Here is a 70,777-nt window from a genome sequence, read left to right as displayed (position 1 = left end):
TGAACAGCTAAAGGCAGGCAGCTCGCGAACAGCTAAAGGCAGGCAGGAGGGACAGACTGAGGAGTCCAGAGGCAGAGCCGCGTCAGGCATGAAGCACCCGGGCCAGATGCCAGCTCCTGACAAAAGCCTCCGCCGCACACTCCTCACACAGAGTCGCCGTCAAGCCCTGGCTCCTGGACGCCTCTCAATCCCCCAACATTGTCCTGGAGATCGCTGTCATTGTTGGCCGTTGACAGCAGATGTAGGACATTTCAGTAAGTATTTGATTTTCTTGTTTTTGCTTTCTGTTTTTTTTTTTTTTTCAGTCATGCTTGGCTTTCTGCTGTGTGTGTTTTGTGTGTTTTTTTCTTTCTTGTCTGCTTGTGTGTGTTTTGGCCGCTCTGGTTGGGTGGTGAGGCAGTGCGGGTGTGTTGTGTTGAAACGTCTTGTTGTGTTTTGGAGGGAATCTGCTTCTCCCCCCCTCGGGCCTGAGAGGGTGAGCGGGTTTAAGCCTCCCCGTCTGCCCCCGTCCCCAAACGAAGCAAACAGGCTAAACTACTCAGTGAGCCGCCTGCTTCCACTATCACCACAAAAAGACACCAACCGACTGCCACAGCCTGCGGTTCACACGCACTCTCTCCTGTCCTCTTCTCCTCTCCTTTCCTCTCCCTCGCTCATTCGTTCGTTAGTTCTCTCGCTTCTTCTCTTTGTTTTGGCGGCATGGCCAATCTGGGCAGGGACGAAGGGGGGCACGGCCAGACCTGTGGGCAGGGGGGCGATGCCAGCTCATGCCCTCTTCTCCGCTGGGCTTGTTTCCCAGCGTACCTCTGTCTCTTTCTTGTCCCGCCAGCCGCCACTCAACCCAACGTGGAAACGGACGCTCCTCTCCTCCTTTTTTTTTCTCCCTGCTGCCCCTTTTTTTCTCTTTTCCTTTCACCAGCTTTTTTTCGCCATTGCTGCCCGTTCGTTCCCCTCCGCTCCTCGAGGCTTCGCACTCGCCACTCCGGCCTTGTAGACGACGCCCGCCAGGTATTTTCACATTTTATCTCCACCCGAACTCACACACTTTTATTGTAATGCCTTATTTTGTTTCGTTGTTTGCTTTTTACTGATATCTCCTTCACTAGTATCCTGCTACTCTTCCTCATGCCTCCGCTCCTCCTCATCCTCATCTTCATCGTGTACACGTGTCTGCCCAACCCTGCGCCATTTCTCCCCTACTTGTTGCATTTATGCCACACAACCATATTGACCGTATTGATTTTCAGACAGACATTCCGTCAGTGTGGGATACAGTCAAAACTGTTGTGTGAATGTCCAAAAGGAGAGCGATAAGTTGACCAGACAATAGTGATAGGTTCAGAGTCCTGCTCCACAGACTCCAGAGCGTATGCGGAACGCAAAGCAGGTCGAGAAAAGGGGAGGACTAGCGTGTGTCTTTCATGGCTAAATGTGCTCGTATGAGAGCCGACTTCTGCTCAGAAATAAGTGCGTTATCGTTTAGAGGCGAAGGGAGAGAGACTGATCTTAAGATGGACCATGACTTCTATTCCCAAGGCCCCAAAAACAAGCATCTAGATAAATGCCCAAGTCATTTTCCACAAGCTGGAACAAGGATTAACTTTCAGATAACAAACTTGCTGCCTAAGCAGCAAAAACACTGTCTTTTGACTCCTTCTATCTTCGTGTGGTGTTGTAGTGGAGTACAGTACAAACTTGTTCCCTCCCTCAAAAAAACCCCCGAACTTTCAGGTATCAATTTGACGACAACAAAAATATTAATATTGCTGAAAATCATTCTCCAAACGGTGTCCCTGAGATTATGAATTCTAGGGCCACATTTGATATTGTGTTGATATCCTGCTATTTATTCTACATGTATGTTAAACCAAATTTAACACATCGGACCAGTACTTTAAAAGTGGCTTCAACTTTAACTAGCTTTAAAGCTGTCTGTCGTCAGTGTTGTAAGCATAAAATCCCTAAAAATGAAATCAAATGTATTACAAGTTCAACATACAGAATAAAATCCATATTCAGATTATACGTTTTTATTTTAATGCGCAACTGTGCTAGTAGGTTGATATGGGTGACTGCTAAAATCAGTCTGAGCCGTTTCAACTGATATGAACCAATTTGAAATGGACGTGCTTGAAAACCAGTCTAAACCAGATCGGACTGATTACGATTATGTCCTGTGATCGCGAGCTCCATATCAAGATTGTGTTTCCAAAAGAAAGAATCACCACTCCGACTTCTGAACCAACCATAAACCCAAACTACCTACCTACCAAATGAGCTTTTTTCAGTGTCATATAACCCTTTTCTTGTTATGATAAGTTGCGACAGGCATTTCTTAGGCATTTTTTGAACAATATATCACAAATCCAAATCAAAACAGGTGAAGTCTAAACAGTTTTCCTCTGTGTTTTTCAAAGTTCAAACAGTCCAAGGGGGAGGGCGCTAATGTAATGTAACGAGAAGCAAGGAGAAGAGAGGAGTTTCTAACAGAGGGTGGAGTGACAGGGCAAAAAATTAGACTACTTCCTCCTCCCCTCGTCTCCTCAGATGAACCCGTCACGTTACTAGATATTTTTCTCCGGCACGCCATTCCTGCTTCCTGCTATTTTCGTCCCTCCCCCCCGTCCCCCCCCTGTGTGGTTGTGGTTACCAGGAACAAAGCCGGGGTGCTTTTATCAGGAAATATGGGCGCATAAACACTCTCAATGGATTACAGTCAAGGCCAGGCCCAGATATCCACTCAGAGATAAACATACTGGCCTCATTGATTAATCAGAAACAATATGTGCAGACGCTCAAATCGCTTTAACCTTTGCAGTCGGTTACAATGCCTGGAGCTTAGCTTAAGTACCCTGATACACAATCATGGTTAGGCAAACACAAAACAACAGCCTATAATTAAGCAATCATGACAGTACGTTCAAAGTGTAAAGCAGCAATACATTTCTGCTCTAACATTGTCTATAGTGTTTTTTAGTTAATAGTGAATTATCACATTGTTTTCTTGTGTTTGAACAATTTTTGTTATTATCAAAATGAACAGCAACTGTTCCATTGGTGAGAACAGCATGACAACCATGTTACAATTTACTTGTCACGACTTTTAACTTCGGACAAGATTACATCTTCATGTGTTTTCATGTGTCTGTGAGAGATATGTGCTCTTCTTCAGCTCACCCAGGTCACAAACAGCCCTAGTGCAGACCCCCCCCCCCCCCCCCCCCCCCTGTTTAAGAAGGGTTCAGTCTTTAGTGGGTCAGTATATTTCAGATAAAAGGGGAGAAAGAGAGAGAGAGAGAAAGGCCACCATGTGTGCAATCACAAATCAAGCTGGCCTGATTCTAGCTCTTTGAGGAGTGAGTTTTTTTTTTGTGCAACTCATTCCAGAATTATACAGCATAGATCTAGAATTTCCATTGGCTGTCATTCATAACGGTCGCTTAAGTCGATTATTACATGTTCAAATGGAACCCTCAGTTGGAACGGATCTGGCGGGGGTCCATTCCAGAGTTGACTGCTATCAGAATGGCCTTCAGCAGACCTCACACACCACAGGAAGAAGTCAAACAAGGTCAAGCTCGAGCAAACTTCCTGTTTAGCTTTGCTATTTTAGCATACGGGGCGTGCTCCTTGAGCTCTGCACACTAACATGAGTTTGAGAGTGAGTGCTCACTAGAACTGCAGGGCCAAGACAACGCTACGGCACGTAGATCAATGGTTTGGCTCTCAAAGGACACTGCTAAACATCAAACAATCGCAGACTTTCTGAAACAGGAACCTTTTAGAGCAGCTCTTATAAATGAATGAATTGTACTTCCAGTAATAAATGAAGGATTCCTTTCCTTCCAGTAGTTACATTTGGTGATTAACATCCATAAATAATAATATTGGTATAATATGTATTTTATTCAGGATAACTAATGCGATCAATTAGGTTAGGGGATCTTTGTAGTAGCCTAAGCTTTATGCATCAGTTTACAGGAAACAACAAACTACAACACTAACATTACTTCATTCAATCATTTTCAACAATTTGTTCATGTTTGTAAATAAATGTGGCATCAAATGAATATATCATTTATAATATACTTATTCATACAAACAGTGGTGTAAAAAATAAATCAAATTTTCTGCCATTATGCAGAAAAGTGTTATCTGTAGATGGTGTTGTTGAAGACTGGTTTGAGACCTGCTTTAGACCTGTAGTAGTGTTACAATCCTAGGCATGAAGAAAATATGCTCTTTTGTCTTTGTCACATTAGTTAGGAGGGGAAGTCGAAAAGAAACAAAACTAAAATTAAACAGGAAGGAGCAGGACGTAAACAGTTCATTCTGCCTATAGAACTCAGTGGTGGCGCCAGATCTAGCAGCATATTTGACTCACAATAAAACCTCACATATTGCACCTTTGAAGCTTTTCTGTGTGTACACACACACTGCGCTAGCAGGAAGTGCCCGTGCAGGGACGTGGGGGCATTGTGTAGGTGATGTGGAACACAGTGCAGAGGGCACGGCAGCGGATGCCTCACAGATGGCAGAACCACACGCCATGCCAAACTTCCCGAGCGCTGTGCCAAAACCCCTCCACCACAAACAGGAAGCGCTCCCACACTCCTTATATGTGACACTGTGGGATAGCTGGTAAAGAAGTAAACAGCTTCGCTTCACCTGCTATTTGTCTCCTGAATGCTAACAAGCTAAATAGCAGTGAGATGATCCTCACATTAACACATGTTCTCTAACAGAGTCCGCTTTCCATCCCAATTACTCTTTAAATACTCACAGGTTACAGTTTCAGGCCAATGCACATTAAAATGTGTAATCAAATAACTTTCACTTTCCTTGTTATTTAGCATTGGCATAGTCACAGGCTGAATAGCAGTGAGATGATCATCATATTAACACTTTCTCTCCAACAGGGTCTGCTTTCCGCCCTAATTAGCTTTGGCTTAGAGATCATATATTATTAACTTGTCATCCAACTACTTCCCCCTCCCCTATTATCCAGCATTTGAATGTTCACAGGCTTACCAGTGAGATGATCATCATGCTAACACATGTTCTCCAATGGCTCTGCTCTTTAGCATTTGAAAGCTCACAGCCATCATAGCATTATATGTCAGCCAACAGCTTTGTATCGCCTACTAATAACGACTTAAACGCTCAGACTACAGACCAGAGAGCTGATCATCATAATTTCTAGCAAGAGGTCCAACAGCTTCCATTTTAGCATTTGCATAGTCTCAAACTAGAGAGCAGGGTGTGTGATGTCATTTCCCTCTCGACTCTCACCTCTAGAGACCACATGTGACTCCAGGTCGTCCAACACTTTCCATCTTCCCCATCTGTGTTCATCTTTCTTTGGTAAAGATCTCTGCCACTGTAGTTGTTTGTTTACAGCGGAGTGTCTGTCTGTTGGCATTCCGAGATCCTCTCTCCAGATCTCCTCATTACCTTTTGGCCAGGGATCTCAATGTTCCCTAAGACATGAATTTCTTAATCATAGATCTACCAAGGTGAAGAAGCCAATCTAGCTTGCCGTATGCTTCAGGACCAGAAGTAGGCCAGGTCATGACCTCAGCTTTCACTGGGATAGTGAGTAGCAGGAGATCAGAGTGGAATCACGCTAACATATAAAGTAGCAGTCAGGGCTAATTATTTATGTGGGAAGACATACTATACTGTTAATGAAGCGAATTATATCTCACCTAAAATAAATGGATTGTGTAGGGAAATACCACATTGTTGACCACTAAGTCATACCTATATTCACAATTAGTTTAGACTAGATTCAGGCAATATGATACTGCAAAGATGGATTATATATATTAGTTTCGACTAGATTCAGGCAATATGATATTGCAAAGATGGATTATTGTTAGCGTTTTACCACATAGTTGCAATTTCAGTACAAATACAAAATCTCACACACACACACGCTCTCACACACACACAAAACACACACACACCCACACACACTCACATACTTTCCTCTGTGTCATCTGAATGGGTATCTGTCCCTCCATCTCATTCTGTGGCATGGTGACCTGCCACAGGATCCTGACACCATTTACCGTCTAATTAATTCAACGTCTCAATTAAGGACTCTAAGAGAGCCTATCCTCTGTCCTCTCTTCCTTTCCTCCCATCCTTCCTGTCCTCTTTGCTCTCCCCCTCTCCTCTCATCCACTTTCCTCTGTTCTTCCCTGCTCTCTCCTCCTTTCTCATCCTCTTATCTCCTCCCCATGGCTTTCCTCTCTTTTGTCCATATCTCTTCTCCTCCCCTCTTTGCTGGCCCTGAAGGCCCTCACTGCCCCAATGCCCTGCTGTTCTCTCATCTCCTCTCTCTGGCCCTGAAGGCCCTCACTTCCCCAAGCTGTTCTCTCAAATCGTTTCCATCAGCGTCCGCTGTCATTAGTTCAGAGCGCAATCCCACATGCAAATGACCTGCCCTGCCGCCTTTCACCGGCCTCTGCTTCACATGCTAATTTATGCAAACCCACAAGTCTTTCTTCACACACACACACACACACACACACATAACTCTCGATCTGACCCCGTCTAGCAACCCACAGCAATGGCGGTAGCCTGCCAGCCTGTGGCATTGTCCTTAGCTCTCAGCTGGAACTTTGACACGACTCAGCACCACCATTTTCAACCATTACTCACATTTAGGTTTGTTAAGGTGAGCTGACTAGTCGGATTCCTTTAGGGCACATACAATATTGGAGATAGCAAACATGGGGTGACATTTTTGCTGTATCATGTCAATGAATGAGCGACATCTCCTGGTTAGGCAGTTAACGAGCGCATGTTCGGTTCCACCAGCATTGAACGAAAACTGCTTCTAAACCTTGTGCCGGAGAATTAATGTTATGTAACTAACATACAGATAAGCATTGTTTTTAATGTTGTGTGATGCGAGTCAATCTGTCTTAGTGATATGTTGGACTGCTTATCAGTTGTCTGGTCTGTGTTGCGGTATTTTGGTGCAATCGTTGTTAAGTTCTAGAGGAAATCTCCTGGGTCTTCCCCTTCGTGTTGACTTGAGAAAGCTTAGTCCTTCCCTAAAATGGCCGAAGAGCGGCCATTTTGTTTGGTCTTCTCTCTCCCCTCTTTGCATTGGTGGCAGCAGCCTATACGCATGGCTTTGTGCAGGCTAGCGGGAGTCAGCTGGGGAAGCCATGTTTAAACTCAGCTCTTTACTTCTGCCTGTTAAACAGCAAGCTTGCGCTGGTTTGTGGGGCGGTAAAGAGCCAAGTTTGTGAAAAAACGGGCACTCGTTCTTGGCGCTGCTTGCCTCTATTTCATGCCAACCTCTCTGGATGCCAGTGAGTTACGCTTAAGCCTTCCAGAAATTAGCACACTCTGAGAAGCCTGTGCGCCGCTTCATGATGGTGTTGTAATGCTCTGAGGGAAAGAAAGCCAATGCCTTTGTAAGTACAACAGGGAGCTTTTCCATTCAAATGACCCACCTGTGTCGGGTGCTGGGACGCTGTCGGCTAATTCCTTGGGACAAAGTCAGCATTCAAGTTGAACATTTCTGAGGTGGGCGGTTGTATACGTTCAGCTGAGTGCTCACAGGGAACCTCACTCCCTGTTTTTTTTTATTTAATTTTTTTAAGACAATCGAATTGTTCCTTGGGGGTGATTCCCTGTAAAACTGTTACCAGACTCCCTCCTTTGTTATTCAGGATAATGTCAGGCAGAGAACTCCCATCCCATCACCAGGCTAAGGGCAGTGAGGAGCCTCAAACTCTCTCCCAGCGAGAGGCTAGCCCGGACCCGAGCCAGTCCAGGTTTTAGCAGGCTTGGATACACTTTCTATTAGTCTCAGTGTAACAGGGCGCTTAACCCTTCAGCAGGTACCGTCACACCAGAGTTTGTAGAATGTTGAAAGAACGCTCTAAAGAACATCTGGCTCCGTCTAATATAACGTGGAATTTTAGAAATCTTACATTGTTGATGGAATTAGAACGTTAGAACACGCCCCTGCTGAAGGGTCAATGTGAGGTCATTTGGAGCTGGGTGTAGGTGCATGCTTGAAGCACTGATGCATGTACATCCACGTGTCAACTGGTTGATGTATTTTCACTCAACAGTTCCCTCTGTGTGCTGTTTGTTTTGGCACGTTTGAACCCTTTCACCTCCATCTCCTTGACCTGGAGAGGATATTTCAATCGCAATGCTCAGACTGCAAATTACACTGTCTTGAGCCATCATTCATGTGTACGTTACTATACTAAACGAGTGCCTTATCTCTCTGTCTCTCTCTCTCTCTCTCTCTGTCTCTCTCTCTCTTCTTCTCCAGGACATTGTTTTGCTGTGCTGCTACCAGGCCATTCCTCACAGAGAGACGGCTACCTGCTGACTGACGGCTGTCCTTGAGGCTGAGGTAGTAGATTGAATAGTTGTGGGGTCGGAGCCTCCCTCTGAGATAACTATACAATCTACTGTCTTTCCTAGAGAGACAGACTGACCTCGAGAGAGAACTCTGCACATCTGCCGGAAACATCCAGGTCACAAACTCACACCCAAATATGTAACACCTGTCCACATCTGTCACTGATGCATTCAACATCAAGCGTTATTTGGAAACACTTTATGTGAGCCCTCTGTCACCATAGCAATGTCATGGACATGTCATGGCAGATACCATGTAAAGGTGTTGTTAGAAGTGACATTCATTTCCGTCGATGTTGTAACCATAATCAGTAATTGTCATTATAGCTTTCTAAAATTATAATGCTATGAAAGGCAACAAGCATATGCCAACATAAGCTGTTATGTTATCAGTAGCATCCAAAATTGTGAAAACTGTCAGGACAATTACGGATACTGGTCACAAAACACCATCAAATCATTGGCCACCAACTGTTGTGACGACCAATGGGAGGATAGGGTATCAGCCATGACATGTTTATAACAAGTTTATGTCAGTCTTATGGCACAACATTATATGTTATTACTCATACTGAACAATATTTGAGCCATATTCATTATGTAAATGGTTACATCCTCTTGCTGATGAGGTGATGTGATGACTAAAGACAGGGTATGTAATATAATATGTTATTGAGGTAGTTATGCCTTTCTTATGATAATGGCGTTGAAGTAAAGTTCCTTGTTATTCTGCATTCATTGTAAACTATAGAGCTATGTGCTGTAAGCGCATTAAGCCTCTCGGTGATGAAGTGATGCCTTGACCAGTGGACTGCTCTCATTTTAGTCCAGAGCAACTTACAAAACATTTGCAAACATTACACACAATACAAATACAAATTTACATTTAAAACATGCATAATAATAATAATAACAATTCCAAATATCCAAACTATTATTATCTGTCCCATTATACACCGTTAGTGGACTAATCCTCTTGCTGGTGTGTGACCAGTGGACAGCCCTCTCGTGTGTGTGACCAGTGGACAGCTCTCTCTCTCTCGTGTGTGTGACCAGTGGACAGCTCTCTTGTGTGTGTGTGTGTGTCCAGTGGACAGCCCTCTTGTGTGTGTGTGTGTGTCCAGTGGACAGCCCTCTCTCGTGTGTGTGTGTGACCAGTGGACAGCTCTCTCGTGTGTGTGTGTGTGTGTGTGTGTGTGTGACCAGTGGACAGCCCTCTCGTGTGTGTGTGACCAGTGGACAGCCCTCTCGTGTGTGTGTGTGTGTGTGACCAGTGGACAGCCCTCTCATGTGTGTGTGTGACCAGTGGACAGCTCTCTCGTGTGTGTGTGTGTGTGTGTGTGTGTGACCAGTGGACAGCCCTCTCGTGTGTGTGTCCAGTGGACTATGGAGTTAGATTTGTTTCATAATTCACAAACAAACGAAACGCGATTCAAACAAACGAAACGGGAGTCACAAACAAACGAAACGCGATTCAAACGAACGAAACGCGATTCACAAACAAACGAAACGCGATTCACAAATGTATTTCATGATTCACAAATGTATTTTGTGATTCACAAATAAATGACCCCATGACATTTGTTTGCAACCTGACGAACACGAGTTACAAATCCCTGGATTCGTCTGTGTGGATTTTTGGAACTTTCCTAGCGCGTTTAGATTCACAAATGCATTTTTTCTAAAAGATATTCTCTGCAGCCTATCAGATCTCTTCCAATTTTAGCCAATCACATTAAAGTGTCTATGTGGACTACAAACCACCCGTCATAGTCATGGACATTGTCCGAGATCACGAGCAATGGCATCTGTTAGCTGCCCACAAAATGTTAGTGAAATATAGATTGTTAATCTTATTAAACCGATTATCATACATGGTTGAATATTCTTGAGAATGACAGGATCCATGTTTAGTCATTTTAAGTGTTTCCTAGGCTAACGTCCAGGGATTTGTAACTCGTGTTCGTCAGGTTGCAAACAAATGTCATGGGGTCATTTATTTGTGAATCACAAAATACATTTGTGAATCGCGTTTCGTTCGTTTGAATCGCGTTTCGTTTGTTTGTGACTCCCGTTTCGTTTGTTTGAATCGCGTTTCGTTTGTTTGTGAATTATGAAACAAATCTAACTCCATAGTGGACAGCTCTCTCTCGTGTGTGTGTGTGTGACCAGTGGACAGCCCTCTCGTGTGTGTGTGTGTGACCAGTGGACAGCCCTCTCGTGTGTGTGTGTGTGTGTGACCAGTGGACAGCCCTCTCGTGTGTGTGTGTGTGACCAGTGGACAGCTCTCTCGTGTGTGTGTGTGTGACCAGTGGACAGCCCTCTCGTGTGTGTGTGTGTGTCCAGTGGACAGCTCTCTCTCGTGTGTGTGTGTGTGACCAGTGGACAGCTCACTCTCGTGTGTGTGTGACCAGTGGACAGCTCTCTCTCGTGTGTGTGTGTGACCAGTGGACAGCTCTCTCTCGTGTGTGTGTGTGTGTGACCATTGGACAGCTCTCTCTCGCGTGTGTGTGTGACCAGTGGACAGCTCTCTCCCGTGTGTGTGTGTGACCAGTGGACAGCCCTCTCTCTCTCGTGTGTGTGACCAGTGGACAGCTCTCTCTCGTGTGTGTGTGTGACCAGTGGACAGCCCTCTTGTGTGTGTGTGTGTGTCCAGTGGACAGCCCTCTCTCTCTCGTGTGTGTGACCAGTGGACAGCTCTCTCTCGTGTGTGTGTGTGTGTCCAGTGGACAGCCCTCTCTCTCGTGTGTGTGACCAGTGGACAGCTCTCTCTCGTGTGTGTGTGTGTCCAGTGGACAGCTCTCTCTCGTGTGTGTGTGTGTGTGTGTGTGTGTGTGAGACCAGTGGACAGCCCTCTCTCGTGTGTGTGTGTGACCAGTGGACAGCCCTCTCGTGTGTGTGTGTGTGACCAGTGGACAGCTCTCTCGTGTGTGTGTGTGTGACCAGTGGACAGCCCTCTCGTGTGTGTGTGTGTGTCCAGTGGACAGCTCTCTCTCGTGTGTGTGTGTGTGACCAGTGGACAGCTCTCTCTCGTGTGTGTGTGACCAGTGGACAGCTCTCTCTCGTGTGTGTGTGTGACCAGTGGACAGCTCTCTCTCGTGTGTGTGTGTGTGTGACCATTGGACAGCTCTCTCTCGCGTGTGTGTGTGACCAGTGGACAGCTCTCTCCCGTGTGTGTGTGTGACCAGTGGACAGCTCTCTCTCTCTCGTGTGTGTGTGTGACCAGTGGACAGCTCTCTCTCGTGTGTGTGTGTGACCAGTGGACAGCCCTCTTGTGTGTGTGTGTGTGTCCAGTGGACAGCCCTCTCTCTCTCGTGTGTGTGACCAGTGGACAGCTCTCTCTCGTGTGTGTGTGTGTGTCCAGTGGACAGCCCTCTCTCTCGTGTGTGTGACCAGTGGACAGCTCTCTCTCGTGTGTGTGTGTGTCCAGTGGACAGCTCTCTCTCGTGTGTGTGTGTGTGTGTGTGTGTGTGTGAGACCAGTGGACAGCCCTCTCTCGTGTGTGTGTGTGACCAGTGGACAGCCCTCTCGTGTGTGTGTGTGTGACCAGTGGACAGCTCTCTCTCGTGTGTGTGTGTGTGTGTGTGACCAGTGGACAGCTCTCTCTCGCGTGTGTGTGTGACCAGTGGACAGCTCTCTCCCGTGTGTGTGTGTGACCAGTGGACAGCCCTCTCGTGTGTGTGTGTGTGTGTGACCAGTGGACAGCTCTCTCTCGCGTGTGTGTAACCAGTGGACAGCTCTCTCGCGTGATGACGTGCCTCGGCGAGGTGAGGTAGTAGGTTGTATAGTTTGCGGGAGGGATGAAACCCTGTTTAGGTGATAACTATACAGTCTATTGCCTTCCTCGAGGGACACACTGAACAAATGTCTGCGTGCTTTTCTACACTCTGCCTTCTCCAAAGAGTAAGTATCTTTTACAAAAGAGCATTACATTTGCCTGACAAATGTCAATATGTCTGAACATGATGGCTTTGAGAATTAAAATACATGTTGGTGATCAACTGGTGATATGTTTTTTTTTTGTCTACAATTACATACTTTTTCAACCATATTGTGCATTAGCAACCAATAAAAACAAGTCAACTTAAGCATGGCTATTTGGGGAATTTGAATGCTCACACTACTGTAATGTATGACTGCTTCTTCAAGCTCCTCTTGCTCCACCAGTAATACACATCATGCTCAGTCCAGATCCACGCACACAGGAAGCAGAAAGGCCATACATTTTTAACCTCAATGATTTACATTTGATCCACAAGCCCCACAAATGTAGACATTTTCAAATAAATGCACTGACTAACCTGATCACAAGCATCAGACATGTAAACATGCCCATTATGGTAGTGTGATAGTTATGTGTGTGTGTCACTGCTCACTGAGAAACTCACTTCTCTGCAAATGTTCAGAACTCAATTATCATTCAAATCGATCTGACAGGAAGCGATCCATAGGGTCCAACTTTACACTAAGGGTTCTTTTTTGGGGGGGGCGACAGTGGTTTAGAAGGGAGAGTAGGTAGAGGAAGGTCGCTAGTTCAATCCCGACCAAGTGTCGAAGTGTCCTTGAGCACGACACTGAACCCCCAGCAGGTTTTGGGACTGACGTGTAAACTCTATGAGTAGAAAAGCGCTATATAAATGCAGTCCATTTACCATTTATTACAGTGTACTTACTTGGGTAATAAATAGTACAATGATCTTCTCATACAAGTACGTTTTATTTTATGTTACTAAAAGGAAATCTAATCCTAACCATGAACCTTTATACAGCCTGTACAACAACATGTGCCAGTACAACACACAGTGGAGCACACATGAATCATTATAATCAGTTATTAAATACATAGTACTTAAGGACACATAATAAACTGGGGAACAGTGCAACTAATGGTCATCTGGGGCTACGCAAATATCCATCCCATGTACCAGCTGCCATTAGTCTGTTTCCCACTAGCTGACCACAGCGTTGTCCCAGTGGGTTGGTAAATGTGGTTGTTCAATATTTAGTCAACCAGAAGAGGGTACTAAAGAGCCACAGGGATTATTGCATGATCATGATATTTGTGACAAGATGACCTCTGCTGGCAGGGAAGGGAAACTGCATGAAAGTGGACAATTGCCACAACCTTTGACCCCGACTCTGGCAAAGGCTAACTGGTGTGACACGCTAGTTTAAGAAGCTGTAGATGTCCCAGTGCCTGTAAAGGAAGCTGTGAGGGATACACTGATGGTTGACTAAGAAACAGCCCACCCTGACTGAGAAACAGTGCTCTTTAAATAGAACATATGACTATTACATCTACCTCTAACATTTTAAATAAGATTCTAGTCACAGTTCATTTTAAGCATCCTTTGGTGCAATGTGCTAGCATAAGTTGAATAGGTCATCTATTATAAAATCACTTATTGTATATATTTAGTACATAGCATGTAAGGCCACTTCAACTAAAGTAAACCTGTGTGTACAGAGTTATTATCATTCCAGTTTTAAATGCAATGGGAACTTGAACAAAGCATCATGTAGAGTTAATTTAGCATTTTTTTTAATTGAACACTATTACAGTTTTTTACATTATATTTGTACACTGTGAAGCACTCTGATGTATGAGATGGAGTCAACATGTAGTACACTGTAGATCTGCAGATCACAACGTCCTGTTTGGCTCATTTCTTGTGCTGATGGTACTGTTGATATTGACTTTAGTCTCTTGGCCCTCCTTGCAAAGAAAGTGCCTCATCCAAATTGCCTTGAAAGCAGATTTGAGCTTGCGGATTTTCAGTGCATACACCACTGGATTAATGGCCGAGTTTGCATGAGAGAGGAGGATGCCAACATAGAAAGCCTGGCGAGGAACAATAACTCCATAGAAAGAGGCAGCGTTCATGAAGTGCAGAGGCAGCCAGCAGACCGCAAAGAGCACCAGAATGAAAACGAGGGAACGGGTGAGTTTCCGTTCCTTATGGTAGTAGGAATGAGACCCACTGCCACTCACCCCACCTCCTCTCAGCTGCTGGTGGATCCTCATGAAGATGCAGAGGTACAACACCAGCATCAGTAGCATGGGTGGCAGTAGGCAGGTGAGGAAGTTGAAGTTGACCATGTAGGACATTGGAATCACTGCCAGAAACGTACAAGTGATGGTTGTGGAGTTAGAATCCTCCATCTGTGCTAGAGTGTCTTGGCGATACCATCCAAACATGGGAACGAAGCCTAAAATACTTGCAGAGACCCAGCAGGCTCCCACTACAGACCAGGAGCGAATCTGTGTCACAGTGCTCTTATACCTGTAGTGGAGGACGACACAGTTAACATGCACTACTCTCACAAAAACAGTCAAATCTCTCTCTCTCTCAAAACTAAATTACGGCAGTGAAAGTGCAATGTGTCACAGTGCTGTTATACCTGTGGTGGAGTTTTAGAAAACACTAGTATGATACATCACTCTCACAATTCATTTTCAAAAGTTACTACATTTGAATACAATACATTTCAATAAAATATAGTTATTATATTCTGTAGATAATCAGCCACAATACAAGACCAAGAATAGCAATTCTTGAGGAAATATACAATAAATATACTATCAAAAGTCGGAATAATTCTTTAATGTGACCGCATTCAGGGATTGGGAGAGAGGCGAGGTGAACACAGACTGTAGTGTGTTAAGGAACCTTACCTGAGTGGGATGTAGACACGCAGGAACCGGTCCAGGGTGATAGCCAACAAGGAATGGACAGAAGCTTGGGTCAGAATAATCACCACAGAACATAGAGCCACACAACCATAGAAGGGGATTCTGACCAGACTGTCCACCAGAACCGCCACAGGTACAGCCACCGCCCCAACCAGGAAGTCGGCTACGGCCAGAGAGACGATGAGGCAGAAGGTGGGCTGCCGCTGCATGGCACCACACGTCCAGACTGCCCAGATCACCATCAGGTTGCCATGGCAACAAGCCACAGCGATCAGCACCTCCAGTGCTGTGTAGAGCACCTTGAGGCTCTCCATGACAATTCTGCTAGAGCAATTTCTAATTACAAATACCCTGAATGAAACCCTCTCACAAACCTCCTTTAGTAACAGAGGCTGAAGCTCTACTGATGCTGTATGCATGCATTTCCTGAGAAACAGGAAAACCTGCACACGTGTCATGTAATTTGCATGATTCTACAAGATTAAAACTGTATGAGTTGAACACGCACACACACACACGCACACATACACAAAACAAATTGCATATGAAAAGCAAGTAGCATCTAGTAAAAACAGCATGTCGTAACCGCTGACCCCTTGAGAGGGACACTGCCGGTGACACACTGTTCCATGAAATGAATGCTTCTGGTATTGTATCCGGTATTGTTACAGTAAATGAAAGTTTAACTGCTCCCTAAAATGTGTTAGTAAAAGACTGAACTGTGATGAAACACAAGGATGTATCATTGTATTCAAGGATGTATCATTGTATTCTAAGAAAAAAGGAGTGTTTTTTTTCATGGCTCCCCTAATTAATATTGACAAAATTCACATGTTTATAAATATTTGCATTTTTTGGGTGTTGTGGGTTGAAAAGGGTCCTCAACCAATTGTGAGTTATTTACATCAGGAAATGGATGCCACACTTCTAACAGTCTCCGCCTGCGTGAGAGCGTTTCATTTTCATTGGCTAATCGAGACTCATCATCCACAAGAATTTACAGGGGTATTCACAGGTGATAGGACTTTTATACGTCGCTCACTATGAGATTTTATAGAAATGTGCATAGTCTTGCACTGGACTCGAACCCGCACCGTGGAACTCAGGAGGTGGCAGTGCTAATAATTAAACCAAGAGCCCTTGAATTTGTATGTCGCTAGCAGGTCTCTTAAAGTTTCGGGGAAGGTTTTGTCACTGCAGAGTTCTGTATCCGCTGGCCACTAATTGACAGAGATACATCCCACTTGTTTTTAGCATCTTTTGGCATTTTAGTTCAGCCCTACACAATGCCAATAGCCTTTGAACTTTGGTGCATTTGTACTTGGGCTACACCCATCATAACAGCAGAGGCAGACACCCGTGGTTATCACTGCCAGCTATGCCGTTTAGGTGTTAGCACCACACTACAGGCTGTGCTAACATTATCACCATAGTGAGTGATGCCATGGTAACAAGCTTTCCTTTGTGATTAATGTCATGACATAATGCAGCCTTTGGGGCCTGGTCCTATGTTCTCGTCTTCGTGTCTCATGCTGTGATGGTAACTTGTTCCATGTGGTGTGTGATGCAATCAGATTCTTTGATGAAGCACCCTCTCCTCTCGTGAACTTTATGTGTTAGTGTGGAATAGCAGTGGCACTGATATTACACATTTGGTAGCTCCGTATCTACACTTGTTTATTTATTTATTTATTTTATAAACACACACAAAAACAGAAACACAAGAAGCGAGACCTGTGCAACTTCTGCAACTTCTAACTGCATGATGCTTTTTCTATTTTCACACCACATCAGACCACATCCTAAAATTAGCAGTCAGCTCTTAGCAATATGTGGGGTGGGGAAGCAGGATAAATGTATCCAGTCTGATGGCTACTCTTAAATGGAGTCGCTAATCTGCACAGTTTTGTATAATCCACGTAAAATGAATTCTAGGACCTTATAGAGGGAGAATACTCTGAAAACAGCAGTGGCAGACTTGTGATGTGCCATGATAATGTCAGTGATTCAATTGCACATATGAATAGACAGACTGATCTGTATTCAAAAAGCTATTTAGCAAACTGACAATGTGAAAAATTGGAGTTGGAGTTATGTGGAGATGTTGATGGAGATATTTCAGACACTACACTCTGATATTTTGCTCATTTCTGTTGGTGGTGGTGATGCAGTTGATATTTCCTGTGGTCTGGCTGCTCCTTGTAGTCTCTTGGTCCTCTTTGCAAAGCATGTACCTCCCCCACATCGTCTTGAAAGCAGATTTAATGTTGTCGATCTTCAGTGCATACACAACAGGGCTAACAGCTGAGTGTGCATGAAAGAGCAGAATGCCGACATAGAAAGCTTGATGGGGAACTGTTAATGGCGGCCCATAGAAAGAGGCAACGTTCATGAAGTGCAGAGGTAGCCAGCAGAACGCAAACAGCACCAGGATAAGAAGTAGGGATCGAGCCAGACTCCACTCCTTATGGTATGGTGGATGTATGAGATGGAGTCAACATGTAGTACACTGTAGATCTGCAGATCACAACGTCCTGTTTGGCTCATTTCTTGTGCTGATGGTACTGTTGATATTGACTTTAGTCTCTTGGCCCTCCTTGCAAAGAAAGTGCCTCATCCAAATTGCCTTGAAAGCAGATTTGAGCTTGCGGATTTTCAGTGCATACACCACTGGATTAATGGCCGAGTTTGCATGAGAGAGGAGAATGCCAACATAGAAAGCCTGGCGAGGAACAATAACTCCATAGAAAGAGGCAGCGTTCATGAAGTGCAGAGGCAGCCAGCAGACCGCAAAGAGCACCAGAATGAAAACGAGGGAACGGGTGAGTTTCCGTTCCTTATGGTAGTAGGAATGAGACCCACTGCCACTCACCCCACCTCCTCTCAGCTGCTGGTGGATCCTCATGAAGATGCAGAGGTACAACACCAGCATCAGTAGCATAGGTGGCAGTAGGCAGGTGAGGAAGTTGAAGTTGACCATGTAGGACATTGGAATCACTGCCAGAAACGTACAAGTGATGGTTGTGGAGTTAGAATCCTCCATCTGTGCTAGAGTGTCTTGGCGATACCATCCAAACATGGGAACGAAGCCTAAAATACTTGCAGAGACCCAGCAGGCTCCCACTACAGACCAGGAGCGAATCTGTGTCACAGTGCTCTTATACCTGTAGTGGAGGACGACACAGTTAACATGCACTACTCTCACAAAAACAGTCAAATCTCTCTCTCTCTCAAAACTAAATTACGGCAGTGAAAGTGCAATGTGTCACAGTGCTGTTATACCTGTGGTGGAGTTTTAGAAAACACTAGTATGATACATCACTCTCACAATTCATTTTCAAAAGTTACTACATTTGAATACAATACATTTCAATAAAATATAGTTATGATATTCTGTAGATAATCAGCCACAATACAAGACCAAGAATAGCAATTCTTGAGGAAATAATTCTTTAATGTGACCGCATTCAGGGATTGGGAGAGAGGCGAGGTGAACACAGACTGTAGTGTGTTGAGGAACCTTACCTGAGTGGGATGTAGACACGCAGGAACCGGTCCAGGGTTATAGCCAACAAGGAATGGACAGAAGCTTGGGTCAGAACAATCAACACACAACTGAGGAACAGGCAGCTGTTGAATGAGGTTTTGACCCGGTCGTCTATCAGAACCGCCACCGGTATTTGTACTGCCCCCACCAGGAAGTCGGCTGCGGCCAGAGAGACGATGAAGCAGAAGATGGGCTGCGGACGCATGGCACCACTCGTACACACTGCCCAGATCACCAGCAGGTTGCCAAGGCAACATGCCACAGCGATCAGCACCTCCAGTGCTGTGTAGAGCACCTTGAGACTATCCATGAGAATTCTGCTAGAGCAATTTCTAATGACAAATACCCTAAATGAAACCCTCACATAAATGTCCTATTTGGAACAGAGGCTGAAGCTCTACTGATGCCACTCACTCACTGAGAAACAGTAAACCTCCAATTTCTAAAAACAAATACCCTAAATGAAACCCTCACATATAGAGCACCTCCTTACTGTGGTTGATCACTCTGGTAAATGAACCAATGAGTTCAAATCATAAATACTGAGAATGAAACCCTTAAAAGGAACTTCCTTTTAAAACAGGGTGTAGGTCTGTTGAGGAAGCTCACACATAGGAACCCATTTCCTGACAAAAAAGGAGACCTTCACACATGCCATGTGTTATTTGCAAGATTAAAACTTTATTTACATTTACATTTACATTTAGTCATTTAGCAGACGCTTTTGTCCAAAGCGACGTACAAGGGAGAGAACAGTCAAGCTAAGAGCAATAAAAAAGCATGGTGTAACAATAAATACTACTTTACATGAGAATTAGAAAAACAACAACCTAGAAAAGAGGAAAAAGAAGTGCAGGAATGTAACTGCTGAAGTGCAAGTTAAGCGCTAGTCAGGTGCCAGTTAGGAGGGGAGGTGCTCTCTGAAGAGTTGGGTCTTCAAAAGCTTCTTGAAGGTAGAGAGGGACGCCCCTGCTCTGGTAGTCCTAGGCAGTTCGTTCCACCAACGTGGAACTACAAATGAAAATAGTCTGGATTGCCGTGCTTGCACGGACGGCAGTGCCAAACGACGCTCACTAGACGAGCGCAGCGTCCTGGGTGTAACATTTGCCCTTACAAGAGCATTTAGGTAGGTGGGAGCAGAACCAGTAAGCACTCTGTAGGCAAGCATAAGTGACTTGAACTTAATGCGAGCAGCTACTGGCAGCCAGTGGAGCTCGATGAGTAGCGGGGTGACGTGTGCCCTTTTCGGTTGGTTGAACACCAGACGCGCCGCCGCGTTCTGGATCATCTGTAGTGGTTTCACCACGCAAGCCGGCAGGCCCGTTAGGAGGGCGTTGCAGTAGTCAAGGCGGGAGCTCACCAAGGTTTGCACCAGCAGCTGGGTGGCATACTGGGTTAGGTACGGCCTGATTTTGCGGATGTTGTATAGCGCAAAGCGGCACGACCTGGAGACAGAGGCGATGTGGGCCGTGAAGGTCAGTTGGTCATCAATAATGACCCCGAGGTTTCTTGCTGTTTTGGATGGAGCAAGAGATAAAGAGTCAGTATTGATCTTGATGTTGTGGTGGATGACCTGTTTGGCTGGGAAGACCATCAGTTCCGTTTTGGCCAGGTTCAGCTGAAGGTGGTGATTTTTCATCCATGTGGATATATCAGCGAGACAGTCCGAAATCCGCGCCGAGACCGTGGTGTCCTCAGGAGGGAAAGACAGAAACAGTTGAGTATCATCGGCATAACAGTGGTAGGAAAAACCATGCGAGCGGATGATAGGGCCCAACGAGGTGGTGTAAATGGCAAAGAGAAGTGGTCCCATCACCGAGCCTTGGGGCACCCCAGTGGTGAGGCGGTGAGGTACAGACAGCTGACCTTGCCATGACACGTTGAACGAGCGCCCAGTGAGGTAGGATTCAAACCAGGAGTGCGCATTGCCAGAAATGCCCATACTTGACAGTATGGACAGAAGGATGCGGTGGTTGACTGTATCAAACGCAGCTGATAAGTCAAGCAGGACGAGAGCCGAGGATTGAGCTGCTGCTCTAGCTGTTTTTAAGGCCTCCATTACAGACAACAGGGCTGTTTCGGTGGAGTGACCGCTTTTGAATCCAGACTGGTTCGGATCGAGGAGATTGTTCTTTGACAGGAACTCAGTGACCTGTTTGGAAGCTGCCCTCTCAATGGTTTTAGATAGGAGCGTGAGAAGTGAGACCGGTCGATAGTTTTCCACCTGAGTGGGATCGAGAGACGGCTTCTTGAGCAGCGGCGTTACCCGAGCCACTTTGAAAAGAGAAGGAAATGTTCCAGAATTAAATGAAGCATTAATCACCTGTGTTATTGCCGGTAAGACGGCAGGCGATATGGCTTGAAGGATGTTGGATGGGATGGGGTCCAGCGGGCATGTAGTTGGACGGCTACCTGTTAGGATTTTGGAGACCTCACTCTCGCTGAGAGGGATGAAAGAAGGAAAAGATGAGCTATTGACGATTGCGCCCTTAGGGGAGGGGGACAGTTGGTCGAACTGTTGCCCGATGGCTGCCACTTTCTCTGTGAAAAAGGAAGCAAAGTTATCAGCAGTGAGGTTAGTAGCTGGGGGGGAGGAGGAGGGTAGAGCAGAGTTTTGAAGGTGGAGAATAGTTTCCGAGCGTCAGTTGCACCGTTGATTTTGTCATTGAAAAAAGTCTTCTTAGCAGCAGTGATGCTGGATGAGAAGGAGGCCAGCAGTGTCTGGTAGCTTGCAAGATCGTCCAGCGCGGCAGATTTGTGCCACTTTCTCTCAGCCGCTCTGAGATTGGAGCGCTGCGTTCGGAGGGTATCACTCAGCCACGAATGAGACTGGGTAGATCGAGCAGGTCTGGTGGAAAGTGGACACAAGCTGTCCAAGCATGAGCTCAGAGTGGAGCAGAGAGCTTCTGTGGCATCATTGACACCTAGTGAGGAGAAAGTGGATAAAGGTGGAAGAGCAGAAGAAACCAGAGAGGAAAAGTGGGTAGGAGAGAGGTTGCGGAGGTTGTGCCGGAACGAGACCATCGGAGGGGGGACAGAGGGTTGCTCAATGAGCCGAACATCGAAGCGAATGAAGAAGTGGTCCGAGCAATGCAGAGGGGTTACCGTTAGGTTGTCCGTGGTGCAGTTCCGAGCAAGGATGAGGTCAAGCTCTTTTCCTGCTTTGTGAGTTGGAGGAGTGGGGACCTGTTGTAGGTCGAACGAGTGAACCAGGGTTCGAAAGTCAGCTGAGTTGGGATTGTCTAGGTGGATGTTCATGTCGCCAAGGATGAGTGTTGGACACTCCTGCTCAGGGATGGATGACAGCAGGGTGTCCAGCTCATGGACAAAATCACCCTGTTGTCCTGGTGGACGGTAGATAACAATCACATAAGTTTTAACAGGAGCAGTTACCATAATTGCATGATATTCAAAGGAGGCATACCTGTTTGAAGGCAGCAGTGGAGTGAATTTCCAGTTGTCTGAAATCAGCAGCCCCGTCCCACCTCCACGACCAGATGGCCGGGGAGTATGGGAGAAGGCATAGTTGGTGGAGAGTGCTGCCGGGGTAGCATTGTCTTCAGGTGTGATCCATGTCTCCGTGAGAGCTAAGAGCCCTAGGGAGAGGTGGTTGGCATTACTTTAGTAAATTTTGGGATGGCACACTGTGGAGAGTCTGGTGACATGTGGCTGTTGTTTAGGGCTCCCACACTGGACATCACCATAACATAGACACTTCTCATTTAGGTAACATTACATTTGCTGTATGCCACTGCCAAGTGATCGTTGTCTCTTGCAAGATGAGACGTACATGCAAGTTAATAATAGGAACTTCCTTTGTGGTGTGGGTGGTAGTTTAGGGGAAACTAAAACTGACAACCCTCCACAATCCTACCTGTACTTTCCATCTCGCTCTCTCACACACAAACACACACACACACACTTACACACAAAGGTATGTTTAATAAACTAAATTAAGTGATATTTGTGAATGGTTACTTAGAAAGATTTCTTCTTTCTCTACAAAAATGTGTTGAAGTACATTTCATTTGTTGTGCAAAAAATTGAATTGTGCAAGCAGGGAAGTATACATAGAACACAGTCAAACGGCTTACAACAACAAACTACCCTTTGTTTTGCATTTGTTTGTATGTACACCCGGGGCCCGTTCGTCGTAGGGTTTGTTAGATTCCAGTGATATTTCTCATGTACAGATATCTAGTGTATGCCCCTCCACCACTACCAGGCCCGTAGGCCCAAATTATGTTGTGCAAGATTCCTCCTGGCGCCTGGGTTCTTAGGCTGAAGGACATTGATCGACTGTCATGGTATATGTATGTGTATGTGTGTGTGTTAGAGATTGTTATGCATTTCTTTCCGTTTACGTAGTGTATGTGTGTGTGTTAGAGATTGTTATGCATTCCATTCGGTTTACGTAATGCCACCAGTTAAATTAGCCTGTGCCCGAGGCTCAGGAGATCAGTGCAAGGGATCAGATCAGAGCAGCTTGCAGAGGAAGGACGACCATCTCCTGGACCATCTCCTAAGAAGACGGACCCCGCCGACTCTCAGAACTCTGCTCCACTTAGAAAAGACTTAGACTCAGAAAAGTACTTAGTGATATTTCTTGTCTGACAATAAATATCTCTGCCTCTGATCCGAACCGCTCCAGCTTCCTTGATTGCAACAACCAACTAGACCACCCTTTAGAATTAAGTGTAATAGCCTAAATATAGAAAATAATCTTACAGTGGTGCCGAAACCCCAGCTTCTACTGGTTGCTACGTGACGCCGTGACCTCGCCTGCCTGGCCCGGGGAAGACGCATTCCACAGAAGGCCGCATCTGGACGGAAGACCGCTCCACACATCTGTCCCCAGGAAACGAGGTGATGTTCACTGACCTCACTCTGATCCATTACGAAGTTAAAGAACTAGTTTAGATTAAGTCTGTTTTAGTTTTTTCTTTTTTTAGTCTGCCAATCAGTTAAAACAAAAAAGAGTGGGAATGTTGTACCATCAAGGATCTGATACTTTTGATGATTAACCTGTATCAGTGATTCAAGCGCTGGGGTCATTTGATACATGCTATGTTTGTTATAAATGTTTGTTATAAATGTTTGTTGATATAGCTATTTGGTTGTGTATACACTAACTCTATCAGTCTCGCCGTATTCTGTAGAGGGGTTGGACGTCAGGCTCGGAGTTTTACTTCGAAAACCGATATATGATCTGTTCTTGTGTTTAGACGACAATTTGCTTACGTGTCCTGAACTCAACTCGGCCGGGTTGCGTGAAGGCTGTTTCTATGATTAGCTGGTTCTAAGTGTGGAAACCGTTGGTTATTTTGTTTTCTGAAGGCTTGGATAAGATACATATAGTCGAGGTACGGATCGCCGCATCCGTACGGGGGGTGTCAAGAAGGACTTGGTCCGGAGGGCTCAGAGACACCCACACGGTTCCGCCTCTCGCAGGCAAGCAGCAAAGTTCGTGCTGTGTGAGAAGAGGGATGAGGAGGCTGATGAGGAGGACAGAAGGATAAGACCAGTCAAACGCATGGAGAATGCAGAAGGAACCACCATTATGTATGAAGCTGCCTCCCCGAATCTGATTGAGAAATGGAGCAAGGAAGTGGAACACCTAAGGGGGGCGGACTGACACACCTCTGAAGACCTTGTACCTGCAACAGATCTTGCCTGAAATCCAAAAGGGAATAAAGACCAGAATGACTTTATGGGAAGATGATAACAAGCCACTTCAAGAAGTCATGAACGTTGGCTACCAAGTGGAAAGAGATGAGCAGATCAAAATCAGAGCCCTCACGCAACAGAAAGGGGAGAAGAAACCCGCTCCGGATATAAAGAACACTGCTTGTCACAACTGTGGAAAGAAGGGTCACTGGCGCAGAGAATGCAAAGAACCAAAATGCCCTTACCGTCCACGTAGCAGTTCGAGTGAAAACGACGCATCGAACTACGCAAGGAACTACAAGGATGACCGTCAACACAACGGTTCAAGGGATGACCGTGATGAGGGCCGGAAACAATGGATCAGGAAACTTCAAGCAATGAGCATGCAGGATCTCGATCGACTGGGCCAACCAGATGATTGACTAGAAACCCCCTCTCTGTGTGCCATCGCTGCTGCTGTCCACCGACGAAGAAACACAAACAGTTTCTACGTTACTGCCTTTATTAATCACGAATTGGAAATTGAATTTTTAATTGACACTGGTGCTGAATATACAACTGTCCCTACCAAAAAGATGATGCCTCTCCCACCGATGTCTGGAACACACGTCACAGCTAAAGGAGCAGCAGGACATGGCATCAGACTCTCAGAAACAGACCCCATCAACCTTTCCATCGGCCCCAAAAGCGTGGTAACAACCCTATGGCTAGGGGACGATCTAGGCGAAGCTTTGCTAGGAATGGACGTTCTCCTGCTCATGGACACAAGCCTCGATTTCAAGGATGGAAGAATGTCGTGGAATTTGAGGAGCTTGAAGAGAGAAGATCTCAAAGACCACCCCGTCTGGGCCAAGGGAAAGACTGACTGCGGCCTGCTGAAAATGGAACCTGTGATGTTGACTGGAAAAGTTCCCCCAAGTGTGAAACAATACCCGCTCAACCGAGCTGCTGTCGACGGACTGAAACCGATCATCAAAGATTTGTGTGCCCAAGGAATCATCTACAAGACTCAATCTGTGTGGCCTGTGAAGAAACCAAATGGATCCTGGAGATTGACGGTGGACTACCGTCTGGCCAATCAAGGACTCGCCCACCTGAGTCCAGTTGTGGCCTCTGGTGACCAGTTCCTCCAGGACATTTCGCCAGCACACAAGGTCTTCACAGTGCTTGACGCCGTTAACGCTTACTGGTCCGTGCCGTTGGCACCTGAGTGTCAGAACTGGTTAGCCTTCCAATTTGATGGGTGTCAGTATACATGGTCTCGCCTTGCGCAAGGGCTGGCATCAGCCCCCACCATCTACCATCAGGCCCTGAGACGACACCTGACTCTGCCCGAAGCTCCACGCCTGACCTCAGCAGTCATCACTTACCTGGACGACATTCTCATTGCATCTGAGACGGAGGAAGAACACGACACGGATTTGAAAGCATTGATTGACTACCTGTACAAGATGGGTCACAAATTGAGTTATGATAAAGCACAGATGTCCCAACAAGAAGTCGTCTATCTTGGACAGAAGATTTCACAAGGAAAAAGAGAGATCACACATGACAGGACAGCTGCCATTCGCAAAACCCCCGAACCCCGAACAATCAAAGAACTACGTGTTTTCTTGGGAATATGCAATTACAACAGGAATTGGGTGGACAATTACACGGAGACCGCCCAACCATTGAACGACATGCTGAAAGGAAAACCAGACTCCCGAGACAAGATCAGCCTCGGAACCAAAGCACGACAAGCCTTTGAGGATTTGAAGAACTGCCTGTGTGAAGCCCCCGCGCTGGGACTTCCCAATGTTCAGAGACCCTTTACACTCTTTGTCAATGAGTGTCGTGGGTTCATGACATCAGCACTGACACAGGAACATGGAGGATTGTGGAGACCTGTGGGCTACTATTCGGCCAAATTGGACACAACTGCACTGGGCTTTGGCCCATGCCTGAGAGCGGTACAAGCCGTGTACCTCGCCAACCAACTTGTGACCAATCTTGTGCTTGATCAGAAGATCACCATCCGTTGCCCACACTCTGTGAATGCTTTGCTGGCTGGCAGGAAAGTCCCATGCGTCTCAGATAGCCGCTGGGGAAACTGGCAAGCCGTGCTGGAAGCACCCAACATCTCTCTCCAAAAAGCCTCTGTCTCAAATCTCTCAACCATGATTGCCCCCACGGACGCCACGAACGAAGAAGATGACCATGTGTGTGAAGACTTGATCGCTTTGATGGATCAGGAACACTTTGTGGAAAAAGATCCTCTCCACAACCCCGAGCTTGTCTTGTACACTGACGGATCTTCACTGGTGGAGGATGGCATCCGGGGAGCAGGATGGGCTGTCACAACGGAACACGAAGTCTTGGAAACAGGATCTATGGATCCCGGAACATCAGCACAACAAGCAGAATTGAAAGCATTAACCCAAGCACTCAAATTGGCTGAAGGAAAGTCTGCCACAGTCTACTGCGATTCCCGTTACGCCTTGGGTGTCGTAATGGACTTCGGCCGTCTTTGGGCCCAACGAGGGTTTGTCACGGCCAAAGGCACGCCCATAAAAAATGGTCAATTAGTAGCAGACTTACTGGACGCAATGCTACTCCCCAAAGAACTGGCGGTGGTCAAGGTGAAAGCTCACACTCACTTGGACACCCCAGAAGCCCGTGGTAACGCGCTAGCTGATGACGCATCCAGAAAAGCAGCAAGACAAAAAGAGGGGAGGAGAAATGGAAACATTGAAATGGAAACTGACCTCGGAATGGAAAACGACTACGCAAAATGCCTTCGATTGAGAAAGGAATCTGAAAACGAAGAATGGCGGAAGGAAACCTTAGCAAGCATAATGGAGATGCAAAATGCCTCAAGCCAAGAGGAGAATTGGGATTGGATTGGAAACAGTGCAAAACTACACGATGACAAGGTGTGGCGACAGGGAACGAAGACGGTGGCCCCCCAGAACTTACTGCCATACCTAGCCACGCAACTTCACTCACTAGGACATGTGGGTGTGGAAAAGATGCGCAATAGGTTTAGTCAGGTCTGGTGGAATCCAAAATTCACCGGCGTGGCAAAAGATGTTGTTAAGCGATGTGTCACCTGTATGAAAAACAACCATGATCGGAAAGTAAAACTTCCCATGCTGAAGGTTCCTGCCCCCCCTGGTCCTTTTCGTTGCCTCCAAGTGGACTACAACACACTGCCGGCGTGTTAAGGATACAGAGACGTCCTCGTGGTCATTGACAAATTTTCTCGTTGGATTGAAGCTTACCCTGCCCGCCGAGGAACAGCTGCACACACAGCCAAAGTGCTGGTCAAAGATTTCATTCCTCGCTATGGCCTACCAGATCAGATCTGTTCAGATAATGGAAGTCACTTCACCGGAGCAGTCTGTGCAGAGGTATGCCGAATGCTGAACATCGAATGGTCTTTTCACTGTCCTTACCACCCGCAATCGTCAGGACAAGTGGAACGAGCAAACAGAACACTGAAGGAAAGACTGGCAAAGATGCATCAAGAAGGAACACCTTGGGTGGACGCGCTCCCCATTGCTCTGAGTAGCATGAGAGCTACGCACAACAAAGATGTGGGCCTGTCCCCTTACGAAGTGGTGTTTGGCCGGTTCTTCAGCTTCCCAGGCTCAATTGACCTGCGCAAAGCCGATGTGCACCTCACCTCAGACGCATTGATGAACTACTGCATCAAGCTCTCAGAGACCCTCCAGCTGACGTCCAACCAAGTCAAAGAGGCCTGGGTTGAGCCGCCAGAGGGAGGACACTCTTTGGTGCCTGGACAGTGGGTCATGATTCACAAACCACAAAGAGTTCCGCTAGAGGCCAAATACGAAGGGCCGTATCAGATACTGTTAGTTACTCCATCTGCCATTAGGGTTGCTAATAAGACAAAATGGATCCGTGCAAGCCATTGTAAATTAGTTGATGCACCAACTGACTGAGATTGACATTCATTGGACTGGCAGAAAACCTCTTTCACGTCTGTTTTACAGAATAGGTGAGCAGAGGGAGGTCAGAGTGCGGGAAGACTTTAATTTCTTATTTTTTATTTTTACGGAGGGATTAGCAACAAAGGGAAGATTAGGGAATTAAAGTGCAGGTTTCTCCTCTGTCCTCTCGAACCAGTCCAGGTGAGATGTTGGTATAGGTTTTTGGTGGTAGAACTTCTTAGATTAGAATCACACTTGCTTATTGCTATAATAGTGGTTACTTTAATCAAGATAAATGTTTAGTTGCTTAGCATTAAAGCATGCCATAACTGTGCTAGATTAACATAACTGTGTTAGATTAACACTGCCTCCCCCCGCCCAATTGATACTGCTCTTGTTCTTTAAATCCTATGTACCCCGTGGCTGGAAACCTGACGATCGTCATCACGACCGAGATCCTGAGATAGCTTGGCTATCTGCACCATCTGAACTGTGTTGCCATCTTCTGAACTTTCCCGACCACGAACTGTTACCCTCTCCATCAGCCGTCCCAGGAGAAGACTCTTGAAACGACTGTTCCAAAATGCCTGTACTTCCCCCACTCCCAAGTTGGCCGCCCTAAAGGCCATACCTGAGAATGGAACTCCCCATTCCCCGACCCATCTCCCCAGAATTGTTTAGATTAGGATAATCCTGCTTTACGCTTCTTTTTTACTTTACCTTCCCTTCCCCTCTCCCCCCAACTTTCAGTAGGGTTTCCCCCGAGTGACCCAAGAACCTACACTGGATTTCCCAGTGTATGACAAAGTATCCTTGTTTTATTATTTCCTGTCCTTTATTTTCCAATTCCTCACCCTCCTTCCCTGTTTTGTATTTTCTTTCCATATAATCATACAAAAATGTCAGAGCCATGAAAGATGTTTATTGTTTAGGTTTTCCAGAAATACACTGTTGTTGTTGATGTTTTAAACTATGTTTAAGAATGATCAAAAGGGAGGAATGTTAGATTCCAGTGATATTTCTCATGTACAGATATCTAGTGTATGCCCCTCCACCACTACCAGGCCCGTAGGCCCAAATTATGTTGTGCAAGATTCCTCCTGGCGCCTTGGTTCTTAGGCTGAAGGACATTGATCGACTGTCATGGTATATGTATGTGTATGTGTGTGTGTTAGAGATTGTTATGCATTTCATTCCGTTTACGTAGTGTATGTGTGTGTGTTAGAGATTGTTATGCATTCCATTTGGTTTACGTAATGCCACCAGTTAAATTAGCCTGTGCCCGAGGCTCAGGAGATCAGAGCAAGGGATCAGATCAGAGCAGCTTGCAGAGGAAGGACGACCATCTCCTGGACCATCTCCTAAGAAGACGGACCCCGCCGACTCTCAGAACTCTGCTCCACTTAGAAAAGACTTAGACTCAGAAAAGTACTTAGTGATATTTCTTGTCTGACAATAAATATCTCTGCCTCTGATCCGAACCGCTCCAGCTTCCTTGATTGCAACAACCAACTAGACCACCCTTTAGAATTAAGTGTAATAGCCTAAATATAGAAAAGAATCTTACAGGTTGAAGCTAAGTTAATCAATTGGCCTTTTAGCCCGTTAAGATTAGCGAGCTGATTGAGAACAGCAAATATCGGTTCGTTAACGGCTGATCCGCATCCAAATCATGTGGTTAATTTCAACCAGGCTAAACTTATCAAGGCATTTGCGCGTGCACGTCCTACTTCAAAAGGCAGGAAAGGTCGATCACCAAAACAATGATTTTCTAACGGTATAATGGTTCTAAACTCAAAGAAAAGGGCTCTTTTTTTCTCCGCTGGCGAGCAGGAGATGAACATGAACGCTTATGAAGAATACAAGACCATAATCATGGCAAAATTCAACACCACCACCGCTGTGAGAGCAAGGTGTGTTGGGATGTTTATAGGGTGATATCTATGTATGAATACCTGACAGCAAGTGTCAACTGGTACAGAGGTTTCCTCTACCGGTTCAAATCTGCAAGGTTGCTAGTTCGAATCCCCACACCTCCTTCCTCGATGTAGTTTTACATTTCCTTGTAAGTCGCTTTGAATAAAAGCGTCTGTTAAATGACTAAATGTATTCATAACAAATGCAATAAATTGAAGCAGTGAAAATAAATTGTCTGTATTTCTCTCTATTCTTATCATGAGTCCACCTTAATCATTTTCTACAATAAGTATATGCTATGGTGTACTAATAAGACTCATATAATTATGAGTGCTTTGTTCTCCGCATCACCGACACTACAAAAATGTACCACTCGCAAAAAAGCGCAAGACAGTCAATGTTCGACTGTGGTGTTTGCAATAAATGACTCGAGAAGGTCTTGTAAATTAATTATTCCTTGTCGGCTGAATCGGTAGCGCTCATACAAGAACTCACCATAATGGAATAATGGATCTTGGCGATCGCAACAAACTCTCTCCCTAACTAACTAACTAACTATCTAATATCAGTCCTTGGTCAATGGGATCCCTCCTTTTTCCGGGGGTGTGGCAAGCTTATCCAGCTACACTTAAATTAGCCTGCGCTGGAGCAGGTTAGTGCTAATTGATATGTTACTATGGTGATTTATCGAAAGTTGCTTCCACAAACCAAAAAGAGGGGCGTTTTTTATCTTAGCCTGGAAATTAGCTCGCTAAACCGCTTAGCGAGCTACGACGAATACCCCCCAGGTGTAAGGACTTCGGGTGGCGATTGCCATGATTTGGCATATTGGTGGCCTCTGCTGGCCAAGGGACAAGATAACGGACTTTTCGCACACAAGTGCATTTGTTGTGATTTGTGTCATCCACCTGTTTCCCGTCATGTACCTTCACCTGTTACTCATTGTGTGTCACTCACCTGTTTATAATTAAACACTGTTTGTATGGTTGCCACTTAGTCTCAATTAGCCAGGGTTTAAATACCTGGCCAGTTTCTCTGGCCCTCATCGGGTCGTTTCCTCTCTTTGTCTAGCGCGAGTTTTGAGGTGTATCTCCTGCGGCTCTCAAGTCGCTTTTGTGTTGCGTTGCGAATATAGCTTCGCCTCTCGCTGCTAGGAGTTAGTTCCTTATAATAGCTATGCGGTTAGTAGCTTCTTGAAGCACTGCCTTTTTGCATTATAATACACCGTTGGTGTTTTTTGGATTTAAACCTTTTGCAAGTATCTCCTGTGTTTTGGACTGTAACCTGTTTTGCCGCATCCTCTGTTCTTTGGAATATCTCCTGTGTATTTGGGAATCTCTTCCATGTTTTGAGAAACCGCTGTTTGCAAGAGACCTTGTTTAAAAGCAATAAAGAAACCAAAGAACGCTACTCTGCCATTGGGTCCTCATTAGCACACGGGGCTAAGCGCTGGTTCCCCTATCCAGCAACTCGGGTTCAATTCCCGAGAGTAGCCTGACACCAGGTCACAAACCAGCTCAATTAAAAGCCACTCAGACCACTGCTGCACATGGTGTTTTACAGGGAGTGACGTGGTTTCTCAATTCACTGACTAACTCTGGCCATATGTAACGGTAACCAGGTGGTACTATGCCTTGCTAGTACGAGTTTGAGTCCAGTACAGGGCTGCGGTTGCCTACACTACACAAGTAACAATGGGGTCATGACTCGGAACGGGAGTGAGTTCTTTGTGGGGGGAGTGTAACCACAAGAACAGTGAGTAAACCTCACTCCCAGAGACTTTAAGAAACATTCTTGCGACCAATGGGTTTAAGCCTCCTTGCTAGTATGCCCACCTTCCATTTCCGAGGCTGCGAGTTCGACTTCAGTGCAGTGTCAAGTCTCGTCCTGTCCGCTAGATTATGTTTCCCCTGTGTTGTCATTACTTCTGTTCGGTGTTGGGTTTGTCTACTCATCTCTCCTCTCATTTCAGACATGTCATGCCCTACCCTTGTGTGTGTGCCCCGCCTTGTTGATTGTTTTCACCTGTCTCTCATCACCTTGTGTATATAGTCTGTGTATCCCTGTCTTCTCTTGCCAGTTCGTCTTAGTTTCTCAGTGTTCCTAGCGTTCCAGCGATGACCTGTTCTGATTGATCTTGTGTTGCCGACTACCGCCTGTCTAACGGATTACGACTTTGCCTTTCCCTTACTGGATACTCTGCCTGTTCTGATTGATCTTGTGTTGCCGACTACCGCCTGTGTAACGGATTACGTCTCTGCCTTTCCCTTACTGGATACTCTGCCTGATCATCGACTGCCTGCCCGTGTACCGACCTTGGACCGAACTTACTATGAACGGTGCTGCCTGTTCCTAATTGGATTTGTGTACTTGTTTATGGACTGCCTATCTGTGTACCGAACCCAATCAGTAAAGTGTGTCCACTGCACTTACCTCTGTCTCCCGAGTCATGCGATTGGATTCACAAAGTCGACTGCAATCATTACATGCAGTCTACACAACGCAGGATACACAGAACTGTGTTCCTGTTGTGACAAGACTAATATTACTTGTTTGATACCCAAGGAACACAAACACTGATGAAAAACATTGTCCAATTCATATTAATTGAACATGGTTATGTGTAGGGAAGATTAACACATTTGTCGTTGCCAGAACCCCTGCAAAAATACACAAACTCATTAGAACAGCATCGCTAGGTATAATCACCAACATATATCACTTAGCAAACTAGTTGTTGGTATTTGTACCCAGAGATGGGCAGTATTTCTATTACTTGTATTTGAAATACGTATTTCAATTACTTTTGAGTATTTTGTAATTTGTATTTGATAGGGCCGATACAAAATCTAACGTAATTTGTAACAAAATACTTTAGAGTGGAGTCCTTTTGTATTTAAGATACTCAAAATACTTTCTCCAGTGTTAAGGCAGAAGGAGATTTTTTTTCTGTCGGATTCTACCTAGACCCTCTGATCTGCCTCTGAATGTCATTGCCGAATCAGGCAACAGTCAGGCAAAAGTGGTGCTTCAAATGGCCCGCCCCTTTTTGGGGCGAAATGGAAATCGCCCCAGATCTCTCTCATTGACTCATGTTAAATCATTTTTTTTCACAAAACAGGGATGTGTTCGAAAACTTAGATAGCTGTTTTGATCCTTGTCAATTTATCTTCATTAGTACGCCGACTAAAAGGAACTTCTTTCAAAGAGCGAATCGAGTTCTTGCATTGAACGTTAGCCATCTTGACAGAATGTGACTTGATCTAAGCCGTATGACGTCCTTATACGCAATTACGTATGACGAAAGCATGGTGGGGCGAGCCCTCCGGGAACACTTTGACTAATAAACACTTTGGCCGTGTTCGTAATGTCTTAAAATGCCTCCTTCCTTCCTTCCTTCCCATTAAGAGAGCAGGGACTGTTCGAAATGTCTTAAACCTTCTCTTCCGATTTAATAAGATACCTTGAAATACGTCACATAACGGTCATTTTTCAAGAGAGCATATGAGCTGCCTTGATGTCTCGATGGCGGCAGGTATTACCCATAACTCTCTGCGCCATTCCCTAACCAGACAAATTAAAAAAAAGATGGCGGATGAAATCGTCGAAGTTCCACAAAAGTATTCACCGATGTACGTTTCTTTGCTTTTTTTGGTATTTAAAAAAAAAACTGTACTTTGTACTTATGTCATGATTGATTAACAAAAATAGTCTGATTTCGTTAGCGATGTATCCGTTAGCCAGGTCGCTAACAGTAGCTGCTAGCTAGCAAATAAGCACACACAGCGTGATGACACAGCGTCATGTTGCCGTACATGCTATCTTAATAGACTGTTCGAAATCAAAGGTTTTTGAAATACCTTCCCCCGAAAGAACCCGCCTCGTCAGACACCTGTCCAACAAGAGATCAAGGATTAAGACAGCTATCTAAGAATCCAGTGGCGTTTCTACATTAGGGGCAGGTGGGGCACTGGCCCACCAGATCTAGATGACGCTGTTGTGCAGAAAGCTCAATACATTCGTACTTCGCGGCAAAATTTATATATAATATTATAATATAATATATATTTTTATGCAAAGTAGCGTGAATATATGTGTGTGAATAAACTTGACTCACAAGCCTTATAGTCTTGTTTTGGAGTAATTTGATTTGTGTGTTTTTCTGTCTGTTTGCTTGCTCTGTGAAATGCTGCTCTCTGCTGTCCCTCCCTTTCCGGTGGGGCAACGGCCCACGCTGCCCCACCGTTACCATGGAAACACCAATGAGCGTGAACCACACAGGCCAAAGTTAACATTGAGCGGTGGGGCACTTTCAGATGTGCCCCACGAAATCTGCCTGGCAACTAGACTGGAATAATGCGAAAACCGCAAGACCTGTACCCCGTGACTAAGAAAAAAAAAAAAAATACAGTCAGATAAAAATCAGACAGATCAATGCCAGTAACGTTACTGCTAATTAGCTATCGCTAGTTTTCGAGTATTTTGGAAGTGTTTGAATTCAGCCTACAATGAATAATGTAGACTATTTGTTGAGGGTGCAATTTAGTACATTGTCGTTAGAAGAGAAATTAGAAATGAAACCTAGAGTAAACAGCAGAGACTGAACGCCCTCTCCATGCGTTCCATTGAAAACCTGTTAGTTCATGGACTGGTGGATTTTAACAGCAAAGTCATCGAGAGGTTTGCTCAAGAACCACCGCGCCAACTTCCTATTTAAGTGATCTGCATTGGTGAGTCAAACCCTTTTTTTTTTGGAGCTGATGGATGTATCAATGCAATCTGCAGCAGAAGCATGTGAAATGTATTTGAAATAGGATTTCTGCTCCCTGCTGGCACTCAAAATGCAGCCCATAACATATCTTACTGGTCTGCTGCTTATAATAATCAGCTACCTCTAGTTTTTTGACGGTGACATGAAGTCATACAAAATTGCCCCACCAGAAATTTCAGGCTAAAATCGCCACTGTAGGAATCCGAAAACGGCCTTTGACTTGAAGAGAGATTGCATTGAGAGCCCTGTTTTGTGAAAACATGAGTCACACAGCTGCTGCCTGCAAAAATATATATATTTACATAATCAATCAAGTTGTTGTCTAAGCTTTGCTTAGTTACACTGACATTCTGTGACTGTTCTTCCTTTTTGTGGGGTTCACCAGAGCTTTGTGTACATTACACAAACCTGAATGTTCTGCTATACCAAATTGTGGGAACCTTACAGGCTCTCAGGATCCTGTCTCTCTGGAATAGCAGAGGTACTGATGGTGTCTATCTAAATGTGTGACACATAAACATTATAAATTAGTTATTAGTTTTACCCTTTATGACCTACACATTTGGTAGCTCCGTATCTACACTTGTTTATTTATTTATTTGATAAACACACACATAAACACAAACACAGGAAGACAGACCTGTGCAACTTCTGCAACTTCTAACTGCATGATGCTTGCTTCTTGTTCTATTTTCACACCACATCAGACCGCATCCTAAAATGTGCAGTCAGCTCTTAGCAATATGTGAGGTGTGGGGAAGCAGGTTAAATGTATCAGGTCTGATGGCAATTCTTGAGTGGAGTCGCTAATCTGCACAGTTTTGTATAATCCATGTAAAATGAATTCTAGGACCTTATAGAGGGAGAATACTCTGAAAACAGCAGTGGCAGACTTGTGATGTGGCATGATAATGTCAGTGATTCAATTGCACATATGAATAGACATACTGATCTATATTCAAAAATCTATTTAGCAAAAAGCCATCCCCTAATAGTGAATGTGAAATGATACCAAGAAAGTGTGAAAAATTCAACTCCCTAGCATGTAAAAAGAGCAATGAAACGTCACTAAAGTATGTAAATAATCCTCAGTGTTAAATGTAATGTGAGCGTGAATTATATGTTGTGCAGAGTAACTTTCGCATTCTGTGAAATGGTGCCGAATGGTATCTGAAGTATTAACTTAATAAATTAATTCCACACTATATTTTTTCACAATGATATGTGATGTATTTTGAAAAATTGTAAAATTGAGTTATTTGGAGATGTTGATGGAGATATTTCAGACACTACACCCTGATATTTTGCTCATTTCTGTTGGTGGTGGTGATGCAGTTGATATTATCTGTGGTCTGTCTGCTCCTTGTAGTCTCTTGGTCCTCTTTGCAAAGCATGTATGTCGTCACCGCGACCTTAATGTTTTCCCTTGGTTCAGACCCCTCTGAGACAGACAACACCAGACATGAACGAAGTTTAACAGTTTTATTGTAGAGGGCCGGCAGCCACACACACACTTAGAAGCACACAGTCCCTGGGCAAAATATAGTACATAGTTTAGGCCCAGCCTAACCTATGTAACCCACCCCAATCCACAGGATAAAGAGGCTAACTAATAGCCACAGTCAGGCACCACAAAGGGGGGAGGAGGAGTACAACTTATTGCAGAGAGGCTGCTTAGAAATAAGACATGCAATACATTAGAAACAAACTCCCCACAGCAAAGCCCCCAATATCATTCCCAGCTAGGCAAAACACTGGTGTTACAATTCACACGTGAAATACACTCATAAGCAATGTCCGTGCACAGATGGCTCACACACACCCACAGCAAGCTACACCACTGTTACAGTTCGCTCCCACGCTACACTAAACAGCCCCTCGTCACGTTAGGCTGCACTTACCTCCCCAGCAAGTGGAAACCAATAAGAGGGGCTCACCCAGTTCATGCCTGCCCCGCTAAGCGGGTGCGCTGCCGGTGATGAAGGAAAACACTTTTGGTCGGCGGCATCCCCCACGCCGACCAAAACACAGCAAAACACCCGAACCCCACGAGCTCAATAGGTCCAGGAGCAAGCGAAACAGCGGTTCATCGTTGCAGGATGAAGGAGGGAAGATCACGCCACCGTCGCACTTCCACACACCCTGGCTGGTGACAGTCTGCGTCTCTCTCTCGCACTCTTCCTCCCGATGCCGCTTCTGCTTCTCCTCTGACGGTAGCTCTGGACAGAAAGCACACACTCACAAACCGGCAGGCTAGAAGCTGACTCATTCACACAGAGTATCCACTCGAATTAGTACAAGCACTTCCCTTTAGCTGGCATGCTAACATGCTTCTCTCCCCACACGCCGGCTGGCTGGCGATTGTTGTTGTCCGGTGTGTCGCTGCTAGTGTTGCACGGTGTACCGGTAATAGAAAAGTACCGCGGTACCCTTACGTTAAAAACGATACGATTTTGCATATTTTTGGTACCGGTACTTCGTTAAAAAAGCACGCAATCAGAGCGCACTCACTGTTCCGCTCCCTGTCAGGCTGCCTGCACGCATAAATACTGAGAATGAAACCCGATGAACTTCCTTTTAAAAAAGAGGCTGGAGCTCTGCTGAGGAAGCTCACACATACCTGTATGCACCCATTTCCTGACAAAAAAGAAGACCTTCACTCATGCCATGTGTTGTTTGCAAGATTACAACTTTATTTATAAATTTACTTTAGTAAATGCAAATATATTGTAAGTATTTTGGGATGGCACACTGTGGAGAGTCTGGTGACATGTGGCTGTTGTTTAGGGCTCCCACACTGGACATCACCATAACATAGACAATTCTCATTTAGGTAACATTACATTTGCTGTATGCCACTGCCAAGTGATCGTTGTCTCTTGCAAGATGAGACGTACATGCAAGTTCATAATAGGAACTTCCTTTGTGGTGTGGGTTGTAGAGGACACTGAAACTGACAACCCTCCACAATCCTACATGTACTTTCCATCTCTCTCACACACAAACACACACACATACACACAAAGGTATGTATAATGAACTGAATTAAGTGATATTTGTAAATGCTTACTTAGAAAGATTTCTTCTTTCTCTAGAAAAATGTGTTGAAGTACATTTAATTAGCTGTGCAAAAAATTGAATTGTGCAAGCAGGGCAGTATACATAGAACACAGCCAAATGGCTAACAACAACAAACTACCCTTTGTTTTGCATTTGTTTGTATGTACACCAGGGCCACATACGTCGTAAGGGCTTAAGTTAAGTCGATCAATTGTCCTATTAGCTCGTTTGAATTACTGAGATGATTGAGGACAGGATATATCGCTTCATCCAAGGCTGATCCGCGGTCAAATCATGTCATTAATTTGAACCAGACTAAATTTATCAGGGCATTTGCGCGTGCACGTCCACGTCAAAAGGGGGAGCGTCGATCACCAAAACCATGATTTTCTGACGGTACAAATGGCTACTAAACTCAAAGAAAGAGCCTCTTTTTTTCTTCGCTGGCGAGCAGGAGATGATCATGGGGCCCAGTGTTCCGAAAGCCTGATATTCCAAAATCTCAATATTCCTAAAAATAGTCCCCCTGGCATACTTTAGAAATATTTAAGTGGCACAAAACACACACACCATTTAGTTTGCGCTGTGGAGCGGAGACGCTCACCGGGCTATCACGCATATCACTTTTCCTAGGCAATATTTGTTAATTTAGCCTACTCTGGTTATGAATATGGGGTATCACCGGCAGATTGTCGTAGGACATTACGCAGATCTTGTCAAGTACTGACAAAGCATGCATGCGTTGGCTATCATAAAAGTGTTTTTGTATCATCGCGATGCAAATGCCATGTGTGTATAATAATATTCTGAATTAAAGTTCATGCTTGTGAAATAAATGCATTTATATGTTTATGATTGTGTGATTCATTGGGATGTGCATGTGGGCTGTGCTCACAATTTCGGAACAGCGGGCTGTCGGAATAATGGGATTTCGAAACATTGCCATGGAACCATCATCATGAAGAATACAAGACCATAATCATGGCAAAATCCAACACCGCCACCGCTGTGAGAGCAAGACAAGAAGCTGTGTATGGGGCTATATCTATGTATGTATAAATTAAGCCAAGTGTGAGAGTGGTTGGGTGGGTAGAGGAGATGCTTAGTAATCTCAAGGTTGCAAGTTCCATTCCCCTTACCAAGTGTATTTTTACATTTCCTTGTAAATCACTTTGAATAAAAAATTTAAAAAAAGCGTCTGCTAAATTACTAAATGTAAATGTATCAATAAGAAATGAAATAAATTGTAGCAGTGAAAAGAAATTGTGTGTATTTCTCTCTATTCTTATCCACCTTAATCATTTTCTACAATAATGATATGCTATGGTGTACTAATAACACTGTCATATAATTATGAGTGCTGTTACGTGCCGGCTCAATGCACGAAACACAAAGGGGAGGCCACGCAGAATTTATGATAATAATAATAATAATATATTTATTAATGATTTACATGTTTATATATTTATCTAATAATTATAGCAAAGTGGTGAAGGTCAGTGTTGTGAAGAGAAACAAAATATGTAATGTAAAGTCAGTTAAATGGTAATATAGGGCCAATGATTTTCCGTAAAAAAAAAATGCATTTTCCGTTTCACATTTGGTGAATTCCGTTTTTTTTCCGTTTCAGCTCATTTTGTTCACCCTGAGGTAGATTGATGGCTTAAAATTAGTGAATAATATGTGCCCTTCTTAGATTGTTGTTTGGCAGCCATCAACAGAACAGAAGACTAAACATTTTTTGTTTTAAATGCGATTGGGAAGACGAGCGCGTGAATGTGACTGAATGTGGCTTTAGCGGAGGAGTGTGGGTCAACCGTTGAAAAGGGGGGCGTGGCCGGAGCAGAGTTCAGCGCAGACGTGACATTTTCTCAGTGGTTTTGTTCCTTAATTAATGTTTGTTCATCGTTGCAATCGTTGTTGTGTTTATTTGAAAGAAATTTGCGATTTGTATGCACAAAAGGATGTTTCCGTCTGAAAGTTGCAATTCCGTTTCAAAGGGTTCATTCCGCGAATTCCATACGTTTTCCGTTATCGCGGAAAATCATTGGCCCTAGTAATATAAACAAACGACGACGATAATTCAAAACCAACGACACTCCAAAACCAACGACAATTCAAATCCAATCTCTATCCAAATCCAACGACCAACCCAACGCTCTCTCGACTGCCATCTGATCAGGGCTTTTGTAGCCCATCCAATCATGGGGTACACCTGTGGGACACCTGCTTCCCATTACCTGCTGAGGAGACAGAAACAGAACAGGCATGCAAATCTCATGGGGCGGGGCCTAGACCCGCCAGGGTCGTAACAGTGCTTTGTTCTCCGCATCACCGGATAAATGAATAAATGATTCCTTGTCAGCTGAATCGGTAGCGCTCATACAAGAACTCATCATGATGGAATAATGGATCTTGGCGATCGCGAAGAACTCTCTCCCTATGTGACTCGGAATGGGAGTGAGTCTTTTGGGGGGGAGTGTAGCCGCAGGAACAGTGAGTAAACCTCACTCCCAGAGACTTTAAGAAACATTCTTGTGACCAATGGGTTTTAGCCTCCTTGCTAGTATGCCCACCTTCCATTTCCGATGCTGCGAGTTCGACTTCAGTGCAGTGCTGTGAGAAGGTGAATTCTCCCCCTCCTCACCGTGGCAAGAAGGGATGGTGCCCTTTAAGACTCTTGGACTCCCCCACCATAATGGTTGGGTCCGGGCTCCCCTTCATCCATGGTTGGACCTAATTAAGCCAAAGTGGCTGTGCCCTATTTAAAGGGTGCCTCATTTTCAAGAGGGAAGACGTTTAAGAACACTGAGAACGAAGACTTGTTTTACACAAAGGTAAAACACTTCCCTGCTGAAAGGTGAACGTGTTTTGTGAATAGTTGTGTATTTACTGTTGGCCTTGTTTTGTGTCTCTTGTGCATCTGTTCTGTGTTTGGTCTGTATGCCCTGTCTGTGTGCCTAGCAGGGGCGGCTCGTCCATAAGGGCGATTGGGGCGACGCACTGCCTAGGGCGTATAAACGCAATATTCTTGTAAGTCGCGTAAATGACATGTAAATTTAAATGTAATAAATTTTTTTCTGTCGGATTCTACCACTCGACCGTCTGATCTGCCTCTGTATGTCACTGTCGAATCAGGTAACAGTCGTTCAGTCAGCCTAAAGTCGTGCTTCAAATGGCCCCACCCCTTCTGGGACGATTTGGGGCGAAATGAAAGTCAAGTATTCTGTCAAGATGGCTGCCCTGTCCAGTGCAAGAACTCGATTCGCTCTTTGACAGAAACTCCTTTTTAGTCGGCGTACTAATGAAGATAAATTGACAACAAAACAATTAGGACTTCCTAGACCAAATGTATCCATTCAACAGGTTTCTACAAAGGGAGGGAAATCCTACATCCAAGAATTGGAAACGAAAGAAAATCGCGGTCGTGAAGTGGCTAATGCGGCCTGTATTTCATATACCACTGTCACTTTTCATAGGTTTTACAGTGTGTTTCACAGTTCGCTTCTTGCACTAACACTGAATAATTTTTTATGTGATGACTTATTTTGCTTTTGTAAGCCAATACTTTCAAGATCAGTCAATAAATATTGTTGGTTTTGACTTATGTTACCCCTTCTTTATGATGTTACTGGACATATCATGTGTCCTGTTAAGCTATGTTACATCATACAACATTTGAGACACGTGGATAATGAAAAAGTGGGATAATTTAATGTGGAGCCACATCATGTTTGCTTATGAAGGCTCCTGGATGCAACTTTCTTCCATAGCTTTCCACCTGTAACTTGCTACTCTAGCTATGTAGCAAGAGGGGACATATTACTGTTGTGTGCTGCCAATAGTGGACAAAAAGGTATTGCTGTATGAGTTAATCAGCTAACTTAATGTACCTACTGAATGGGTCGCCTTAATTATACTAAAAATTGCCCCCCCTGAGAATTTTTTCAGGAGCCGCCACTGGTGCCTAGTGTATGTGATTGTTTTCTGTGTGGCCATTGTATGTACTTAGCTTTAGGCTGAGTCACGGTGCATGTTTTGGGGCCTGGCTTGGGTCGAGTAGGTTCCTGTGATTGGGCCTCAGTTGGAAATGCAGGTGCCCATGTTGCAGGTGACTTGGAGTGCCTTTGAGTACGGCCTGTACATTTCATTTTATATGTTTTATTTTCTGGGCACATGCGTTGGGGTTTATAGTCCCCCTTTGTTAATAAAGATATATTTTTGTAGCCAAAAGCCACCATCTCCTGTGCAGTGTTTTCCCCACATCTTCGTCCAGTCGCCACATCCCAAAAATAACGTGGGATGACCGTCCGGTCCCTCACAAGTGCAGTCTACACAACGCAGGATACTGTGTTCCTGTTGTGACAAGACTAATATTACTGGTTTGATACTCAAGTGTTATGTCCACATGGCTCAAAGTGGAGATAACATAAATGGGGAGAGCACACAGAGTTAAGGTTTAAAGAAAAGATAGTTCATTAAATGATTAAATCAAAATACTTACAAAAAGTCAGTCAATGGGAGGCCAGAAAAAGTAAAGCTCAATGTAGTGTAGATCAGCATAGTGTACGTATGTGTAGTGGTAAAATGTCAGAAGCGGGAGCTGAGGAAAAGGTCCAGCAGCCCTGTGCAAGACGAGATGTTCAGAGAAGAGCCGACCCCCCTCAGCTCACATCAGGAACTCTTTTTAAATGTCCTGCCAATCACCTGCCATCTAGCCACATTTGCCAGACCAGACAGCTCCCCCTGTAGACCGGAGGGAGAGGGACAGCCCAAGGTCATATTATAACCAGGGTTTGAGTGAGGAAGACCCAGCACGGCCAAGCCGGGAGTGACACAAGGAACACAAACACTGATGAAAAACATCGTCCAATTCATATTGATTGATCATGGTTATGTGAAGGGAAGATTAACGCATCTGCCGTTTCCAAGTCGCTGCACTGGTAATTTACTCGGCCAGAACCCCTGCAAAATTACACAAACTCATCAATACAGCGTCGCTAGATATAATCACCAACATATATCACTTAGCAAACTAGCTGTTGGTATTTGTACCACATGTCGTCCACAATGTTCTGTAAGTGGGATGCCATGATAACCTTCTCATGTTGGTGTGTGATGCTGTTTGATACCATGCTAACATATTGTCTTTTTTTTTAATGCCATGATACAGCCTGGTATTGTGGCAGTAAAAGACTGAACTGTGAGGAAACACAAGGATGTATTATTGTATTCTGAGAAAATGGGAGTGTTTTTCTTTTTAATCCTGGCTCTCAGGATCCTGTCTCTGGAATAGCAGAGGTAATGATGGTGTCTATCTAAATGTGTGACACATAAACATTATAAATTAGTTAATAGTTGTACCCTTCATGACCTACACATTTGGTAGCTCTGTATCTACACTTGTTTATTTATTTATTTGATAAACACACACATGAACACAAACACAAGAAGACAGACCTGTGCAACTTCTAACTGCTTGTTTCTTTTCCTATTTTCACACCACATCAGACCACATCCTAAAATATGCAGTCAGCTCTTAGCAATATGTGAGGTGTGGGGAAGCAGGTTCAATTTATCAGGTCTGATGGCTATTCTTGAGTGGAGTCGCTAATCTACACAGTTTTGTATAATCCATGTAAAATGAATTCTAGGACCTTATAGAGGGAGAATACTCTGAAAACAGCAGTGGCAGACTTGTGATGTGCCATGAAAATATCAGTGATTCAATTGCACATATGAATAGACAGACTGATCTATATTCAAAAAGCTATTTCCCAAAAAGCCAGAAAGAAATATCAGTGAAGTATGAGCAGATTATCCATTATATTGGGTAATCTTATACATGGAAACTATCCTAGGTTGTATAATGTGTTCAAGACATGTGATTCAGTCAACTTGTTAACAATTAAAACATTTAAAATAGTTAAAAAATCCCCTGGCAGGAGAACACATCAAGGACAGGAAGAATTGTGTGTTCACGTGTGTGTGGATAACTTTCCATGATGCAAAACAATGAACAGAAACTTGCAATGTAATTGTTTTGCAAAAAAAAACATGTCGACTCATTCAAATGTTGTTGAAAAAACAATCACTTCTATGTCCATGTTGGGATCCACTTCCTCGTGCGCTCCCCTTTAAGTACGCTCTAGTTCTTGCCAAGTCACAAGAAGTCAGCTTTTCATGGAGAAACACACTAAAAAACCCTATCAGATTCAGATCAGTTTACAGAGTAAATTATCACCAGTAAAGGAACTAACAGTGAATGTGAAATGATACCAAGAAAGTGTGAAAACTTCAACTCCCTAGCATGTAAAAAGAGTTGAATGTCACTAAAGTATGTAAATAATCCTCAGTGTTAAATGTAATGTGAGCGTGAATTATATGTTGTGCAGAGTAACTTTCGCATTCTGTGAAATGGTGCCAAATGGTATCTATAGAGTGTTAAATTTAACTCTATTAGTTAATTTCACACTATATTTTTCACAATGATATGTGATTTTTGTTTCAATAAAATGGAGTTATTTGGAGATATTGATGGAGATATTTCAGACACTACACCCTGATATTTTGTTCATTTCTGTTGGTGGTGGTGATGCTGTTGATATTTTCTGTGGTCTGGCTGCTCCTTGTAGTCTCTTGGTCCTCTTTGCAAAGCATGTACCTCCCCCACATCGTCTTGAAAGCATGTTTAATCTTGTGGATCTTCAGTGCATACACAACAGGGTTAACAGCTGAGTTTGCATGAGAGAGCAGAATGCCGACATAGAAAGCTTGATGGGGAACTGTTAATGGCGGCCCATAGAGAGAGGCAACGTTCATGAAGTGCAGAGGTAGCCAGCAGACCGCAAACAACACCAGGATAAGAAGTAGGGATCGAGCCAATCTCCACTCCTTATGGTAGTAGGAATGAGACCCACTGCCACTCACCCCACCTCCTCTCAGCTGCTGGTGGATCCTCATGAAGATGCAGAGGTACAACACCAGCATCAGTAGCATGGGTGGCAGTATGCAGGTGAGGAAGTTGAAGTTGACCATGTAGGACATTGGAATTACTGCCAGAAACGTACAAGTGATGGTTGTGGAGTTAGAATCCTCCATCTGTGCTAGAGTGTCTTGGCGATGCCATCCAAACATGGGAACGAAGCCTAAAATACTTGCAGAGACCCAGCAGGCTCCCACTACAGACCAGGAGCGAATCTGTGTCACAGTGCTCTTATACCTGTAGTGGAGGATCAAACAACACAGTTAACATGCGCTACTCTCACAAGAACAGTCAAATCTCTCTCTCTCTCAAAACAAAATTACTGCAGTGAAAGTGCAATGTGTTTTAACACATGAATCCCCAGGCAGCTAAGTGATACCTCTTTATAAGGGCATGTGCTTTCCATAATACTGTCATAGTGTTCTTTAAAACACGATCACTAAAACCCTACCACACTAGTGGTACAGCACTAGACCTGTCATAAAACACTATCACACTACCAAGAATAGCAATGCTTAAGGAAATATACTTCCTGTGAGAATATACATTTGAGGAACCTTACTTCAGTGGGATGTAGACTGTAGTGTGTTGAGGAACCTTACCTGAGTGGGATGTAGACACGCAGGAACCGGTCCAGGGCGATAGCCAACAAGGAATGAACAGAAGCTTGGGTCAGAACAATCAACATACAACTGAGGAACAGGCAGCCGTTGAATGAGGTTATGACCTGGCCGTCCACCAGAACCGCCACAGGTACAGCCACCGCCCCCACCAGGAAGTCGGCTACGGCCAGAGAGACGATGAAGCAGAAGGTGGGCTGCCGACGCATGGCACCACACGTCCACACTGCCCAGATCACCATCAGGTTGCCAAGGCAACATGCCACAGCGATCAGCACCTCCAGTACTGTGTAGAGCACCTTGAGGCTCTCCATGGCAATTCTGCTAGAGCAATTTCTAATTACAAATACCCTGAATGAAACCCTCTCACAAACCTCCTTTTGTAACAGAGGCTAAAGCTCTACTGATGCCACTCACAGATATGCATGCATTTCCTGAGCAACAGGAACACCTCCAATTTCTAAAAACAAATACCCTAAATGAAACCCTCACATCTAGAGCACCTCCTTACTGTGGTTGATCACTCTGGTAAATGAACCACGAGTTTAAATCATGAATGCCGAGAATGAAACCCTTAGATGAACTTCCTTTAAAAAAAGAGGCTGGAGCTCTGCTGAGGAAGCTCACATGCATTTTCTGAAAAAAAAGAAGACCTTCACACATGCCATGTGTTATTTTTACGATTCTGCAAGATTACAACTTTATTTGTAAGTTTACTTTAGTAAATGTAAATATATTTTAAGTATTTTGGGATGGCACACTGTGGAGAGTCTGGTGACATGTGGCTGTTGTTTAGGGCTCCCACACTGAACATCACCATAACATAGACACTTCTCATTTAGGTCACAGTACATTTGCTGTATGCCACTGCCAAGTGATCGTTGTCTCTTGCAAGATGAGATGTACATGCAAGTTAATAATAGGAACTTCCTTTGCGCTGTGGGTTGTAGTTTCAGACGACACTGAAACTGACAACCCTCCACAATCCTACCTGTACTTTCCATCTCTCTCACACACAAACACACACACATACACACAAAGGTATGTATAATAAACTGAATTAAGTGATATTTGTGAATGCTCACCTAGAAAGATTTCTTCTTTCTCTACAAAAACGTGTTGAAGTACATTTCAGTCGTTGTGCAAAAATAGAATTGTGCAAGCAGAACAGTACACATAGAAAACAATCAAACTGCTTACATCAACAAAATACTCTTTGTTTTGCATGTTTTGTTTGTATGTACACCAGGTCACAAACCAGCTCATTAAAAAGCCACTCAGACCACTTCTGCACATGGTGTTTTACAGGAAGTGACGTGGTTTCTCAGTTCACAGACTAACTCCGCTCCGTAACGGTAACCAGGTGGTACTGTGCCTTACTAGCACGAGATTGAGGGCACCTACTTTACAGGGCAACTACACTCGGAATAATTTGTTTTGGGGAGAGTGTGTGTAAACCTCACTCCCAGAGACTTTAAGAAACGTGCTTGCGACCCACCATGCTAGAATGCCCACCTTCCATGTCGGAGGTTGCGAGTTCGACTTGTTTCAAAGTCGCTGTACTGGTAATTTATTAACTGTCGTCCAGAACCCCTGCAAAAATACACAAACTCATCAGAACAGCGTCACTAGATATAATCACCAACATATATCCCTTAGCAAACTAGCTGTTGGTATTTGTACCTCGTGTTGTAGCTAGGTAACACAGGTAGCATGGCCTTCTTTAAGTGGGATGCCATGGTAACTTTCTCATGTTGGTGTGTGATGCTGTTTGATGCCATGCTAACATATTGTGTTTTGTCTTTAATGCCTTGATACAGCCTGGTATCACCTTATGGTGTATGAATAACTATGCCATGCCTTTGTAGTTTGTTATCGGACAACATGCTCTTTTTTGTGTGCCTTGGAGGGGTCTTTTACATGTGAAATATACTAAGCATTCATAAACGTATTCATGAAGGCAAAGAGGCACTAAGGGTAAACTGTAATCATTTTATTCTTATGACATCCTATTTACATTTAGCCCTTCACTGCAACTTCATAATACACAATTTATACTAATCTAGTAAACTGTAATAATCCTGTTAATAACAATAATTATATCAGTGATATTGTGTGGAACTAGCCCAGAGAAACGGAGGCGGACGCAATGATCTCTGACTAAATGGCAGGGTGTTATGACAAATGACGCACAATCCCAGGCGTGCCATTTATTGGTCACTGAACAGACAGACACAGACGGCAGGGACACACACAGGTACAACGAAGCAACACACACACGCCCTGTTCGAATAGGCTTAAAATGCTCCCTTCCTTCCTTCCTTTCTTCCTATTAAGAGAGCAAGGACTGTTCGAAATGTCTTAAACCCTTTCTTCCTCTTTAGTAAGATACCTTGAAATACGTCACATAACGGTCATTTTTCAAGAGAGCATCTGAGCTGCCTTGCTGTCTTATGGCGGCAGGTATTACCCATAACTCTAACACAGTGATGTTGGCAACTACGGTTGGCACTGTGTTCGGATTCTTAGATAGCTGTTTAATCCTTGATCTCTAGTTGGACAGGTGTCTGACGAGAGAGGTCCCTTCGGGGGAAGGTATCTCAAAAACCGTTGATTTCGAACAGTCTGTTAAGATAGGATGTACGGCAACATGACGCTGTGTCATCATCCTGTGTGTGCTTATTTGCTAGCTAGCAGCTACTGAGCGACCTGGCTAACGGATACATCGCTAACGAAACAGACTATTTTTGTTAATCAATCATGACATAAGTACATAGTACACTGTTTATTTCTCGGTAACTTTTAAAAAAAATTACCAAAAAAAGCAAAGAAACGTACATCAGTGAATACGTTTGTGGAACTTCGACGATTTCACCCGCCATCTTTTTTTAAATTTGTCTCCGGTTAGGGAATGGCGCATAGAGTTATGGGTAATACCTGCCGCCATAACAGCAAGGCAGCTCAGATGCTCTCTTGAAAAATGACCGTTATGTGACGTATTTCAAGGTATCTTACTAAAGAGGAAGAAAGGGTTTAAGACATTTCGAACAGTCCTTGCTCTCTTAATAGGAAGAAAGGAAGGAAGGAAGGGAGCATTTTAAGCCTATTCGAACAGGGCGTGTTTGGCAACTACGCTAATATGAAGCTAAGCTAAACCAAGGCATTCACAGGGCTCTCAAGTGTCACGCATTGAGCGTGACAGTCACTCATTTCGGTCTTTAATCACGCACTCCCGCCACACATCGTATTTCTCACGCTGAAAAAAACTCTAGGCTATTTAATGTGCCGCAGCGCGCAAACATGACCTGGCCGTGCTGCCCTCACCATGGAGGAATCAAGCACGTCTCCCCGAATCCCCCGGAGTTCTGCCGTGAGGTGCCAATTATCAGCCAATCAAAAAAAAAAAAAAAATAGCCAATCAGAAAAAAAAGTGTCTTTTGTATCTGTTGTATCTGGGTAAGATTTAATCCAGCAACCAATGAAAATAAAGCATCCTGGAATTGCGCGCGACTGATCTTCCGAAAGTTTCGTTAACCTAAGGAAACCACTGGAGCTCCGAGCATCAGTCTTCTACAAAGAGCAAGTCGTCTCCTGTTTTAATGTTACAACAAATTCACAATGGTTTGACACAAGCAATGACAACTTGACTGCAGTTAGAGAATATTTCCCAGATAATTAGCATCAGTTTTTAATGAGTGTTTGTAGCCAACACAGTTTGTCTTTTCACTATAGCTTTGACTCCGAACTTCGTTAATAGGCTATAATAAATTCGAGTAGGCCTATTAAAAATATATATAGCCTATAATTCGAACGAATATTAGGCAGCCCTTAATATTCAATGATGTTATGGGCATTATTTTTTGTAAATGTGTTTGCTTGAACATTCTATTCAGATTCCGAGGCTTCTTCACGTGAAGTTGTGAATCGCGAGCTCATTAGGTATACTAGCATGTTATAAATATCCTGGCCATGGATGCATTAATCATTGCATCTGTCTTTCAAAGATGTCAGGTAAAAAACAAATAAGCATCCTGTCCTTCGCCCAAAGAGGAAAGCCCCCTAAAAAGGCCAGATTAGGCCCAGAGAACGTAAACACATTAGAGGAGGAGATGGTGGAAGAGGAAGAGACAGTACAGGTGGAAGAAGAGACAGTACAGGTGGAAGAGGAAGAGACAGTACAGGTGGAGGAGGAGGAGGAGATGGTGCAGGTGGAAGAGGAGGAGACAGTGGAAGAGATGGTGGAAGAAACAGTGGAGGAGATGGCTAGAACAAAAGGGAGAATAGTCCCAGGAGCAGCCACCTACAAGACCTCTTTTAATAGTGAATGGACCTCTAAATGGCCATTTATTACTGCAGGAAGCACCAGCTCATATTACTGGTGCTCTATCTGCCGCCAAGAGAACTCCTGTGCCCATCCAGGTGTGCGGGATGTGACAAGGCACATAGGCAGTAAGAGGCATCAGGCCAAACAGCAGGCACTGAAGTCAACCAGCGCAGTCAAAAACTTTGACTTGCCAGTGACTGCAGAGATGAGTGTGCAAGAGGTCAAGGTACATTTAAATGCATAAGGTTGACTACAATGTTCATGAATACAATTTTTCCTAATTAATACATCCAATTCTATGACTATGGCATATATAATGGGAACCAACACCGAAAATGATAAGAGTCCAAAAAGGCAACAAACACCTACAATAAACAACACAAGTCATAATTCTCTCTCTCTCTCCCAAATTGAATAAATACTTAGTAATTGGTTGAATTGTCAGTGCCATGTGTCAAATCTTTTCTGCAAGTCTGATCAATTATTAACAACAACAAAACACTAATAATAATATGGGGGGGGGGGGGGGGCAGGGCCGGTCTGTGGGCATACGGCAGGGGAGGGGCGGGCGGAATGGGGGCGTGACCGGGAGGGGGGGGGGGGATATGTCACTCTTGCCTCACTTCAAAACTTGAGAGCCCTGCATTCAAATGACTCATGACACACACTGGACACAAAAGGGAGGCTACAGTTCATCAATAACAGCATAAATAACAGCAAAATAGCACAATACCAGCATGCCCTGCGGGAACTACTTACAGGCTCGTCATTCACATCAGCACAAACATAAGAGCCTGCAACCCTGCGGCGCTACAATGCTAATAATCATAGCATACGCTTTATTTGTACAGTAGTTGAATAATGCAGTCATAAAGCAGAAAAGAAAACAAAGACATAGATTATATATTGTCATGATCTAAGTGTGGTAAAAACTTTCAGGCAACACAGGTGTGAGACTGCAGCTTAATTCACGGCACCAGGGACTAAGTCACAAGCACCACAAGGGTCAAGCAACATCTTTGACACAAGGGTCAAATCCAAAGCTCTGTGGGGCATGTTGGCTGAGTCGCCATCTTAGCCACACTTTTTTTGTTACTCAGAGGGGGTAGAGGAGCTTAGAGTGGATCTGGTTATGTGCTGGCCCCAAAGTTGTTTAAAGTATGGACTAGGAAATATTTTAGCTGGCTAGCCAACAGCTAACATACTGCACATTTAATGAATGACTCGTATGTGATGACTGACACGAGCGGTGAAATGGAGACATTTGTTGACGAGTGGGAAGGAACAGTGAGCTGAAACCACTTCTTAAGTTTCACAGGAAGTGTTGTGGCGGGCACTGCAGCGGGTAGTTACGACTGCACAGAGGATCACTCGCAGCAGCCTACCGACCATCAGTGACATTTATAACAGCATGGGCAGGAAAAAAGGCCTCCTGCATTATGAGGAACTCTACCCACCCTGCTAACAGACTGGTTGACCCCTCCTTTCAAGCAGGATGTTACACAGCATCCAGGCCAGATTGCCCTTCTTATTCCTGTTTCTGCATCACACTGAACACTTGCTGCTATTATTACTATTACTCCATATCAGGGCATTGCTCTAATCTGAAACACATCATTTCTGCACGTTAAGATTACAAATTCTGCAAATTCCACTGAAACATTGCTGTTTCTCACTGAAACATTTGCTGCTTGTATTACCATTGTTTCATATCACCGCATGCTGCATGTTGAGCCCTCTTGGCCACATAGTTTATATTTCAGATTTTTTAGTTTTCAGTGTATTCCTATTTTCACACTGCGTTCACTTGGTACTTATATTCATATATATTTATTTAGTTATTGTTTAATTGTGCGCTTTTTTCTTAATCTTATTCTGGACTGACAAAAAAAACATCCTTAACCTCATCATACATTCATACTGTACATTTGGCATTACTTTGCATACATATACACACATACATATAGTATACCTGTTATACCTGTCAGTCACATAATCTAAAATCTGAATTTTATGCGCCGGGATTTTGGGAACCTCCCTGGATTGCTTTCATTTGAATAAGGTTAGTGGTGTTGTCTGGTGACGAGCTACTGAGTCCCTGATTGCCACAGTCCGGCATGTACCTCCTCCATATCTCCCCATACGCCTTCTGGATCCTGGGCACCTTGAAGGTGTACACCGCTGGGTTAATGGCCGAGTTGGCATGAGAGAGCAGGATGCCCGCGTATACCACCTCCTTGGGCACGATCGATGGCGCCCAGAGAAGGATGATGTTGATGAGGTGTATGGGCAGCCAACAGAGGGCAAACAGCACCAGGACCAGCACCAGCGAGCAGGCCAGGCTCCTCTCCCTTTGGTAGTAGTCGCTAGACGCCGCGTCCCGGTTCCGCAGCTGCTTGTGGATCCGACGGAAGATGGAGGTGTAGAGCACTGCGGTGCACAGCATCGGTAGCAGGATGCAGCCGAGGAAGTTGAAGAACACCATGTAATATATCGACATCACATCCATGAACCTGCAGATGGGCGGGCAGGTAGAGTTCAAGGTGGTGTTTGAGACGGTGGGTTGGTGTTTGCTCCAACCTAGAAGGGGTGTGGAACCTAGGAGGCATGCTGTCATCCAGCAGCCCACCACCACACCCCAGGACCTCCGCACTGTCACTAGTCTTCTGTACCTGCAACAGCAACATATTTGGCCCAGCCAAGCATGAATCCAACTTCTACAACATTTGGATTCATTCTCAACATATCAGCTCTGGTTCAGATTGTGTGAGTTCTTAAGTCTTATACCTAAAACTTATTAGATACTGGGGTGAGCTGGCATGGGAGGAGTGCCCCATACTGGGGTGAGCTGGCATGGGAGGAGTGCCCCTCTTGTGCCCCATACCACCCCAGGTGTGCCACTTTACGGTCTTTACGACACACAGAACGGGGGAAACAGGAGACGGGGCACACTCTGTAACGGTGGACAGATAACGACTAACTCAGTGCATTAATACAAGCTTGAGTCCACATAACACAGACAGAATGATAACTGTCAAACAGACAAACACGCTAACATCCGACATTACACCTACAGTCCTGCCGGACACAAGAGGGATACACAAGCGGAAATAGTAACGAGTAATTCAAAACACAGAGGCTACAATGCTGTTCATATCAGTGCATGTTACAAGATGGATTTGGAGTCAGCGTTAGGGTCAGTAGCATGTAATAACCTGTACATGACAAGTGCATAGTTTTAATTTCTTACTTAATTATATACTCTCTCATAAGCACAGTTAACATCAAGCACCAGTACCATTAATGGTATTCTCTTGTGTACACAGCAAACAGCTAACCATAAGTTGAAGCACAGGAAATTAAACAGTCTGTCTCTTTTTGCAGATGCAGAAAAAACAACTGTCAAAATGTTGTAAGATATAGAATATCTTACGAAGGCATGAGAGGGTCTTTTACAACTCTGTATTGCAAATATTGCATTGCATAATTAGTTTTGTCCATTTACAAATGTGCCCAAGAATAATTTGTATTTCAATATTACAGTTTATCCAGTATGCAGGATCAGTGAGGTAGAACCTGAAGCCATGTAGTTACGGTTATGGTTATGGTTAAGGTATTAAGTAGGCGCTTTTGTCCAAAGCAACTTACAAAACATAAAAAAATAACTGTAAACACAACTAAAGTATCAATTCAAACAATCAATGAATACTACCACTAACAAATATAATAATTCCAAATATCAAAACTGTTATTAAATGTTTAAAGCACGCTTCAAATAAAAGTACTAATTAGACAGATGAAGTTTAAAAAGGTGAGTTTTAAATATCTATACACCCCCTATGTCTCGCTACTTACCTGAGTGGGATGTAGACACGCAGGAACCGGTCCAGGGCGATAGCCAACAAGGAATGGACAGAAGCTTGGGTCAGAATAATCACCACAGAACATAGAGCCACACAACCATAGAAGGGGGTTCTGACCCGACCGTCCACCAGAACCGCCAGAGGTACAGCCACCCCCCCCACCAGGAAGTCGGCTACGGCCAGAGAGACGATGAAGCAGAAGGTGGGCTGCCGACGCATGTCACCACTCGAACACACTGCCCAGATCACCATCAGGTTACCAAGGCAACATGCCACAGCGATCAGCACCTCCAGTACTGTGTAGACTAGTTCTCCTGTTGGTGCCATGAAGAGAGAGAGAAGGATGACATTAAAAGCTTCACCCACACAGGCACTCAGCGGAAAGAGAAGTGGTGTTGAAACATCTGTTTGATTGGCACACTCATGCTTCCCTCTGATATGGATCTTTCTTTGCATGGTGTGAATGTGTGGGTGTGCGTGCCAGTGTGTGTGTGTTTGGTGGGGTGTGTGTGTATCTGTGTGTGACTGCATGTTGCATGTGAGTGGAGATGTTTTTGCGTGTAAGGCCCTTTAAGAATGCCCTTGAAGAAAATAAAGGTATTTTGTAAATGCCTTTTGTGTATTGATAATGCTATGTGGTTGAAGTTTATACTATGTGCCTTTTCCCCTTGTTTGGTAACAATGTATGTTTCCCTCTGGGATTAGTTTTTTTTTTCAATGTTGTACTCAATCCTGTGTGAGGAGAAGGCTAGTTGGATTTTAGGAGGCAGGTATTGGAGGTCTTCTGCCTGCGACACAGTGGATTAGCAGAGTTGTGTGTTCACAATAGACACAACGACCAGACCTGGGACTCAGCTCATTTTTGTAGCAAGTGTTAGCTTACCTGTTTAACTTTGTCTACGGTGCCTGATGGAGAGAGGCTCGGAGGAAGTTTGGGCGCTAGGTTCACCATCACAGAGTTGGGAGCTGAAGCTAGTAAGCCGCCGTGAACTTCATCCTGTCTGTCAAGCATCATAGACTACTGGTTTATTGGTGACGGCAAACTGTTTGCATCCAACGTGAGTAAGACTGTAACAGGAAGAGTGAACTTTTATTTCATTTTTTATTGGATTTCATTCTCCGATGGGAGTTCAACGAACTTCCGATCTCTTCATGTGCATCAACGTAATGGGCCCCAACGTAGTCTTGCTAGCTTGCTTAGATGCGTAGAGACCCATTGAACTGGGTTTTGACCTGTGTGTTTTTAATGTATGCAGTGTTAAATTCAACTTTGATAATTTAATCTAATCTAAGTTTTTTTTTTCTTTGCCTTCCCTTTGCAGAGTTTTATCACACCATTTTGTGTTTATTGGGTTGCAAGAGTTCTCTTGATACTTTTCAGTTTATAATACAAAGGTGCTAAGGTGACGAAATTGAGGTGAAACTTCAAATTTCATATTGCAGGCTCCCTTATTTAGACAATTGGCTTACATCTCAATTATGTACATTTTACACACATCCACAGACAGACAATTTCTTTATTTAATTTGTACATTAAAAGTAAAATAAATGTCACCTATTTGTTACATCACAGTGTGCCATTGAATCACTATGGTTTAACTAGAAGAACTGGTAATAGGAGCTACTCTTTGCATTTACTTCTTCCATCGAAACTCTATCTGAGGATTTACATATTTCCTTCCACGTACACTGGTATAGCAAATTTCTTCAGTGGAGGTACCGCGCTATTTGCTTAATGTATTCACATGCCACTTATTTGTTTGTTATTACTTAGTGGCTATATATAATACCACTTATAATGATATTGATAACATTCCTGAATGTAGTGGTAAACAGGAAGTCCATCCCACTTACCAACATTAGCTGGGAACCCAGGATTCTGTTCTGTTTGATGTGAGTGTGACTCTTTTTTATAATGCATAAGTACAGGCTAATGATTTAGTAATAATGTGTGCTTGTGTGTGTGCATTCATGTTTTAAGGGGCCAGGGATATTTGTGTGTATGCGGTTTCAAAGGCATAAGCACAGGCAAATGATCCAGTGACAATAATCCCATTGTGTGTGTCTGTGTGTGGCTGTGGTAAGACTAGTTAGCAAGCTCAGTGCCGATGTGGCCGGTTCTTGGTTAATGGGAGAAGGGTTACGAAACAGAGCTGTCTAATTCAATACACTGTGTACACCCTTTCTGCCATGGTGTTCATCTTACAGCCTCTCCCCTCTGGACACACTCCCTGATTGGCTGCACAATGCCCCGTGATCAGGTCTTTGGGCCCTGATGTGAAAGCAGGTGGGCTCGTTCACCACTGGTGGGGAACAAACGAGGTTAATAACAAAACACCCGATGGAGCGATGAGATGCCCCACTCCTACCCCAAACACCCGATGGAGAGATGAGATGCCCCACTCCAACCCCAGACAGCTGTGGTGTGTGTGTGTGCGTGTGATAGATGAGATGCCCCACTCCTACCCCAGACAGCTCTGGTGTGTGTGTGTGTGTGCGTGTGTGCCGATGGAGCGATGAGATGCCCCACTCCAACCCCAGAGAGATGAGATGCCCCACTCCAACCCCAGACAGAGAGATGAGATGCCCCACTCCTACCCCAGACAGCTGTGGTGATTTCATCAGGTCAAAGGTCACACCTACAAAGTGGGCTCAAGACACCGAAAATGTGTGGAGGTGTCAAAACACAAAACGTTCACTGACAGTGTGCTAGTGTCACTTCCTAAAGCACAGGCCATATAGATTATAGGCCATATAGAATATTGTCATGTAGATTATAGGCCATATAGAATAGTCATGTAGATTATAGGCCATATAGAATATTGTCATGTAGATTATAGGCCATATAGAATATTGTCATGCAAACTATGAATACAAATGTCACGTAAATATTATTTTTGAAACACTTCCTATGTTGGGTATTGTGAATGACGTGAGACGAAAGTTTATTGCGATACCCTTTCATGTTTTGGTAGAGCAAAAGCTTCCTCTAGAGGCAGAGGTCAGTAATGTATAAATGTCCTGGGAGGTTTCAAACGCATGGTTTGATTTGATTTAATCTATCAAACATACAGATGCGGGGAGCTGTGATGTCATAGTGAAAAGGTACAATTACCATTCGTCTTTACAAACCACTAAGTGTCACTTCATTTATTTAAAATCCACCTTAAATCAATCTTGCAACAAACAATGCACAGTGACGTTTACACACACCAACTCTATACAGTCATTGTTTACACATATTATGTTGACTGAAACATTTGAAGGAAGCATAGCTGACCCTCAGATCAGAATTAGAAATTAAAACCATAGCAAGAAGCATGTTAAAGACATAGTATACAACAATTTAGCAACTAGTAACATCATCAAATTAATGTTCATGTTATATCACCAAAAGACACGAGTTAGCATGCTAGCAAGCCTTTTATCAGTGCCAACTGTGCTGCTGTTGGTGTTTGTAAGGTTTTTGCCTTTTCAGTTAGATTGCTAGTTTTCAAACAAAACTCCTTAGTGCTGCTTTAAAGAGGAGACTGTCCTTAGACATTGCACATTCAAAATAAAGTGCATCGTGTTACTAGAACGCTCTACAGCCAGAATTAATTAAGCAAAATCCCTTCTTCGAATAAAAAAATGACTTTTTCCAATATTGTACTGGAACAATAGTCTCAGTAATGGAAGGGAAAAAACCGGTAGGATGCTTGTTTTACTAACATATGATTTCATGAGCTTACTTTCCCTGTAGTAAATAGTTTGACCTTGTTATCTTTGGCACTTGTCTGCTGACCAATCAAAATTGTTCATCGTAAAAAAAAGAATGAGGTGCTTATCTATGGATTTTTATGATTGCATCTATGTAGCTAATGTGTGCGAGAGTTCCAAACTATACATTATTCTATATACATCAAAATAATCAGATTTGAAAAATATTAAACAATAAAACAAATTATAGGCCTTGCTCTGTTGTTTCAACACTTTTAGTATACTTTTCATCTCTAGTTTTCCTGGGGTTGCTGCTGTTATCACTTCCTGATGTCTGGCTGCTTTGTGGTTCATCTTTGCACCGAAAGAACCTCCTCCATATCTTCTTCGAGGCAGCTTGTATATGCTGGATCTTGAGGGCGTATAAAACAGGGTTAATGGCTGAGTTTGCCTGAGAGAGTAGGATGCCCACATAAAGGGCCGGGCGGGGAACTGTGAACTTTGTCCCGTAAAAAGTAGCCATGTTCATTAACTGGATCGGGAGCCAGCAGACGGCGAACAACACCAACACCAGAACGAGGGAGCGGGCCAGGTTCCGCTCCTTGTGGTAGTAGGAGTGGGACACTACGGTGCTGCTGCTTCTCAGCTGGCGCTGGATAAGGATGAAGATGCAGCAGTAGACTATGGTCATGATTAGCATGGGGAGGAGGAAGCAGGTGTACAAGCTGAAGTAGACCAGGAAGGACATGGACATGACGTTCAGGAACTGGCACTCGGACCGGTTGCTCTGAGACATGCTGGTGTGGTTGTTCCAGCCCATGAGGGGAGTGAAGCCAACTGTAGCAGCCATTAGCCAGCATGCAGCCACCACCCACCAGCAGCGATGAAGGGTAACCGTGGTTTTGTACCTGTCAGGGAAATGCACATGAATGCAAATGAACCACCATTATTTTAGGCTTTAACATGGAATTTGAACGATTTAAAAAAATCATCATCAAGTGTGGGCTTATGTCTAGAGCCACCCTTTTGGGCTGTTTTCGCCTCACTGACTCACTACCGCCTCTAGAGGCACAATGTGGTATTACGCGAGAGGCTGGACCAATGCTAGATGGTTAGCATGCTAACTTTAGTAGACGTCCCAGCAAGACACTACATAGGTGTTTTCAAAATGTCTACACATTAAGTCGCAATTTCTTCCCCATTTTTGAGGACAATTCTTACATATAGTACCTTTAAAAGACATGCTAGTGACAGATGCTAGCAGCTTCTGCGGGTTTTAGCTATAGGCTATAGCTATGACTGTTTTGCAGTAGGTTTGATGTGTAGTATAATCTTACAGGCCCAACACCATTCTACTGCGTGGGTAAAGCTGTTACAGTGTGCTCCAACTGTACCTAGCTGACCACCTTGCATGTTTGACTAGATACCAAGACAACCTTGAAAGCCACCAAGTCTCGGAATGTGTCATTTGTTAGAGCACAGATTCTAAGATAAGTTAAACCGTGATATAAGGTGAAGAAGCTATTCAGTGTGAAAGGGAGGTGGTGATGTCAGACTCTTAACCTCAGTAGAGGCTACTAATCATGTACAGAGCAAAAATCATAGATCAGGCTTGCGCAATGTTAAGTTATTGAAGGTGTTCCATCTGTCCCCCTTTTCCCACTGCACTTTGCCTACCCTACTCAGACCTCCAACACTAGAATTGAATTATCAAACAAAAGAGGGTCGGTAGACATCTGCACATCAAAGACACATCTGCCAATATTACCTGAAGGGGATGATTACACGCAGGAAACGATCAAACGCCAGTGCCAGCTGGGAGAACACCGACACCTGAGTTAGGAATATCACCCCACAGCAGAGGGTGAGGCAGCCATAGAAAGACATCTGGACCCTACTGTCCGCTAGAACTCGCAACGGCATGGCCACCGCCCCCACCAGAAAGTCGGCTGCGGCCAGAGAGGCGATGAGGCGGAAGGTGGGCTGCCGTCGCATGGCACCACACGTCCACACTGCCCAGATCACCAGCAGGTTGCCAAGGCAACATGCCACAGCAATCAGCACCTCCAGTACTGTGTAGACTAGTTCTCCTGTTTGTGCCATGGAGAAAGAGAGAGGGACGACATTAAAAGTTTCACTCAAACAGGCACCAGAAAAAAGAGAAGTGGTGTTGAAATGTCTAACAGATAGACAGACTCAAGCTTCCCTCTGGTAAGGAACTGCATGGTGTGAATTTGTGGGTGTGTGTTTGTGTGCTTGCTAGTGTTGGTTCCATCGAATTTACTTTTTCCATCGAAACTATATCTGAGGATTTACATATTTCCTTCCAGGTACACTGGTATAACCAATTTCTTCAGTGGAGGTACCGCGCTATTTGCTTAATTTATTCACATGCTACTTATTCGTTTGTTATATCTTAGTGGCTGTATATATTACCATTTATAATGATATTGCTAACATTCCTAAATTTAGTGGTAAACAGGAAGTCCATCCCACTCACCAACATTAGCTGGGAACCCAGGATTCTGTTCTGTTTGATGTGAGTGTGACTATTTTATAATGCATAAGTACAGGCTAATGATTTAGTAATAATGTGTGCTTGTGTGTGTGCATTCATGTTTTAAGGGGCCAGAGATATTTGTGTGCAGTGGCGGCTCCTGAAATTTTTTTTTTGATAATAATTAAGGCGACCCACTCGGTAAGTACCTTAAGCAGGACAATTGTATCTATTTGTTGTGAGCTGATTAACTCATACAGCAATACCTTTTTGTCCAGTAGATGGCAGCACACAACAGAAATATTTCCCCTCTAGCTACATAAGTTACAGGTGGAAAGCTATGGAAAAAAGTTGCATCCATGAGCCTTCAAAAGAAAAAGTGAGGTGGCCCCACAATAAATTGTCCCACTTGTTCATTATTCACATTACCAAAATGTTGTATGATGTAACATAGCTTAACAGGACACATGATATGTCCTGTAACAACATAAAGAAGGGGGCAACATAAGTCAAAACCAACAATATTTATTGACTAATCTTTACAAAAGCAAAATAAGTTATGGCATAGAAAATAGTGCAAGTAGCATGCATGGAGTGAACAATCTCAAAGACAGACAGACAGTCAGACAGAGAGGGAGAGAAAGAGTAAAATAGACAGACAGACTACATTACTTGTACTGAAACTTTGCCCGTCTCTCTTTCAGTGCGGCAAAGCGGTCAATGACTCTCTCGTGGAAATCAGGCATTTTAAGGACAAGTTCCCTCTTCATGGAAAGCATGGCCAGTGCATTCATACGTTCCTGGCCCATTGAATTTCGCAGGAACGTCTTAATTCTCTTCAAGGTTGAGAAACATCTCTCAGCTTCAGCTGTTGTCATGGGAGTAGTTATGAGGATTTGCAACAGTGCGTTCCTTCACGACCGCTAGCATACACTCAAGTAGCTCGTTTTGAACCGTCTTTGATGTTCCCTTGAAAACTAGCATTTTTAAGATGCTCATCAAATACTTCGTCCAACTGTGCCACCAAGTCGACCAATCCAAGAAAAATACCAGGGTTGGTGGAGCCCTCCGTTTCATCCTTGCCTCATAGGGCCAACTCAAAAACGCCACAAAATTTGACACATTGGATGAGCCGGTTTAAGATGTGCCGGTTCTTGTTCACCTCATCATTGTGGCGGCGTACTGCTAGCCTGTATCCCTCATCCAGTTGAGTGGCAATGTTCACCCTCCCAAAACCACAGAACTTCAGACAACTGTCTATGTGTAGCTTCGCCTGCTCATGTTTTTTTACCTTTTCGGACAGATGGTGCATGTCCTTAACTCCGGTTGTTGTCCATGCAGTGCTGTCTGTCATGGAGCCTTCGGGGTGGAAAAGGAGGCAGGGATAGCAAAAGACTGCGTTAGCCACTTCACAGCCTGCTAGCCACGATTTCCTTTGGTACCAATTCTTTGAAAATCCTCGGGTGTAGGATTTCCCCTTCTTTGTAGCTACCTGTTTAATCGTTATATTTGGTCTAGGAGGTCCTAATTGTATTGTTGCCAATTTGTCTTCATTGTTACGCCGACCGAAAGGAGTCTCTTTCAAAGAAAGAATTGAATTGCTGCTGTTGCACTGAGCACTGGCCATCTCGACAGAATATGCCTTTGTCGAAGCTGTATGACGTACTTATACGCTTTTACGTCGATTACTTATGACAAGACCAGGAGGGGCGAGCCCTCCCGGAAGCCATAGAGAATGCATTGAGAGCTCTGTTTTGTGAAAAAAATGGATTTAACATGGGAGTCATGGGAGAGGTCTGGGGCGATTTTCATTTCGCCCCAAATCGCCCCAGAAGGGGCGGGGCCATTTGAAGCACGACTTTCGGCTGACTGAATGACTGTTACATGATTCGACAATGACATATAGAGGCAGATCAGACGGCCTAGTGGTAGAATCCGACCAAAAATCGTCATTTACGCGACTTACAAGGATATTGCGTTTATACATCAGGATTTTTTTTTTTCCTTTTCCCCTAGGCAGTGCGTCGCCCCAATCGCCCTTATGGACAAGCCATGTTTGTCTGTTTGTGTGTATGCGGTTTCAAAAGCATAAGCACAGGCAAATGATCCAGTGACAATAATCCCATTGTGTGTGTCTGTGTGTGGCTGTGGTAAGACTAGTTAGCAAGCTCAGTGCCGATGTGGCCGGTTCTTGGTTAATGGGAGAAGCGTTACGAAACAGAGCTGTCTAATTCAATACACTGTGTACACCCTTTCTGCCATGGTGTTCATCTTACAGCCTCTCCCCTCTGGACACACTCCCTGATTGGCTGCACGATGCCCTGTGATCAGGTCTTTGGGCCCTGATGTGAAAGCAGGTGGGCTCGTTCACCACTGGTGGGGAACAAACGAGGTTAATAACAAAACACCCGATGGAGCGATGAGATGCCCCACTCCTACCCCAAACACCCGATGGAGAGATGAGATGCCCCACTCCAACCCCAGACAGCTGTGGTGTGTGTGTGTGCGTGTGATAGATGAGATGCCCCACTCCTACCCCAGACAGCTGTGGTGTGTGTGTGTGTGTGCGTGTGTGCCGATGGAGCGATGAGATGCCCCACTCCAACCCCAGAGAGATGAGATGCCCCACTCCAACCCCAGACAGAGAGATGAGATGCCCCACTCCTACCCCAGACAGCTGTGGTGATTTCATCAGGTCAAAGGTCACACCTACAAAGTGGGCTCAAGACACCGAAAATGTGTGGAGGTGTCAAAACACAAAACGTTCACTGACAGTGTGCTAGTGTCACTTCCTAAAGCACAGACCATATAGATTATAGGCCATATAGAATATTGTCATGTAGATTATAGGCCATATAGAATATTATCATGCAAACTATGAATACAAATGTCACGTAAATATTATTTGAAACACTTCCTATGTTGGGTATTGTGAATGAGTGAGTGAGACGAAAGTTTATTGCGATACCCTTTCATGTTTTGGTAGAGCAAAAGCTCCCTCTAGAGGCAGAGGTCAGTAATGTATAAATGTCCTGGGAGGTTTCAAACGCATGGTTTGATTTGATTTAATCTATCAAACATACAGATGCGGGGAGCTGTGATGTCATAGTGAAAAGGTACAATTACCATTCGTCTTTACAAACCACTAAGTGTCACTTCATTTATTTAAAATCCACCTTAAATCAATCTTGCAACAAACAATGCACAGTGACGTTTACACACACCAACTCTATACAGTCATTGTTTACACATATTATGTTGACTGAAACATTTGAAGGAAGCATAGCTGACCCTCAGATCAGAATTAGAAATTAAAACCATAGCAAGAAGCATGTTAAAGACATAGTATACAACAATTTAGCAACTAGTAACATCATCAAATTAATGTTCATGTTATATCACCAAAAGACACGAGTTAGCATGCTAGCAAGCCTTTTATCAGTGCCAACTGTGCTGCTGTTGGTGTTTGTAAGGTTTTTGCCTTTTCAGTTAGATTGCTAGTTTTCAAACAAAACTCCTTAGTGCTGCTTTAAATAGGAGACTGTCCTTAGACATTGCACATTCAAAATAAAGTGCATCGTGTTACTAGAACGCTCTACAGCCAGAATTAATTAAGCAAAATCCCATACCATTACTTCTGGGAATATTGTGCTGGAACAATAGTCTCAGAAATTGAAGAAAAACCGGTAGGATGCTTGTTTTACGAACATATGATTTCATGAGCTTACTTTCCCTGTAGTAAATAGTTTGGCCTTGTTATCTTTGGCACTTGTCTGTTGACCAATCAAAATTGTGAATCGTAAAAAAAGAATGAGGTGCTTATCTATGGATTTTTATGATTGCATCTATGTAGCTAATGTGTGTGAGAGTTCCACACTATACATTATTCTATACACCAAATTAATCAGATTTGAAAAATATTAAACAATAAAACAAATTATAGGCCTTGCTCTGTTGTTTCAACACTTTTAGTGTAGTTTTCATCTCTAGTTTTCCTGGGGTTGCTGCTGTTATCACTTCCTGATGTCTGGCTGCTTTGTGGTTCATCTTTGCACCGAAAGAACCTCCTCCATATCGTCTTCGAGGCAGCTCGTATGTGCTGGATCTTCAGGGCGTATAAGACAGGGTTAATGGCTGAGTTTGCCTGAGAGAGTAGGATGCCCACATAAAGGGCCGGGCGGGGAACTGTGAACTTTGTCCCGTAAAAAGTAGCCATGTTCATTAACTGGATCGGGAGCCAGCAGACGGCGAACAACACCAACACCAGAACGAGGGAGCGGGCCAGGTTCCGCTCCTTGTGGTAGTAGGAGTGGGACACTACGGTGCTGGTGCTTCTCAGCTGGCGCTGGATAAGGATGAAGATGCAGCAGTAGACTATGGTCATGATTAGCATGGGGAGGAGGAAGCAGGTGTACAAGCTGAAGTAGACCAGGAAGGACATGGACATGACGTTCAGGAACTGGCACTCGGACCGGTTGCTCTGAGACATGCTGGTGTGGTTGTTCCAGCCCATGAGGGGAGTGAAGCCAACTGTAGCAGCCATTAGCCAGCATGCAGCCACCACCCACCAGCAGCGATGAAGGGTAATCCTGGTTTTGTACCTGTCAGGGTAATGCACAAGAATGCAAATTAACCACCATTATTTTCGGTGTGGGCTTACGTCTAGAGCCACCCTTTTGGGCTGTTTTGGAATCAGTGACTCACTATCGCCTCTAGAGGTACAATGTGGTATTACGCGAGAGGCTGGACCAATGCTAGATGGTTAGCATGCTAACTTTATTAGACGTCCCAGCAAGACACTACATAGGTGTTTTCAAGATTTCTACACATTAAGTCACTATTTCTTCCCCATTTTTAAGGACAATTCTTACATATAGAACCTTTAAAAGACATACTAGTGACAGATGCTAGCAGCTTCTGTGGGTTTTTAGCTTAGGCTATAGCTTTGGTGTCCCTGTGCCTAGGATGTAGCCGAATATAGATAGGCCTAAATTATTCGGAAAGGTAAAAATAATGGACAACATCCAAATACATTGATTATTATTTGTATCCAGATGTAAAAGTTTTCAGTTTTCTGTTGTTTCTCATTCTTATTTGTTTCAAAGAAACTTTCTTTGCTTGTCCTCTCCTCCTCTTCCTCTCTCCTCAGTAGGCAGGCACGAGGCGTGGTGTGCTTTACTACAGCCACAGTAAATGACAGTGTAATACAGAAACTTTTATAAATGTTTTGTAGTGTTCTCTCTTCTGATAGGACACTGACTCACATCTGATTTACAAATACAAATAATGTTATGTATCGCACAAATACAAATATAAGGTAGTAGTGTCTCTGAACATCCCTAAGTGCCTGTTTCCTTTGTCTGACATCAGACTGTAATAAACTACAATGTTAACAACCTGAACCATGTTTAATTGGTGGTATCCCCTCGTTAGCATCATTACTACCCACTGACATGGTGTCATGCTCATCTGCACATCAAAGACACATCTGCCAATATTACCTCAAGGGGATGATTACACGCAGGAAACGATCAAACGCCAGTGCCAGCTGGGAGAACACCGACACCTGAGTTAGGAATATCACCACACAGCAGAGGGTGAGGCAGCCATAGAAAGACATCTGGACCCGGCTGTCCGCTAGAACTTGCAATGGCGTGGCCACTGCCCCCACCAGAAAGTCGGCTGCGGCCAGAGAGACGATGAATCGGAAAGTCGGCTGCCGCCGCATGCCACCACACGTCCACACTGCCCAGATCACCAGCAGGTTGCCAAGGCAACATGCCACAGCGATCAGCACCTCCAGAGCATCTTGAGGCTATCCATGGCAATTCTGCTAGAACAATTTCTAATTACAAATACCCTAAATGAAACCCTCATTAATAGAGCACCTCTGTACTGTGGTTGATCACTCTGGTAAATGAACCACAAGTTCAAATCATGAATGCTGAAAAAGGAAACCCTTAGATGAACTTCCTTTTAAAAAAGAGGCTAGAGCTTTGCTGAGGAGGCTCACACATATGCATCCATTTCCTGACAAAAAAAGAAAACCTTCACACATGCCATGTGTTATTTGCACGATTCTGCAAGATTACAACTTTATTTGTAAGTTTACTTTAGTAAATCTAAATATATTGTAAGTATTTTGGGATGGCACACTGTGGGGAGTCTGGTGACATGTGGCTGTTGTTTAGGGCTCCCACACTTGACATCACCATAACATAGACACTTCTCATTTAGGTCACATTACATTTGCTGTATGCCACTGCCAAGTGATCGTTGTCTCTTGCAAGATGAAACGTACATGCAAGTTCATAATAGGAACTTCCTTTGTGGTGTGGGTTGTAGTTTCAGAGGACACTGAAACTGACAACCCTCCACAATCCTACATGTACTTTCCATCTCTCTCACACACAAAGGTATGTATAATGAACTGAATTAAGTGATATTTGTAAATGCTTACTTAGAAAGATTTCTTCTTTCTCTAGAAAAATGTGTTGAAGTACATTTAATTAGCTGTGCAAAAAATTGAATTGTGCAAGCAGGGCAGTATACATAGAACACAGCCAAATGGCGAGTCAATCATTGTGTCTTGCAAGATAAGACGTACATGCGAGTTAATAATAGGAACTTCCTTTGCGCTGTAGGTTATAGTTTCAGACGACACTGAAACTGACAACCCTCCACAATCCTACATGTACTTTCCATCTCTCTCTCACACAATTAAGTGAAATTTGTGAATGCTCACCTAGAAAGATTTCTCTACAAAAATGTGTTGAAGTACATTTAATTTGTTGTGCAAAAAATAGAATTTTTCTACCTTATACATAGAAAACAATCAAACTGCTTACAACAACAAAATACCCTTTGTTTTTGAATGCTTTGTTTGTATGTACACCAGGTCACAAACAAGCTCATTAAAAGGATGAGGAACAGTGAGTAAACCTCACTCACAGAGACCTTAAGAGACATGCTTGTGACCAATGTGTTTTAGCCTCCTTGCTAGCAAGCCCACCTTCCATGTCGGAGGTTGCGAGTTCGACTTGTTTCAAAGTCGCTGTACTGGTAATTTATTACCTGTCGGCCAGAACCTCTGAAAAAATACACAAACTCATCAGAACAGCGTCGCTAGATATAATCACCAAAATATTTCACTTAGCAAACTAGTTGTTGGTATTTGTACCACATGTCAAAGGTAGGTAACACAGGTAGCATGGCCTTCTTTAAGTGGAATGGAAACTTTCTCTTGTTGGTGTGTGATGCTGTTTGATGCCATGCTAGCATATTGTGTTTTGTTTTTAATGCCATGATACAGCCTGGTATTGTGGCAGTAAAAGACTGAACTGTGATGAAACACAAGGATGTATCATTGTATTCTGAGAAAATGGGAGTGTTTTTCTTTTTAATCCTGGCTCTCAGGATCCTGTGTCTGGAATAGCAGAGGTACTGATGGTGTCTATCTAAATGTGTGACACATAAACATTATAAATTAGTTAATAGTTTTACCCTTTAAGACCTACACATTTGGTAGCTCCGTATCTACACTTGTGTATTTATTTATTTGATAAACACACACATGAACACAAACACAAGAAGACAGACCTGTGCAACTTCTGCAACTTCTAACTGCTTGATGCTTGTTTCTTTTTCTATTTTCACACCACATCAGACTGCATCCTAAAATGTGCAGTCAGCTCTTAGCAATATGTGGGGTGTGGTGAAGCAGGTTAAATTGATCAAATCTGATGGCTATTCTTGAGTGGAGTCGCTAATCTGCAGTTTTGTATAATCCATGTCAAATTAATTCTAGGACCTTATAGAGGGAGAATACTCTGAAAACAGCAGTGGCAGACTTGTGATGTGCCATGATAATGTCAGTGATTCAATTGCACATATGAATAGACAGACTGATCTGCATTCAAAAAGCTGTTTCGCAAAAAGCCATCCCCTAATAGTGAATGTGAAATGATACCAAGAAAGTGTGAAAAATTCAACTCCTTAGCATGTAAAAAGAGCAATGAAATGCCACTTAAGATTGTAAATAACCCTCGGTGTTAAAAGTAATGTAAGCGTGAATTATATTTTGTGCAGAGTAACTTCCGCATTCTGTGAAATAGTGCCAAATGGTATCTGAAGTATTAACTTAATAAATTAATTTCACACTATATTTTTCACAATGATATGTGATGTCTTTTTGTTTCACTAAGATGGAGTTATTTGGAGATGTTGATGGAGATATTTGGCTCATTTCTGTTGGTGGTGATGTAGTTGATATTTCCTGTGGTCTGGCTGCTCCTTGTAGTCTCTTGGTCCTCTTTGCAAAGCATGTACCTTCCCCACATCGTCTTGAAAGCAGATTTAATGCTGTGGATCTTCAGTGCATACACAACAGGGTTAACAGCTGAGTGTGCATGAAGGAGCAGAATGCCAACATAGTAAGCTTGATGGGGAACTGTTAATGGCGGCCCATACAAAGAGGCAACGTTCATGAAGCGCAGAGGTAGCAAGCAGACCGCAAACAGCACCAGGATAAGAAGTAGGGATCGAGCCAGACTCCACTCCTTATGGTAGTAGGAATGAGACCCACTGCCACTCACCCCACCTCCTCTCAGCTGCTGGTGGATCCTCATGAAGATGCAGAGGTACAACACCAGCATCAGTAGCATGGGTGGCAGTATGCAGGTGAGGAATGTGAAGTTGACCAGATAGGACATTGGCATCACTGCCAGAAACGTACAAGTGATGGTTGTGGAGTTAGAATCCTCCATCTGTGCTAGAGTGTCTTGGCGATACCATCCAAACATGGGAACGAAGCCTAAAATACTTGCAGAGACCCAGCAGGCTCCCACTACAGACCAGGAGCGAATCTGTGTCACAGTGCTCTTATACCTGTTATGGAGGATCAAACGACACAGTTAACATGCGCTACTCTCACAAGAACAGTCAAATCTCTCTCTCTCTCTCAAACCTTACCTCAGTGGGATGTAGACACGCAGGAACCGGTCCAGGGTGATAGCCAACAAGGAATGGACAGAAGCTTGAGTCAGAACCATAAACACACAACTGAGGAACAGGCAGCTGTTGAATGAGGTTTTGACCCGGTCGTCTATCAGAACCGCCACCGGTATTTGTACTGCCCCCACCAGGAAGTCGGCTACGGCCAGAGAGACGATGAAGCAGAAGGTGGGCTGCCGACGCATGGCACCACACGTACACACTGCCCAGATCACCATCAGGTTACCAAGGCAACATGCCACAGCGATCAGCACCTCCAGTACTGTGTAGAGCACCTTGAGGCTCTCCATGGCAATTCTGCTAGAGCAATTTCTAATTACAAATACCCTTACAAATAGAACTTCCTGTAGGCTGTAGGTCTGTTGAGGAAGCTCACTCATATGCAGAGGTGTAAAAAGTACTGAAATGTTGTACTCAAGTAAAAGTACAATTACTTTGATGAAATTTTACTTAAGTACAAGTAAAATTACCCATCTAAAAATCTACTCAAGTAAAAGTAAAAAGTAGTTAATTTAAAATGTACTTTAAGTAAAAGTTACTTAGTTACTTTCAACAACTTGATGGGGGCCGCTCCTATATAGTGCAAAAAAGGACAAGGAGTCATACATCCAATACTTATTTTTAATTAAAGGAGAACCTTTAGGAATATAGGTGCAATGACATTAAACATGTTAAACATTAAACATGTCAACACAACATTTAAGAACTTTTGGAAGGACATGAACCACATGACAGCTAAAATAAAAAAGTTAAAATGCCGCTGCCGCTGCCCCACTGTAAACTTTGGTTACTTTACTTATGTCCACCTTTAGAACATTAGTCTACAAACTTCTTGTTGAGTTTGAGCAGCAGCTGATTTTCAAGGTGGGTAGAGTTCATCTGGGCTCGCTTTGCATTGAACAGCAATCCAGCACAGCTGAAGAGTCGCTCGCAGGCGGCCGAGGCAGGTAGGCCAGTATTGAGTTTCCGGGACAGTTTTTTGATATTCTGAAAGGCGTTCAGCAGATCCATATTGACTGAGACACAGGCTAGGTACCCTTCTAACTCCCCTGTACCTTCTGACCTTTTGGACTTCATTGAGGAAAATAAATCATCTTCATCTGATGAATGTTGTCCGACTTGCTCCAGCCTCCAACATCTGGTCAAGGTGTTGTCTGACATAGACTAGACCTGTAGAATGACAAACAACATTTCTGACAATTAAGTATTGAGCTGCCATCAAGAGTGCATCATAACACAGAAATAGCTATAATTAGCAACTTAAGATGACAGACCTACAGTATATATACAGAATTATAGCATTATTTTCTATTTCTACATGCATCACAATTCATAATCCTCAATTCTTGCTAACCGAGACCCCTGAGCATGAACATGAAAGACCTGCACGTTGCAAAGCCACCACTTATCTATGGAGTTAGATTTGTTTCATAATTCACAAACAAACGAAACGCGAGTCACAAACAAACAAAACGCGATTCAAACGAACGAAACGCGATTCACAAATGTATTTCATGATTCACAAATGTATTTTGTGATTCACAAATAAATGACCCCATGACATTTGTTTGCAACCTGACGAACACGAGTTACAAATCCCTGCATTCGTCTGTGTGGATTTTTGGAACTTTCCTAACGCGTTTAGATTCACAAATGCATTTTTTCTAAAAGATATTCTCTGCAGCCTATCAGATCTCTTCCAATTTTAGCCAATCACATTATAGTGTCTATGTGGACTACAAACCACCCGTCATGGTTATGGACATTGTCCGAGATCACGAGC

The 70,777-nt window shown here is 43.9% G+C and overlaps 7 protein-coding genes across 7 annotated transcripts; all 7 read right to left on the bottom strand.

Annotated features, from left to right (window-relative positions):
• Positions 1 to 12,382: 12,382 nt before the first annotated feature.
• LOC105907420 (adenosine receptor A1-like) lies at positions 12,383 to 15,411 on the bottom strand. The gene is made up of 2 exons (XM_012835741.3): positions 15,080 to 15,411; positions 12,383 to 14,687 (listed from the first exon to the last, which is right to left on the bottom strand). Exons 1-2 carry the CDS (start codon positions 15,409 to 15,411, stop codon positions 14,048 to 14,050), a joined length of 972 nt encoding a protein of 323 aa, XP_012691195.2. The 3' UTR covers positions 12,383 to 14,047.
• A 1,212-nt stretch (positions 15,412 to 16,623) lies between these two features.
• LOC105907410 (adenosine receptor A1-like) lies at positions 16,624 to 18,954 on the bottom strand. The gene is made up of 2 exons (XM_012835729.2): positions 18,623 to 18,954; positions 16,624 to 18,261 (listed from the first exon to the last, which is right to left on the bottom strand). Exons 1-2 carry the CDS (start codon positions 18,952 to 18,954, stop codon positions 17,622 to 17,624), a joined length of 972 nt encoding a protein of 323 aa, XP_012691183.2. The 3' UTR covers positions 16,624 to 17,621.
• Positions 18,955 to 43,472: 24,518 nt separating this feature from the next.
• LOC105907398 (adenosine receptor A1-like) lies at positions 43,473 to 46,128 on the bottom strand. The gene is made up of 2 exons (XM_012835720.3): positions 45,582 to 46,128; positions 43,473 to 45,216 (listed from the first exon to the last, which is right to left on the bottom strand). Exons 1-2 carry the CDS (start codon positions 45,911 to 45,913, stop codon positions 44,550 to 44,552), a joined length of 999 nt encoding a protein of 332 aa, XP_012691174.2. The 5' UTR covers positions 45,914 to 46,128; the 3' UTR covers positions 43,473 to 44,549.
• Positions 46,129 to 51,062: 4,934 nt separating this feature from the next.
• Positions 51,063 to 54,113, bottom strand: LOC105907387 (adenosine receptor A1-like). The gene is made up of 2 exons (XM_012835709.2): positions 53,779 to 54,113; positions 51,063 to 52,595 (listed from the first exon to the last, which is right to left on the bottom strand). The coding sequence occupies exons 1-2, from the start codon at positions 54,111 to 54,113 to the stop codon at positions 51,935 to 51,937; spliced, it is 996 nt and encodes a 331-aa protein (XP_012691163.2). The 3' UTR covers positions 51,063 to 51,934.
• A 3,259-nt stretch (positions 54,114 to 57,372) lies between these two features.
• LOC105907377 (adenosine receptor A1-like) lies at positions 57,373 to 59,588 on the bottom strand. Its single transcript, XM_012835699.3, has 2 exons — positions 59,254 to 59,588; positions 57,373 to 58,393 (listed from the first exon to the last, which is right to left on the bottom strand). The coding sequence occupies exons 1-2, from the start codon at positions 59,586 to 59,588 to the stop codon at positions 57,730 to 57,732; spliced, it is 999 nt and encodes a 332-aa protein (XP_012691153.2). The 3' UTR covers positions 57,373 to 57,729.
• A 4,331-nt stretch (positions 59,589 to 63,919) lies between these two features.
• On the bottom strand, positions 63,920 to 66,951 carry LOC105907367 (adenosine receptor A1-like). The gene is made up of 3 exons (XM_012835686.2): positions 66,934 to 66,951; positions 65,484 to 65,797; positions 63,920 to 64,583 (listed from the first exon to the last, which is right to left on the bottom strand). The coding sequence occupies exons 1-3, from the start codon at positions 66,949 to 66,951 to the stop codon at positions 63,920 to 63,922; spliced, it is 996 nt and encodes a 331-aa protein (XP_012691140.2).
• A 1,144-nt stretch (positions 66,952 to 68,095) lies between these two features.
• LOC105907358 (adenosine receptor A1-like) lies at positions 68,096 to 69,284 on the bottom strand. The gene is made up of 2 exons (XM_031567098.1): positions 68,953 to 69,284; positions 68,096 to 68,868 (listed from the first exon to the last, which is right to left on the bottom strand). Exons 1-2 carry the CDS (start codon positions 69,282 to 69,284, stop codon positions 68,193 to 68,195), a joined length of 1,008 nt encoding a protein of 335 aa, XP_031422958.1. The 3' UTR covers positions 68,096 to 68,192.
• Between the last annotated feature and the right edge of the window lie 1,493 nt (positions 69,285 to 70,777).

Source organism: Clupea harengus, chromosome 5 (genome assembly GCF_900700415.2).
Source record: "Clupea harengus chromosome 5, Ch_v2.0.2, whole genome shotgun sequence".
Classification (NCBI taxonomy): Eukaryota; Metazoa; Chordata; class Actinopteri; order Clupeiformes; family Clupeidae; genus Clupea; species Clupea harengus.
The sequence above is the reverse complement of the archived record's forward strand: the minus strand, read 5'-3'. Positions and strand labels throughout refer to the sequence as shown.

Excerpts from the sequence above, each read along its gene's own strand:
- LOC105907377 (XM_012835699.3), bottom strand. The coding sequence starts at position 59,588 with ATGGCACAAACAGGAGAACTAGTCTACACAGTACTGGAGGTGCTGATT. Across the intron at positions 58,394-59,253 it reads CGTGTAATCATCCCCTTCAG|GTACAAAACCACGGTTACCC; the intron begins GTAATATTGGCA and ends TTTCCCTGACAG.
- LOC105907420 (XM_012835741.3), bottom strand. The coding sequence starts at position 15,411 with ATGGAGAGCCTCAAGGTGCTCTACACAGCACTGGAGGTGCTGATCGCT. Across the intron at positions 14,688-15,079 it reads CGTGTCTACATCCCACTCAG|GTATAAGAGCACTGTGACAC; the intron begins GTAAGGTTCCTT and ends CCTCCACTACAG.
- LOC105907367 (XM_012835686.2), bottom strand. Across the intron at positions 64,584-65,483 it reads CGTGTAATCATCCCCTTGAG|GTACAAAACCAGGATTACCC; the intron begins GTAATATTGGCA and ends TTACCCTGACAG.
- LOC105907398 (XM_012835720.3), bottom strand. The coding sequence starts at position 45,913 with ATGGAGAGCCTCAAGGTGCTCTACACAGTACTGGAGGTGCTGATCGCT. Across the intron at positions 45,217-45,581 it reads CGTGTCTACATCCCACTCAG|GTATAAGAGCACTGTGACAC; the intron begins GTAAGGTTCCTC and ends CCTCCACTACAG.
- LOC105907410 (XM_012835729.2), bottom strand. The coding sequence starts at position 18,954 with ATGGATAGTCTCAAGGTGCTCTACACAGCACTGGAGGTGCTGATCGCT. Across the intron at positions 18,262-18,622 it reads CGTGTCTACATCCCACTCAG|GTATAAGAGCACTGTGACAC; the intron begins GTAAGGTTCCTC and ends CCTCCACTACAG.
- LOC105907387 (XM_012835709.2), bottom strand. The coding sequence starts at position 54,113 with ATGGCACCAACAGGAGAACTAGTCTACACAGTACTGGAGGTGCTGATC. Across the intron at positions 52,596-53,778 it reads CGTGTCTACATCCCACTCAG|GTACAGAAGACTAGTGACAG; the intron begins GTAAGTAGCGAG and ends TTGCTGTTGCAG.
- LOC105907358 (XM_031567098.1), bottom strand. The coding sequence starts at position 69,284 with ATGGAGAGCCTCAAGGTGCTCTACACAGTACTGGAGGTGCTGATCGCT. Across the intron at positions 68,869-68,952 it reads CGTGTCTACATCCCACTGAG|GTATAAGAGCACTGTGACAC; the intron begins GTAAGGTTTGAG and ends CCTCCATAACAG.